The sequence below is a fragment of the Colossoma macropomum genome, unplaced genomic scaffold (genome assembly GCF_904425465.1).
Source record: "Colossoma macropomum unplaced genomic scaffold, Colossoma_macropomum, whole genome shotgun sequence".
Lineage (NCBI taxonomy): Eukaryota > Metazoa > Chordata > Actinopteri > Characiformes > Serrasalmidae > Colossoma > Colossoma macropomum.
In genome coordinates this window covers 9,688-72,495 of record NW_023495067.1, presented here as the reverse complement: position 1 = coordinate 72,495, position 62,808 = coordinate 9,688, and the positions used below count along the sequence as shown (strand labels likewise).

Genomic DNA, 62,808 nt, shown 5'->3' with positions numbered 1-62,808 from the left:
AAAATCAAATTTATTCATGTGAGAGATCTCTGACTGGTGAGATTCCCTCAGAGTTTAATTTCAACCCAAATCCAACACATCACACCAATCAGGGATCTCAAACATGAAGTCCTATACACATATACAGATTTCAATAATGTTTCATTAGCTGACAACATAAAACAAATATGATTTTTTAAATTAAAGGGTTCTGAATTTCTAATTCTATACAATATAATATACATTATACATTGATTTATTGGTGAACCAGACTAGCTGATTTTTAATTACGTTCAGTAAATAATATAAAGAATTTACCAGAAGTAAATAAAGGAAAAGAGAGGTAAAGGCCAGCCATCTTACTGTACTGTCAGCACATGGTCACCTGACTTACTATTTACTGATGACTGGAAATTAAACCAAATGTCAAAATTTCAACATACTTAGCCAATCAAAGCCAGACAGCTTCTATGGTTTAGTTATTTATTTCAGTTATTCTTAAAGAACACATTGTATGGTGGAGGCTTAGGATTCCAATCAGAGACTCACTGTTACTATCAACCCAGTAATTCAGTGTGAAACATATTTAAATGATTTTTTACAGCCTTTTGGGCAGATTTGTGAAAATATTATTATCTACCTGATTATGATCAACTTGATTGTCATATGCCATCACTGATGGTCCTCACCTGCAGCTCAGTGAAGAGTTTTTTGGCTTGCTACACAGCCCATCTGCAACACCACAGTGAAGAGTTTACCAATGCGTGGCCCAGTCAAACTTCACTACTATGGTCAAGAGCCTGCTAGCCTTCAGCTCAGTCAAACACTGCTACCGTGATGAAAAGCATCCTGGCTCGCAAACCCACTTGAACTCCACCACTGTGGTGAAGTATTCCGGCTCACGGCCCAGTCAAACTCCAGCACAGTGGTAAAGACCCTTATGACCCAGTCAAACTCTGCCACCCAGGTGAACAGTTTCCCGGCTCATGACAAAGTCAAACTCCGCCACAGTGGTAAAGTGGTAAAGTGTCTCCTGGCTCACTGCCCAGTTTATCTACCCTTATTATAAAATGTTACTGTTTATTCATGACTCTGGCCTGGATGTTTTTTTTTTTGTGGCTGGCTGAAAGATTTCCTGTAACTAACCTCCAGCTTATGTTGATTCATTTCCCACATTTTAGTTTCAACACACATCTATGCTGTTCACCCATGTAAAAATGTAATTGCCCCCTAAAAATGAAAACTTATTTAATGATCTTCAACATCATTAACTGCAGCCAACATTTCCTGTAATCTGATGTCCTCCTTTCACATTGTAGGGGTGTCTTTAAGCAGCTGGGCTGTAACAGACTGCAAGGATCAGGAATACATATTCAGAATACAGAGACTAAATAACTGTAATTAGTCTAAGTTACATTTTGTAAGGGCAGTTTTCAGAATACAGTTACTTTTTACATTTTTAAGAAAATACTTTTAGAATATTCGCACATTAATTAAAAGAGAATCATACAATATTCAAAAGAAACACCATCAATGCTTAGTTGGTTACATATTTTAAAATGAGTAGAAGGCATGTAGTCTGCTCATTAGGCAAATTCTAAAAAGGATCTTTATTAATGTTGTTGGCATCCGTCTGTCTCGGGAGACAATGGAGATTGCGCCATGGGTATCAGTCTGTGATTGAACTACAGCGCTGGCTGTGACTGTAGAGCCCGATCCTGGAGCGACAGATCCTGTTGCAGGTGTTGCAAGTGAAGTCGGTTACTGGTACTGCAGGTGCCGATTCTGCTTTCACACGTCTGCATGCCCTTTTCTCCTCCCACTGCTCTTCTCTCCCCTGCTCTGACATCTTAACAGCTGACTTGACGACAAGTTTCCAGGCGCTGCGGTCTGCTGCCACTGCTTCAATGCCTGATAATGCGATGCCACCCGCTTTGAGGTCCCGCTTGCACGTGTCTTTGTAGCGGAGTTTGGGCCTTCCTGTGGGTCTAGAGCCAGTGGCAAGCTCGCCAAACAAAATATCTTTGGGTATTCTGCCGTCTTGCATGCGGGTCACATGGCCGAGCCAACGCAAGCGTCGCTTTGTGAGCAGAGCAAACATGCTGGTGGTTCCTGCCCGCGCTAAGACCTCTTTGTTGGGAATGTGGTCCTGCCAGGAGATGCCTAGGATTCTTCTGAGGCAGCGGAGGTGAAATGTATTGAGTCTGCGCTCTTGGCGGGAGTACAGAGTCCAGCACTCGCTACCATACAGCAGAGTGGTCAGCACACAGGCTTGGTATACAGTAATCTTTGTCTTGATGGTTAGCATGGAGTTGTCCCACGCTCTCTTTGACAGGCGGGCCATTGCTGATGAGGCCTTGCCGATTCTGGAGTTCAGCTCAGTGTCCAGGTTGAGACTGCTGGAAATGGTGGAGCCAAGGTAGGTGAAATCCTCCACCACGTCGAGAGTGCAGTCACCAATGGAGATGCAGGGTGCCAAGCTGACATCTTGACCTAGGACTTTGGTCTTTTTGGTGCTGATCGCGAGACCGAACTCTTTGCAAGCGTCGGAGAAACAGCTGATGAGCTCTTGAAGGCCAGCCTCGGTGTGCGCCGTCAAGGCGGCATCGTCGGCAAACAACATCTCACGAATGAGAACTTTCCGCACTTTTGTCTTTGCACGGAGGCGCGCGAGATTAAACAGGCTGCCGTTGCTTCTGGTGTGAATGTAGACTCCCTCCTCAGATTGACTGAAGGCATAGCGCAGCAGCAAGGAGAACAGGATGCCGAAGAGTGTCGGGGCAAGAACACAGCCCTGTTTGACTCCGCTCTTGATGAGGAAGGGTTCCGAGGAAGAGCCATCGTACTGAACAGTGCCTTGCGTATCCTCGTGAAATGAGGTGATGATCCTCAGAAGCTTAGGGGGACATCCAATTCTCTGCAGGAGTGTAAACAGGCCTGACCTGCTGACCAGGTCGAACGCTTTGGTCAGGTCTATGAAAGCAATGTACAAGGGGCGTCTCTGCTCGCGGCATTTTTCTTGCAGCTGCCTTAGCGAGAAGATCATGTCAATAGTAGATCTCTCAGCCCTGAATCCACACTGCGCCTCTGGGTAGACGCGTTCTGCAAGCAACCGCAGTCTATTTAGTACGACGCGAGCGAAGGTCTTCCCGACAGTGCTTAGGAGGGATATTCCACGGTAATTGTTGCAGTCGCTGCGGTCGCCTTTGTTTTTGTACAGCGTGATAATATTGGCGTCTCGCATGTCCTGAGGCACGGTTCCTTCCTCCCAACACTGTAGCAGGAGTTTGTGGAGGTGATCGAGGAGGCTGGACTGCTTGCCTGCTTTAATGACCTCGGGAGGGATGCCATCGTTTCCCGGAGCTTTGCCACTGGCAAGAGAGTCGATGGCCTTGCTGAGCTCCTCAGTGGTGGGTGGGATGTCAAGCTCTTCCATGATGGGCAGGGGGCTTGTATTTTCCACCGCAGTGTCTGTAACAATGGACTCCTTCGAGTACAGCTCTTGGTAGTGTTCTACCCACCTCTCCATCTGCTTTCCACGGTTGGTGATAGTGATATCGCCGGAGGTAGATTTTAACGGGGCGATCTTGATGGCGCTAGGGCCGAAGGCCTTCTTCATACCCTCATACATGGCTCTGATATTGCCGCAGTCGGCGGACAGCTGGATGCTTTGACACAGGTTCTGCCAGTAGTTGTTAGCGCACTGTCTAGCGATCCGCTGGGCATCACCTCTGGCCCTTCTAAGGGCAGCAAGTGTCCTCTCACAGGGGTCATGTTTGTAGTCAAGTAGGGCAGTTCTTTTGGATGCGATCACTGGCTCGAGTTCTGCAATTCCGGCTTCAAACCAGTCAGGGTTTTTCTTTTCCCTCTTGCCAAACGAGTCGACAGCTGACTTGTAAGTGGCGTCACGGATATGGTTCCATCTCTCTTCGACACTGCTTGTTGGGCAGTTGCTAAGGGCCTCTTGGATGGCGTCTGCAAAACGTTCTCGCAGTTCAGGGACTGATGTCTTGGCCGTGTTGATTCGGGGTTGTCCTTTTTGCTTTGATCGATGGATCCGCTTGGGCTGAAGACACACCTTGCTGGCGACCATGGAGTGATCGGTGTCGCAGTCAGCGCTGTGGTAACTGCGTGTAGAGAGGACGCAGTTCAGCGACGTTCTTCTGGTGATGACGAGATCCAGCTGGTGCCAGTGATGCGATCTGGGGTGTCGCCAGGACCCTCTGTGATTGGACTTTGTGGGATAGAACGTGTTTGTGATGTAGAGGTCGTGAAGGGAGCATAGCTCAAGGAGTCTTTGCCCGTTCTCATTGAGTTTGCCGACACCAAAGTGGCTGATGCATCGGGGCCAGGAGATGTGATCGGAACCAATCCGTGAATTAAAGTCACCGAGCAGGAACAAATGTTCACTGACAGGGAACTTCTTGATGGCGGTCTCAAGCTCATCGTAAAACTCGTCCTTCGCTTCTGCTGAAGAGTATAGTGTAGGCGCATAGACACTCATGATGTTGACGGGACCTGAGGTGGTTGTGAGGTGATGAGAAAGGATGCGATCTGTGCCTTCTAAAGGCGGTACGATTGAAGGCAGTAGAGAGTTTCTAACTGCAAAACCTACGCCGTGCACACGGTGCTCCGCTGGGGTTTTTCCTTGCCAAAAGATGTATAGTCCTTTTCTTTAAGGCTGCCGTTTGATGGAAGTCTGGTTTCTTGCAGTGCTGCGATGTCAATAGCGAGTCTCTTGAGCTCGCGACTGATGACTGCCGTCTTCCTCGCATCGTCGATCTGTTGTAGGTCGTCAGAGAGGCCAGGACACATGGTCCTGACGTTCCAGGTTGCCAGTCTCAGTGCTGGCGGCTTTCTTGTCTGTCTTCCTTTTTTGCCTGGTGCACGGTTTACAATCTGCTCTTCGGTTTTTGTCCTGAGCTCCAAGCACCCAATGAAGCAGGCAGACCGTGACGGGTCAGCACCTTATTGGCCGGGGGCTGCCCAGCTTGAGGCGGGCAGTAGCTGACCAGTGGGACGCGAGGATCCCTCCCACCGTCGGAGACAACCCGTAGCGCCCGAGCTCACGCCAATATGCTCTAGGCTTATAACTCGTAACTGCTGTCTCCCATGTTGTTTCTGTCGCTGAAGCAGCGGCAATGGAGTGACCTCTCCAGGGCGCAAGCCTGGGCGAAGTATATGGAGGTCCTGGGTTGCCCAGTCGTCAAGACCCCCCTCTCGGCCTCACCAGTGTAATCCAAAGGAATGCGAAGCAATACATTTGGCACCAGGTTGGCTGCAGGAGCTGCCGGAGTCAGTTAGCACTGCACACTGGTCCGCCTTCGGGGCTCCACTCCTGATTTGAAGGGTTTACTCCCTTACACTTGGCCGTTGAAACCGTCTAGGGTCTCCTCCGCCCTCTAGCCGTTGTCCGCCTGAAGCAGATCCTCCGCCTAGACGTGGTGCAGTGTAAGCACCACCCCCTCAGTGGTTTTCTGTCAGGGTTTTCCTTCCCTTAGATGGACTGCCCTCCCAGGCTAACGAGTTCCATCTACCCGGAATCTTTATTAATATCTTGTTAATAAACACTGAAGTTTCTACTACCATGAACCAGGGGAGTTTTCACCACTGTGGCAGAGTTTGAGGGTTGAGCTGGGAAACACTTCATTGCAGTGGCAATGTTTGGCTAGGCCATGAGACTGGGAAACTCTTCACCTCAGTGGCGGAATTTGACTGGCTCGTGAGACTCTTCAGCACTCAGAGTTCAACTGAGCTGCAGAGCTGCAAGTCAGGAGACAATTACCATGGAAGTATCTAGAAGAGCTTTTGTGAGGTCAGACGCTGATGTTGGATGAGAGGGCCTGGCTCACAATCTCCATTCTAGTTCATCCTAAAGGTGTTCAATGGGGTTGAGGTCAGGGCTCTGTGAGGGCCAGTCAAGTTCTTCCACACCAAACTCACCCAACCATGCCTTTATTTAATTGTCCAAAATGTCTTGGTATGCTGAAGCATTAAGATTTCCCTGATCTGGAACTAAGGGGTCTACCCCTGAAGGCCAACCCCTGAAAAACAACCCCATAGCATTATCCCTCCTTCACCAAACTTTACAGTTGGCACAGTGCAGTCAGCCAGGTAACATTCTCCTGGCAAACGCCAAACCCAGACTTGTCCTTCAGACTGCCAGACAAGCATGATTCATTGATTCACAGAATATGTTTCTACTGCTCCAGTCCAGTGGAAGCTTTAGCCAGCTTTAGACCACTCCATATAATGTTGGGCATTGTGCTTGGTGATGTAAGGCTTGCATGCAGCTGCTTACACAAATCTGTGTAAAGGCAGACTGCATGGCTAGGTGCTTGATTTTACACACCTCTGGCAATGGAACTGAATGAAACACCTGAATTCAATGATTAAGAAGTGTGTAAGAACAGCACAAACAATCAGTAACACTTTATTCGGAGTGGTCTTTTGTAGATGATTAATAAACTCTTAACAGATTATCAGTAACACATCAACAGCATATCAGTGAAGTAGCAGTAGTGAAGCATCTGAATATATTGAAGTAAATATCTTGTAGATGGACTGTTGATACATTATTTACATTAAGTAGATGTTTTGTTAATATGTTACATCCATTACACAAAACCTAACCTTACCCAACCTTACCCCAAACCTAACCATCATCCTGGCCCTAATCCTAACTCTAACCTTAACCTCAACCCAAAACCTAATCCTAACCCTGATATGTTTTTGACTTGTTACTGAGAGTCTGTGTGTCAACAGAAAATCCCTTAAATGTGTTATTTTCTCTGGTTATATTCCTTAAACTTAATACAGCATGTAGAACATAATAGCTCACAAGACAGGCTACAACACCTTCTTGAGATAACAGGAATGGCACTTTCCAGGTTTAGGGCCTGACAGACCGACCATTAACAGTTTACATATGAAAATAAACAATTTTTCCACTCATACAAAAGTATGGTGCCCCTCAAGGCTCTATTCTGGGATTGTTGTTATTCTCATTATTACTTTTTAAGGCATTTATATGGAAACATTACACTAGTTTTTATTGCACTGGCATTTTGAACAGCCCTCTGAAATACGATTTAAACAATATTTATATCCATGGTTTTGATATTTCATTAATATACTTTGATATTTTTTGAAAATGCATTTCAATTCAATTTAGTTTAGTTCAATTCAATTCAACTTTGTCATTATTTCAATACAGGATTGTACAGTATAATGAAACACTGTCAGGCTACTTTTCCGATGCAGTGATAAATGAAAAAAGACATAATGCAAAGCCAATAAACAAAAACACAAAGACAAAAGGTGCATAGATAGTAAATACAGAAGAAGTCTAAGGTCAGAGGTAGAGGTACAATTAAGTGCAAACTGTAGTAGAAATATGTAGTTTTGAGTGATTATTGCTTAGGTGTTTTAGTGTGCTTTAATTGGAAGTGTACACTATGTTGAGGTAAACCAGATCAAGTGTGCATATATGGAAGTATTGTAAATATTTGTCACAGTTCTAACATTCACAAAGTGTACAGTGCAGGTACATGAGCATATGCAGCTTACAGTTCACATATACAGCTTACAGTATAAATATCCAAGTAGAGAAAGTACAAAGCTTAAATGTTAAATTATGCAAAGTTCCAGTTAATTGTGCAATGTGCATGCAGTCCCATGAGCTTGTGGAGCTCAGTGTATAGATATGCTAAGTAAACTGGGAGGAGCAGGGTTAATTCTGTAACAGTCCATATTCTGTGTATTGATGTTCTGGTTGGTGTTGCTGGTGTGACCTGTTTAACAATTTGCGGATACAAACTGTTCTTGAATCTGGTGGTTCTGGCTCAGATGTGTCAGTACCTCTTTCCGGATGGCAGAGGCTCAAACAGGAAGTGGCTGGGGTGTGTGGGGTCAGAGGAGATGTAGAGCATGGAATAGAGGATGCAGCCTTGAGGGCATCCTGAGCTTGAGGCAGGGAGAGGTGTGGTCCCCCATCATAACAGACTGTGTCTCTGGTGGCTGCGATTTTAAACATGTCCCAGTCAGTATGCTAAAGGCAGTCCTGTAACACTGACTCTGCCTTTTCAGGCCACACACGCACTGTACTGCTTTAACAGCATGTTTCAGCAGCTGTCGGTATGTAGACTTCATCAGTAAAGAGATGTGGTCACTCTTACTGAACTTTATTTCTCAAACAAACACAGACCTGTGCTGTTAGTCCCTGTAGCATGATAGCCAAATCTGGTTCAAATCAGGCTGCTATGATTTTAGGAAAAATAAGAACACAACAGCTGCTGGTTTGGCGATCTTTCATGAGCCCGAATCTCAGTTCATCTCATTCGAGTAATCGGACATTTGCAAGTAGTAAGCTTGGGAGTTGTTTCATAGTTAGCTTTGCTAGCCTAGCCCAGACAACCACTCACCTACCCTGGATGTCTTCCTGTCGAGGCTGTGGTCAACTTCGGGCCTCTAGGTTAACAATGGGCAGCATTAGGTCAAGAAATGGTTGATTGTTAAGTACTTACACTATTCCAATGTTTAGTAATGTTTGCTGGTCAAAGACAATATTTGACTTGCACATTCTTAACAAACACTGTGTGAAATATACAAAATACACAATTAATGCAGCACATGGGAGAGGCAGTCCAGCTGCTGCTGTCTCCAGTGTGACTGGAAGTTATATAATTCATGTACCATGTACCTGATTGGTGAGACATTTACCCACAAATGTGGGTCACAATCACAAATTTGATTTAAAAAATCTAAATAATTAATATACAAGGTGCATGAGTGGTGAGACATGTTGAATTTGAGTTTGAAACTCAATTTCATTATTGTGAAAGTGAATCATAATGAGCTGGAGGTTGGTTACAGGAAATCTATCCACCAGTCACACCTAGACACCATCTGAGTCTAGACCAAAGGTCAGAGGTCAATAGCTATTCCAGTTATTCTTAAGGGACACAGTGTCTGGTGAAAATTTAGGATGCAGTGGAGGTTTAGGATGGAGACTTAATGTTGTAATCCAATGTGTGAAGCATAATTAAAATCTATCAGTGTCCTGCAAGCAAAAGTGGAATTGCTTGAAAGAGAGAGAGATGAGTTGCTGAACCATGCTAATAAAAAGAAAAATGCAAAATAAGAAGATTCAGAGAGTAAAGTGAGTTTAGAAACTCAGTCCAAGTCAGTGGGTGGGGCCATCTTCCTCAATGTGGTGGGTAAACTCTTAAAGCTTACCCAAAAACCAACTCAGTTTTCTGTCATTCCCACAGAGGTAGGGCAATTAAAATAACGATAGCTGCTGTGGGAGCGTTTGTATAGCCAATCGCACATGAGCAGGACAATAGCTTGTAGGTTAAAACTACTGTGAATCATCATAAACCAGCTATTAATAACTTTAGCCATGATTGAGAGTTTAGTCTTACGTTGTTTAAGGCTGCTGCACTGGGTTCTGTGCAATGTGGAGGGTGCCTTTATTGGTTTTATGACTGCATGTCCAATGCAGGACGATGGTGTCAAGTTTCTATTTTGATTTCTTTTGCTTTCTTTCCTATCTTTGATTCTCAAGATGGGGTTCTTCAAATATAACTTGAGTCTGTTATAAAATACAGGCATTTTATTTTGTTTGAACATAGATTCAGGGTAGCATGATCAATCTGCTGACTGACGTTACAGTTTAGATTGAGCTCATTATAAAAGTTTATGTTAGTGAGTGAGGTTTTGATAAGTTTAACATAAGCTCACAATTTAGGTCTGACAGTAGTACTAGCCACTTCATAGCTAGACTGATTGAGATTGGTAAGGACCACTATTGGTCTCATATCAGAACACAAGGAAAAAAATGAAGTCTATTAATAACAGGGGGAAATTTGTTAATGTTGTTTGTAATGGAAGAAAAAATTCTGTGTGGATTAACAGAATCACATATAGCTTCGATTTCTAACTTGATTGAAATTTGGTTGAGTTTTGAAGGTGTTATGTAATTGTCACACTTCCCAGTTCTCAGGCAGACTCTCATTCCATTGCAGACTTCACTTCCCAGAATCCCTCAGTTTGTCATGGGAATCCACTAACCAATCATACTCCAACTAGCATATCTCAGTCACTTGAGTATTGATTATCAACACCTGTTTACTTGTGTATACAAGCCTGTCTGTTTGCATTCTTTCTTTGTGAAGTATTGCCTCTGTTCCATCAGTGCATACTGAACTGTTCTCTTGATTGCTAGCTATTCTATTTATGACCTTGTTCTGTTTTCGTTGTTGATTCTCAGATTTGTCCCTTTGGCTAAGTCTACCTGTGTATTTGCTCTTTGGTTTCAACCCTTGCTTGTTTATCTGATTTGGTTATCGCCTTCGCCCATATATTGTGTTGTGTTGATCTGATTTCTGACCTGGTCTGGTGTTAACCCTGTCATTTTGGTTAATTGTCCTTTTAATTAATCCTATGGTTTATCTTTTATCTTAGAGTGTCTAATTCATCCACCCAATGCTACAGAATGCTTTGCCGGCTTGCAGTCAGCAGATATCAAGGAGATCATGTTAGCAGTAAGTAACCAGGGTTGTATGTTAGGTCAACATCATCAGTTTAAGTCTATTACACAATCTGTGGGTATCCTCACACAACAGCAGAGATGAAAAACAGCAAAGACAGTTGACCTCGATAGCCAACAACCTGAAGGAGATCACTACTCGGTTACAAAATTTGAATACTGGTGAATCGCCTTGGCTATTCGTCTAGACCTTTAATCTACCAAGATCACACTCCATGTCAGACATCAGCTGCTCATTAGCGAGGAACTTCCACCACACAAGTCTTACCTGTCAGTGTCTCCAGCAGGGACTCAGCCCAGAGAGAGCCTATGCAATGCAACTCGACCCATGTTTCACAGGTGGAGCGACTTTGGAGGTTACATAGAGGACTATGCATGTACTGTGGCATTGCTGGTCATGTTTTATGTGACTGTCAGACACATCCGCATAGACCTCAGGCACTGACCCCCTTCAAGCATCTCTTTGTTTGTCAGCGTTAAAGGAGATCCAGTAGGAGAGGGGATTATCAAGCTCACTCGCTCAAGAGGAGGAGAGGACTATGGAGGAGTACATTTAGGAGGCCTTAGCTAAACGGTTCATCTGTCCTTATACTTCACCCACTGCTGGTTTATTTTTTGTGAAGAAGAAGGACGGAGGACTTAGATCATGTATTGTCTACAGAGGACTTTATTAAGTTACCCTTGTATTTTGCCACTAGTCCCAGTTACTTTGGTACAGCTTAAAGGGTACCACCATTTTCACAAAATTAAACATGCATAGTGCTTACAACCTTGTTAGAATCAAAGAGGGTGATGAATGGAAAACTGCCTTTATCACCACTATGGGGTACTATGAGTACTTAGCCTTTCAAATGCCTTTCAAATGCTCCTTCTGTCTTCCAGGCATTCATTAATGATGTTCTTAGAAACATGTTAAATTTGGTAAATTTGTCATAGCTTACTCTTTGGATCTCCCTACACATATCAATCAGGTCCTAGACAGATTGTTAAAGAACACTTTGTATGTTAAGCACGAGAAATGTGAACACCATTTACAGTCCACTTCTTTTCTAGGGTATACAATCAGCTCAGAGGGAGTAACCATGGATGACTCCAAGGTGGAAGCAGTTTTGAATTGGCCAATGTTTACAGCGTTTGTAGTTTTGCTAATTTTCTGTAGATACATTTGTGGTTATAGCAGTAGTGTCGCTCCATTAACAGTTCTTCTCAAGGGTAATGCTAAACCCTTGAAAAGCTGCTTTTCAAACAGCTGAAGCACTTTTCAGCATGTGTTTAATCTTTTTGGCATCCCAGAGGACATTGTATTGGACCCTGGTCCATGGTTCACCTCAAGTTTAGTCTGCCTTTTTTTGAGAGACTTGGAGTGTCAGTCAGTTTAACATCAGATTATCACTCACAATCCAATGGACAGTGTGAGAGAGTAAATCAAGAATTAGGAATATTTATAGCATACTGTACAGTCACAAGAACCAATAGGAACAGTCACATTACTTACCTTGGGCTGAAATTGCACAAAACTCTCTAATCAGTTCATCTGCAGGGCTCATGTTCTTTCAGTGTATTTATGGTTACCAGCCTTGTTTGTCACCCTGGACTGCTGCCCCTTCAGATGTTCCTGCAGCCAACGATCAGATAAGATGTAGTGTACAAGTCTGGGAGCAAACTCATCAGTGGAGTCCTTCGTCACCAGAAACGTCAGGCTGATCATCACTTTAAGGACACCCCTGTCTAGTCCTCAGGAGATTGGGTCTGGCTGTCGACCAGGGACTTCAGGTTCTTGGAGGGGAGTAAGAAACTTTTGCCTAATTACATTGGTCCATTCAAAATCATTAAACATGTCAGTGAGTTGTATATCAGCTTGAATTACCATGTCAGTATCGAGTTTGTGAGTCTTTCCAAGTCTCCTTTCTGAAGTCAGGTTTCGACCGCCCCCTCCATTTGAGGTCAAGGGCTCCCTGATCTGTGCTGTGTGCAGGTTGCTGGCTTCATAGAGGAGAGGAGGGGTTCCCCAGTACCTGGTCGACTGGGAGGGTTACAGACCTGAGTAGAGGAGCTGGGATCCTGCCAAAGATGTTTTGCGGAAACATCCTGGGCAAATCAACCTGATGTAGCGGCCAAGCCTCTGATTTTATGTTCATACCTAGTCATACCTACCTAGTATACCTGCCAAGTTCAACATAACGAGCCTTTCAATATGGAAAAACCTTCAGTCTGAAGGAAAGAACTGAAGTGTTACATGGAGTAAATACAGAGTTTAAAAGAAAGAGGAAAAACAATCTGAAATGTTTGGTAGATCTGTAGTTTGTATAGCAACTATGCTAGCTAACCAAAACCTTTAACTACATTTCAATTAGGGCTCCTTGATGTTTCGGATTATATCTGCAGTTTATTTGTGTGCACTTTAAATGTGTCCGCACATAATATTTGTGCTTGCCCTTTACATATTAAAAAGACTCATATCATATCACCCATAGACTAAAAGGCAGGACACTTTTGTACGGGTTTAGCAGCCATTGTTTTCTCAATTTAGAAAATGATTTAGATATGAGTGCTTGCTGTTTGTGGTGAGCTGGTTGTGGTGAGCAGAGTGTGTTTACTGGCATCTTTACCACAGAGGTCAGCATCACTGTGGTAGAAGTCAGAATAAAAAACAGCGGTCAGGGTAGACACACTGACTTCATCATACACACACACAGAGCTTCAGAGCTGCAGAACATCACACACAGGTAAGAGCAGAAACACACATTGGTAGACATGTTTCTAAAATTACCCTAATGTATGTAAAGTACTGGTAGCACTTTACACAACATGGACAATGATACTGTAATATTATAGTAGCAAGATTGGTGACACTTTATTTTAAATGTCCTTTTTTGATGAAATAAACGGTCAGCGGACTCTCAGTAACATCAACAACCAATCAAAGATGTAGCTGCGGTGAATACATTCAGCAGATTATCAAGAGACTTTTAATTAACTGCATAAATAAAATTTGTTTATAATCTGCTGAATTCAGCTGTTTTTCGCTTTGTTTGGAGTCCAAGTTCAGATCTGTAGATGTTTAAACTGAGAGGAACTGGAGATGTTTAACACAGACCGTCAACATCCTCAACAAGCTGTTATAGACACACTAACACCATTCTGTAACTGAAGCTTCACTGGATTAGGCATTTGTTAAGGTTAGTTTTAGGATTAGGGCCAGGGTGAGGGTTAGGATTAGGTTTTGGTTTGAGTTCAAGGTTACAGTTAGTATTAGGGCCAGGGTGAGGATTAATATGTTCACAGTATGTTTGTTACATGCACCGTACTCTCCTTATTCAATATTTCAAATGGAATTCTATGGCACCTTTTGAAGTATTTGTCCCTGCCTATCTTTCTCACCAAAACACTGATGCTAAAAAAAAAGTAAAATTTAAAGTAAACTCTCTAAAAAAATGAAGCAGGTAACAGATATAATTAAGAAGATGCTGCTGAGTTATGTTGCTTGCAGTGATAGCATGGAACTAAATGGTTCACTCTGCAGTGTAACTCAATAGTTCTGAGATGAATAGACAGTGATTGTGCTGGAACACAAGACTTCACCATTCTTTACTTCCAAAATGCACTCAAATAAAATGAAAAGTTTAAGTTAAACTCTTTGCTTTTTTAATGTAATCTGTAATCTGGCATGGTCCATTAATGTATCTTAAAATTAACTCAGGTTCTGGGTGGATGGCTTTTTACCAACCAACCAATCACTGAAATCATTAACTGTTAACAAAACATGAGACTTTCCACCAAACAAAAATAACTTTTTGTGGAAAAATGAGGTTAATATCTTAATAAAGATGTTAAAAATAAGTGAGTCCTCTGCCTCAGAAATATTATGAAGAAGGACTTGGCCTACATTCTCTTACATAAACACTCAATGTCTTTACTGTGACAACATCCACTGTGTCAAATACGAAAGCGTTACAATTTCAATTAACCTGAAGAAATGTACTGTAAATGTAATTAATTTAAATTGAATTCATATAATTTGGTTTATTCTATCTAACTTGGACTCTCTGCAGAATGAGGGTTTTGCTTGCTATCGCCACTCTTGTGGTTGTGGCTGGTGCAGCAAGTGTCTCTCTGGAGGATCTGGAGTTCCATGCCTGGAAACTTAAGTTTGGTGAGAAAACATATCAAATCTGTTTCTGTACAAGAAATTCTGAGCTGAAAGTGAGAACAATTTACAGCTGATGTGTTTTATTTGTTCTCAATATTTTAAATTCAGCAAATAAATAGATGTTATGCACTAAAATTGGCAGAAAAAATGTGATGTTTAAGTGTGTTCTCTGTAGATGTGTTAACTTATATTCACTTAGAATCAATAGAACGGAGTCATTTGACTGAGAGTGTTTGAACGTTTGCTTACAATATATATTGTGATTGAAACTGAACCAGAGAGGGCCGGACACACTAACCAGAGTTGAGACAGGACACTATAAAGCTTTCACTTGGAAAACAGCAGATACCCGAAGAGTTTAAAAACTGTAACTAAGAACGGCACCTCAAAATAGGTGGGAAAGCTAAGTATAGCTATAGAGGGGAAAGTCTTTCTCCAAAGTTTGTACCATTGTTTGTCATATATATATATATATATATATATATATACACACACACACACACACACGATCAGGCATAACGTTATGACCACCTCCTTGTTCCTACGCTCATTGTCCATTTAATCAGCTCCACTTACTTTACTTTGTAGTAAACTCCAGCAGCACTGCTGTGTCTGATCCACTCAGAACAGCGCAACACACGCTAACACACCACCACCACATCAGTGTTACAGCAGTGCTGACAATGATCCACCACCCAAATAGTACCTGCTCTGTGAGGGTCCATGGGGGTCCTGACCACTGAAGAACAGGGTAAAAGGGGGCTAACAAAGTATGCAGAGAAACAGATGGATTACAGTCTGTAATTGTAGAACTACAAAGTGCACCTATATAGTAAGTGGAGCTGATAAAATGGACAATCAGCGTAGAAACAAGGAGGTCATAATGTTATGCCTGATCAGTGTATATATATATATATATATATAGTTATGTATAGTATGTATAGTTATGTACCAGAACTTTTGCATAGGTAACATTTTATGTCCTTTTTTCAATTTCAGCAAATAAACAGAAATTGTGCAGAAGTGTGTTCTCTGTAAAGGATATGATGTTTTAGTTTCACCTAGAAAATCAACAAAATATAAATTCACCAGAGTGTTCAAAATTTGCATGTACTGGAATAAAGTAAGTGTATGTGTGTATGTTTCCTCTCAGGTAAGAGTTATGGTTCAGTGGAAGAAGAGTCTCAGCGTAAGATGAAATGGCTGGACAATCGTAAACTGGTCCTGGAGCACAACATGCTGGCTGACCAGGGCATCAAAAGCTACAGACTCGGCATGAACCACTTTGCAGACATGGTGAGACATGGGTCATTCCATACCAACACACTTACCCCTACAAGTTCATGTCATGGATTGTCTTGAAGAGGGCTGAGCACACAGCCTTGTGGCACATCTGAAAACCTCTATTAAATCCATGGGACCTTGCTCTACTCAGCTCTACTACAAGTAATTTTTTAGTCATGAATTTTTGAATTTTGGCCCTTTTCTTAATTTTTGCGATTCTTTGTATGTGCACTGTAAGTCTCACTTTTCACTGGATTGAGTTGAAATTTGTATTTATCATTCCAAGAAACCATAAGCATAATTTACAGCATGTATTCATGTAAACAGTTGTTGCTGAATGTATATCTAGAAGTTATTTGGTTCTGGTCCCACAGATCTTGCTAAATGTAGGTTCAGCACTGAAAACCCACTTTTTAAGATAATTTGACTGTACATTTTCCCAAGAAGGATTATTTGAATTTGAAACTTTTTATGGGAAGGTGTTAATATTTATATATATAATAATATATATAATAATATATATATATATATGTTATCCCTTGATTATTTAATGATTTGATAGCTATTTTGTGAATTTTTCACTGGCTGTAATATTGCATTCAGTGATTTTATTTCCTAGGTACATATTTGCAATATGTTGACTTCAAGGTTTTCTGTGTCTGTGTGATACCTATTGAGCCTGTGTTTTATTGGTTTCAGGAAATTTCAAATCAAATCAAATCAAAATCAAATCAAATCAAATCAAATCAGATTTATTGTCACATCACAAGAGTACAGGGACACAGGTGAGTGAAAAACTTGAGTGCGAGTTCCACAAATTATGCAGAGAACAGTATTTACACATAGATAAACAAAACTATAGATAGGATAGAAGAATAGATAAAACCAATTTAACTAAAATATATACATATAATCTTACACAATAACTTAAAAATAATAATATTGCACCGAGACATATAATATTGCACTGGGAATGTAGAGTGAGTGTAATCAACTATATACTATATATAGTAATGGATATTACAATGCTATGTAGATGTGCAAATAATCACACTAGGTGTGGAGGTAGAAGATGGTACAGTAGGTGGCAGAGTATTTAGTAAAGTGCAAGGTACAGGAAGTTAAGTGCAAGCGCAGGGGGAGAGTATTGTCTTTGGATAGGTATTCAAAGTCCAACTATGCAAGTAAAGTGCGGGAGTACAGTGGGTGCATGTACGTGTAATGGGAGGGGTTGGGCTGGGCAGAGCAGTGATTACTGGCTGTTCAATAGCCTGGTTGCATGGGGGAAGAAGCTGTCTTTGAGCCGACTGGTTCTGGCTTTTAAGCTTCTGAGCCTCCTACCACTCGGCAGCTGAGAGAACAGACAGTGGCTAGGATGGGAGGGGTCCTTCATAATCCTTCTGGATTTCCTCAGGCAGCGACTGGTGTATAAATCCAATAGGTTAGGGAGCTGAACCCCGGTGATGGACTGTGCTGTCCGCACCACCCTCTGCAGAGATTTCCTCTCACGAACAGTACAGTTCCCGTACCAGGTGGTGATGCTGCCCGTCAGGATGCTTTCCACAGTGCAGGTGTAGAAGGTCTTAAGGATGCTGGGGTTCAGGCCAAACCTCCTCAGCCTTCTGAGGAAGTAGAGGCGCTGGTGGGCCTTCTTCACCACCTGTGAGGTGTGCACTGCCCATGTCAGGTCCTCGCTGATGTGAACACCGAGAAACTTAAAGCTGCTGACCCTCTCTACCGCAGTCCCATTGATGGAAATCGATGGGTGTACTCTCTCCTGCTTCCTGAAGTCCACGATCAGCTCCTTGGTCTTACTGACGTTTAGAGAGAGGTTATTCTCCTGGCACCAGTTTTCCAGGATTTTAACCTCCTCTCTGTAGGCCGATTCATCGTTGTTGGAGATCAGGCCCACAACTGTTGTGTCGTCAGCAAACTTTATGATGACGTTGGAACTGTGTCTAGCAGTGCAGTCATGGGTGTACAGGGAGTACAGGAGCGGGCTGAGCACACAACCCTGGGGGACTCGGATGTTGAGGGTCAAAGAGGAAGATGTGATACTTCCCATCCTTACCACCTGCCGTCGGTCCGTCAGGAAGTTCAGGATCCAGCTGCACAGTGTGCTGTTCAGACCCAGATCCCGGAGCTTGCAGTCGAGCCTCGAAGGAACGATTGTGTTGAATGCTGAACTGTAGTCTACAAACAGCATTCTCACATACGTGTCCTTCTTTTCCAGGTGGGAGAGGGCAGTGTGCAGGGTCAGGGCGATTGCATCGTCGGTGGATCTATTCCGCCTATATGCAAATTGCAGTGGGTCCAGGGTGGCAGGCAGTGAGGAACAGATGATATCCCTGACCAGCCTCTCAAAGCATTTGCTTACGATGGAGGTCAGGGCAACAGGTCGCCAGTCGTTCAGACAGGTAATACTAGCTGTCTTTGGAACTGGCACAATGGTGGCTAGTTTGAAACTAGCTGGCACGACCGAGAGAGACAGTGAGGTGTTATAAATGTCTGCAAAAACTCCTGCTAGTTCCCTGTAGCAGGCTTTAAGCACTCTCCCGGGAATGCCATCTGGTCCTGCTGACTTGCGTGGGTTCACCCTCTTGAAGGCTCTGCACACATCAGCTACGGAGACGGAGGGGGGGTTGGGATCAGCGGTGGGCGGGGCGCTCTCCAGTGGTGCTGCGGGAATTCCGTCGAAGCGAGCGTAGAAGTTATTAAGCTCATCCGGCAGATCAGCGCTGGTACTGGGCAGAGTGCGAGAGTCAGTTTTATAGTCAGAGATTGTATTTAACCCCTGCCATAAGCTTCGTGTGTTGGCTGTGTTGAACTGTGCCTTCACTTTCGTTCTGTACGCACGTTTAGCTGCTCTGATGGATTTACGGAGAGCGTAGTTGGATTGCTTGTACTCCTCCGTATTTCCCGCTCTGAATGCAGCGCTGCGTGCGCTGAGGGCGGAGCGAACCTCACAGTTCAGCCAGGGCTTCTGATTGGGGTAAACGCGGACTTGTCTGCAGGGCACTACGTCATCCACACACTTGCGTATGAAGGCGGTGACTGTGTCTGCGTACTCGTCAACACTGCCCGACGAATCACGGAACATTTCCCAGTCCACATTCAAAACAATCCTGCAGCATAGCGTCTGATTGGTCAGACCAGCGGCGCACCTCCCTGGTAGTGACCGGCCCCCGTTTCAGCTTCTGCCTATAGGTGGGCAGGAGCAGGATGGAGGAGTGATCTGATTTGCCGAACGGGGGTCGGGGGAGGGATTTGTAACAGTTCCGGATGCTGGAGTAAACATGGTCTAAAATCCTGTCTTTCCGAGTGAAACATGTTACGTGCTGGAATAATGTCGGACAGTAGGTTCGCAGGTTATTCCGATTAAAGTCCCCCGCAACAATAAGTGCAGCCTCCGGGCGCGCGGTCATCTGCTTGCTGATAGCCTCGTGTAGCTTCCCGAGCGCGAGGTCCGAGTCCGCCTGCGGGGGGATGTACACCGCGGCCAGACAGAGTCCCATTATCTCACGGGGCAGCCACGCCGGCCGGCAAAACACGATGAGATATTCCAAATCCGGCGAGCAGAAAGACTCGATGAAATGTACATTCCTCCGATCACACCAAGCGTTGTTGATCAGAAAACATACACCTCCTCCTTTGCTTTTCCCGGAAAGCTGCTTGGTTCTATCGGCGCGGTGCAGAGAACCCGGCGGGTTCGATGGCATTATCAGGGACCTCATCGGATAACCACGTTTCTGTGAGGCAGATAACGCTGCAGTCCCGGATCTCTCGCTGGAAGGCGACCCGTGCATGAAGCTCACACAACTTGTTTTCCAAGGACTGCACGTTAGCCAGTAATATGGTGGGAAGAGGCGGCCGATGGGCACGGCGTCTGAGTCTGACGAGCACGCCGGCTCTCTTGCCTCTTTTCCGGCGTCTTCGACGGGTGCGTGGCCGGGCGGCCCAGATGAGTGGCGCCTCTCCAGTGTTAGCAAACAAAGGATCGGCGTTATGGAACTCAAAGTCCGGTTTCCGGTGAGTGATCGACGATCTGATTTCCAGAAGTGTTTGTCGGTCGTAGGTGATAAAACCAGTAACATTTAGTGCAAAAAGAGTTAAAAACAAACACAAGAACAACAAAAAACTGCAAAAGTAAGCGGGAGCTCGCAACACGGCAGCCATACTCGGCACCATCTTCATCTTGCATCCAAGTTACAGCCTGTAATGAATTTCTTGCATACTAGATAATGTCAGCTCTGTGTGTGAACAAATTTAGTTATACACAGGTAGAGATGTTAAATTCCTATTGGTAAGGGACTTCCCACAGTGGCCAAACCTCTCTCTCAGATGCAAGTACTCATACCTAACAATGTCTTCAGCTATTCTTATGGCTCATAGATTTAGGTGGCTTTTCTGTGATACAAGACAAGGCATGTTTTGCCTTTCTATTTTTAATTATTCTGTGTCTATTGTTGTTCCTATTATTAAATGCAGCCATAGATGAATGATACCATTAGACAGGAATAAAACATAGCACAGAAAGTTCAGTTGCAGGTTGGCTAGGCTGGTCTGCATCATGTAACTCCCACTCCAGCCCTAATTCTTCCCTTTTCCTCAGCCATGTCTGACAGTGTGGACAAAATGAAAGACCAACATGTAGCCTACTGCCTACCATGACCCAGAGTTAACCATGTTTGTGTGATTATAACAATCATTAGTGTTGTTGTTTGAACGTTCACTAACGTGAATATTCTGTAAAGCTTGTCTAACCTTAAAACAGTAGCTAGGAAGACTGCTGATGCTACGCCTTTCACTGCTGCTCTTCTCCAACAGAGCGACCAAGAATATGAGGCCATGTTCAAGGGCTGCCTGATATCCTTCAACACGACTAAGACTCGCAGTGCAACTCCATTCCTCCCACAGGCGAGTGGTGCTTCTCTGCCCGTCGCTCAGGACTGGAGGAGCAAGGGCTACGTGACTGGTGTTAAAAACCAAATGGAGTGTGGATCCTGCTGGGCCTTCAGTGCGGTGAGTTTCAGTAAATCAAACAAAAGGATGTGAGAGCAGCGCTAAAAAGAAGGTGAAAATTGAGTCCAAGTCCCCATAAAATTAGTTTAATGACCACAGAATCTGCTTTTGACATGGCTTCTGCTTGTTCTTAGGTTAAGTGCGAGTAATTGATGTGAAACTTCTTAAAACCTTTTAGTGATATTACAAATAACTAAAATAACTTTGCATGTTACATTGTTTTGGTCAAACACTGTATTGCTCCATTCTTCTACAAGACCTTTCTGAAATTCTTAATAGGTTAGTTCATCCAGTCACAGATAACCATGTAGCTGGTGAGGAGTTAGGCTAGATAATCAGTTTAGATGACTCCTATAAGACATGGTTGGCTGCAAATCCTTATGAGTAAAACACATTAAAATAACTCAACTCATAAGTGAGACTTATGTTTGCTTATCAAAGTTATTTCACTTATAATAGAATTTAAACTTGGAGCATTAAGGGGCAGATTTACGAAAGTCTGCGGTGGCTCAAATGCATTTTGCTTGGAAACAGCACCCCCAGCTGATTGTCATTGTGAGCACAGAAGCCTTTTTGGACATGTACATGAAATCTATCTATCTATCTGTCTATCCATCCATCCATCCATCCATCCATCCATCCACCCACCCATCACATAGTCTCAATAAAAGCAGGGATTCCCAAACTTTTTTTTATGCCAGAGGTATGTAGAAGTAGTGTTTGTCTCAAGACCCATGAAATATTTTGTGAAGTGAAATTAATTCATCTAAAAGGTTCTTATGTTTGCTGTCCAATTTTGCACAATGCAAAAGCATGATTAATGTTATTATAAAAGAAAATGCATAAATGCTATATTGTTACTTATAGTGAGAGTGTGGAACAGAAAAAATAAGAAAGTAATGTCGCACTTTTTTGTTCTGTATTTAGATGCAGTCGTTCAGCTGTGGCCTTTCTAATCACAAACATGCATACATTTGCATACATGCATACTTAACATTTGGACATTACATGTCTTATTTAAATTGGTTCTGTTCCATGATGTCAGCTAGTTTTGTACACTGCACATAATGGCTCGTCAGATCTGCTTAATAAAATTACTTCATGTGGTAACAAGAAATTTAACTAGTTTTATCCAACTTAAAATACTACATTTATGAAAGAATCATTCATTCAGGTTGAATAAAACTAGTTAATTCACTTGTTACCACATGAAGTATTTTTTTAGGTTGGTCTGATGAGCCATTTTTTACAGTGTATGTTAGACCCACTGAATTTTTTGTAGTGGCAAAGAAGAAACAGTGGTTAATAATGTTCATCTGTGCGTATATCATGGCTGTTTTATTCAAATAAAATTGTGTTAAATTCACCAAAAGTAAACTGAAAAACTGAGCTGATATATATTAATCATTCATGAGGGAATTATTTACACAGTAAATTTGCTTGGCATTAACATCAAATTTTTAATTTGCATTAACATTAATATTTTAGGTTGTAGAATTTAGGCTGCCTTGCTACAGGTTACTCATGAGTCTAACGATAAAACAGCCAGACAGCAGAGTAAAAGGTATCGTTATTAGCGAACAGTCTTTAGCTGGATGACAAACTGACCTATGTTTACTGGATTCACCTCAGAAGAATCTAGCCTGAACACACACATGCACACAGCTGTAAAAATTAATCAGTTCATATGACAAATGATTATAGTTGAATATAAATTAATTATTCAATTAATTAAAAAAAAAAAGATTAAATTAGATTAGATTCAACTTTGTCATTGTGCAGAGTACAGGTACAGAGCCAATGAAATGCAGTTAGCTTTTAACCAGAAGTGCAAAATACAGTATTATTTACATATAAAGTGCAGATATAGAGTGGTAGAAAAAATATAATATGCAACTATAAATATAATATACATATATACAGAGTGAGTGGAGAGCGTACAAATGTAGGTAGTATTTACTGTGAGAGCAGCATATGTAAAGATAAGTATACAGAGTAAACTTGTACAGTAATTGTTTGTGCAAATATGAATAGTGCAGTAGTATACTGTGCAAAATATGAATAGTGCAATAATACTAGGAAAGCATAAAGTACAGTAACAGTGCAGTGAGTGCAAAGAGGCAGTTAAAGTGACGGTGTGGAGTTCAGCAGGGTCACAGCCTCAGGAAAGAAGCTCTTACTGAGCCTGCTGATTCAGGAGCAGAGGCTCCTGTAACATCTGCCAGATGGAAGGAGGGTAAAAAGTCCATGGTTGGGATGAGAAACGTCCTTGATGATGTTCCTCGCCCTGCCCAGGCCAGTTTTTACCACCCGCTAGAGTGCTTTGCGGTCAGATGCGGAGCAGTTGCCGTACCACACAGAGATGCAGTTTGTGAGTATGCTCTCAATGGTACAGCAGTAAAAGTTCACCAATCCTGGGACACATGTGAGCTTTCTTGATGCTCCAGGAATTAAATACGCTGTTGCGCCTTTGTGACCATGATGGAGAAGTTTAGGGAGCAGGTGAGATCATCCGAGATGTAGATGCCAAGGAACTTGAAGCCAGGCATGCTCTACCTCCGCACCGTTGATGTAGATGGGGGAGTGTGCCTAGCTCCTACCCCTCCTAAAGTCCACTATGATCTCCTTGGTTTTCTGGGTGTTGACCACCAGTTGCTGCACCTCGTCTCTGTAGGCCATCTTATCATCACTTCTGATCAGACCCCTCACCGTGGTGTCATCTGCAAACTTGATTATGGAGTTCGAGCCATAAACAGGAACACAGTTATGAGTGAACAGGGAGTACAGAAGAGGGCTGAGCACACAGCCTTGTGGCACACAGGGGTTCAGGGTGATGGGGGAGCAGAAGAGTTTATCTAACTTAACAGACTGAGGTCTGTCAGTCAGGAAGTCCAGAATTAAATTACAGTGAGTTGTGTTGATACCAAGCTGGCTAAGCTTTAAACCTCAATTAGGGCCAACTGTCTTTCATGCATTCACCTTGCTCAGAGTGTGACAGACATCCATGGTAGAGATGTAAGTGGCTGCTCATCTGGTGGTAAATCTGTTTTGGAGAAGACCACCTTAGTGGTTGAGCTCATCGGGGAGTGAGGCACAATGGTAGGGGCACAGTGCATGGTGGTTTGAAGTCAGTAATTGACTGTATGCCTTGCCACATGTGCCGGGGGTCAGAGGAGTTGAATTACTCTTCAATCCACTGTTTGTAGCAGTGTTTAGCCTTTAAGATGCTTCTTCTGAGGTTGGCTGTAAGCTGTAAGCCTGTAATATGGTCACCAGACCTAAAGGCAGCATCTCTTGCTTTGAGCAGGAGGTGAACCTCTCTGTTCATCCAGGGCTTCTGTTAGGCAAGGTTTTTATTGTTTGTGAGTTGTCACTCTGTCCACACAGCTGTTGATATGTTCCAGGACAGAGTTGGTGTAAATGTCAATGTTGGTGTGAGAGTCTGTGGTGGACTGGGCTGCAAACACACTCCAGTCTGTGTGCTGGAACAGTTGCTGAAGAGAGGAGTCAGCCCCTTCCATCCAGATCTTCACAGATCTTGTTGTGGGTTTTTTTCTTCACGTTTGATGACTGGGGTGTACTTGGGGAGCAGGAATGAAGAAAGGTGGTCAGACTGTCCCAGATGGGGGAGGGATGTGGTTTTGTACACATTAGCCACACTGGTGTAAACATGATCCAAAGTTTTTTGTCCCCTTGTGGTGCAGGAGACATTCTAATGAAACTTCGGAAATAAAGATCTTAAATTGCTGTCATTAAAGTCCCCAGTGATGATAAAGGCTCCGTCTGGGTGCACAGTTTGCAGTTTGATAACAGCAGCACAAAGATTTTTCATAGCCACATTAGCATTAGTGTTACCAGCAGCAACATTGCAGGTAAACTCACATGGAAGATAGAGGGGTCTGCACTTAATAATCAGGAATTCCAGATCAGCAGAGCAGTGGGTGTCAACAACGACAGAGTCTGTGCATCATGCTTTGTTTACATAAATGCAAACAGCACCGTGGCTCTCACCCGAAGCTCCGAAGCTGTAGCTGACCAGTCAGCTCTGTACGCCCCATTAGTTCCACCACACTGTTAGAAACATCTCTGCTTAGCCATGTTTCTGAAAAAAAAACATGAAACTGCAGCCCATAAGCCTTTTACTGTGCGAGGGTCCAGATCTTTAATTCGTCCAGCTTGTTCGCCAGAGACTGCACATTGGTGAGGAAGATGCTAGGTAGTGCTGGCCGGTGTGAGTTAAGCCTTAGCTTAGCACTCAGACCTCTGCACTTACCCCGTCTTTGTTTATGGTCTCGACACCAGTGCCAGGCTCTTCCAGTTGGTATGAATGGTTAGTCTGGTCTCGGTGTTCTGGTTAGCTAAGGGCTAGCTGGTTGAAGTTGAATGGAAGGTCCAAAATGATGTTTGTGCAGCAATGATTAATATTAAGCAGTGTCTCTCTGTTGTATATGAAATTTGCATGAATGAGTTGAGTGAAAACACAGGAGATGGCTAGATAAATAAATACTATGTCACTAAAACTGGTGAGACGCTGAGCATCGCGATGTACATGTTCCACCATCTTGGTTTGTAAAAAATGTGATCATTCAATGTGGTCATGTGATGCACACAGAGCACTTGAACAAAATTACTATTGTGATGTAGATGTTATCTACGGAGCCCCGCTGGTGACATCCTGTATAAATAAAAATAATGCGTGGCCACGACTTAGTAAGGCGTGGGAATGAGATGATTAAGTTGTGGCCACGACTTAGTAAGGCGTGGGAACGAGATCCTAATGCGTGGCCACGACTTAGTAAGCAGTGATCTCGTTCCCACGCCTTACTAAGTCGTGGCCACGACTTAATCATCTCATTCCCACGCCTTACTAAGTCGTGGCCATGCGTTAGGATCTCGTTCCCACACGTTAATAAGGCGTGGCCACGCATTATTTTTATTTATACAGGATGTCACCAGCGGGGCTCCATAGTTATCTGTTTCCTAATGTATAAAACCAATGTTTGTTCATTTACTAAACAAAATGAATAAGACCAGCGTTGACCACCATCCTTTCACTCATCAAAGTAGTTTATCACAGTGAGCTGTACTGAATGCTGATTGCAGAGTGATCAGACTCTTACATATGTTCAGTAACTGCCCTGATGACAGATTTTCACTGTAAGCATAACTGTTCACACCGTAAGCATAACCGTTCACACAGTGAACTTTTCTCTGGTCACTGCTTTACTGAGGATAGCTGACTGTCTCACTTTGCATAACCGGGGTGGCCAAAAGGATTGGCCAAAGTGGTGGCCAAGCTTCACGCTATGGTGGCACTGGCCACATTGGCCACGCCCCTGTACAGCAGTTGGGTGCCAGGAAATGAAGGTTACTGCCTTTAATCCGAAAAGCCTTTAATTTAGCTCTACTTTTGCATATATGCAATGATTCATCCCCACCTACCAGTGCACTGCCACCCACAGTTTAAAAAGCACTGTTTTAAAGTAAGCGAGCATGATCGTTAGAGAGAGGCATTGTAGGCATTAAAATGAATTAAAAATGAAAATACCTTAGATTAAAATGTATTTTCATTTTTATTTCATTGATAATTAAAATGCATGCAGTTTCATTTTTTTAATTTTTAATAATAAGACTTTGTTTCTCCTCATGATCTTTCAAATGCAGAACTTTTTGTGTGATGCAAAACCTCTTAAACTAATAAACTAGCTAAACTGACTATGAAACACATTGCATTTGTCTCCTTATCGACATAACTTTATAGCACATCTGTCTCTCAGCATCTTTGGGACATCCTTTGTAAACAGGGATATAAACATATAAATGGTTCTACACATATATGTAAAACTAGTTTTCATAAATCAGAAATTGGAATACTTGGTCTAATAACTAACTGTTTGGAACAATATTAGGGAAAAAGAGAGAACTAGTGAGCTTTATAACCATAAAGGGGCTGGTAGGCCAAGCAAGACCTGTACAGCTGGATGAAATCACCACACACCTGTCCAACAGATCAAAAACACTGTTCAGAGGCAAGTGTGGATTTGTCAATGACTGCTGTTCACAGAAGACTTCATGAACAGAAATAAAGAGACTACACTGTAAGATGCAAATCACTAGTTAGCCACAAAAACAGGATTGCCAGGTTACACTTTGCTAAAAAGTACTTTAAAAAGCTTGCAGTATTCTGGGAAAAGGTCTGGTGGACACATGAGACCAAGATTAACTTGTATCAGACAAAGGCAAGAGCAAAATGTGGAGGTGAAATGGAATTGCCCAGATATAACGGCTTCCACTCTTCTGGGAAGCTTTCTGCAAGATTTTGCAGAGTGTCTGTGGGAATTTTTGCCGATTCATCCAGAAAAACATTTGTGAGGTCAGACGCTGATGCTGGATGAGAGGGTCTGGGTCACAATCTCCGTTCCAGTTCATCCCAAAGGTGTTTCATGGGGTTGAAGTCAGGGCTCTGTGAGGGCCAGTCAAGTTCTTCCACACCAAACCTACCCAGCCAGGCCTTTATGGAGCTTGCTTTGTGCTCTGGGGCTCAGTCATGGTGGATTAGAAAAGGTTCTTCCCCAAACTGATCCCACAAAGTTGGAAGCATGAAATGGTCCAAAATGTCTTGGTGAAGCATTAAGATTTCCCTTCACTGGAACTAAGGGTTCTATGCCAACCCCTGAAAAACTACACCATAGCGTTATCCCTCCTCCACCAAACTTTACGGCTGGCACAATGCAGTCAGGCAGTTAACGTTCTCCTGGCATTCACCAAACCCACCTTGTCCATCAGACTGACAGATAGAGAAGCGTGATTCGTCACTCCACAGAATATATTTCCACTGCTCCAGAGTCCAGTGGCGGTGCTTTACACCACTCCATCCGATGAATGGCATTGTGCTTGGTGATGTAAGGCTTGCATGCAGCTGCTCAGCCATGAAAACCCATGCCATGAAGCTCCTGGCACAGTTTTTGTGCCGGTATCAATGCCAGAGGAGGTTTGAACAGTTACTGAGTCAGCAGAACGATGGAGAGTTTTGTGACCTATGCTACTCAGCACTCGGCAACCTGCTCTGTAACTTTACGTGGTCTGACAATTCATGGCTGAGTTGCTGTGGTTCCTAAGCGCTTCCAATTTTCAATAATAACAGTCATAGTTGATCGTGGAATATCTAGGAGGGAAGGAATTTCGTCAACTGACGTGTTGCAACGGTGGTATCCTATTTCAGTATCACACTTGAGTTCAGTGAGCTCTTTAGAGTGACCCATTGTAACAATCCCCTTGTAAATCTCAACCAAGAAAACAGTTACTGAAGTCCAAGGACTATACACCCCAAGTATAAGAGTAGAGGAGATTGCAAATAAGCCCAAACAGGAGAGACAAAAACCCGTTGAAGTTATATTGGAAAAATCAGTGGAACAAACACATACACATATACAACCCCTATATACACACAATAAGTGCCCAGTGTCCATCAACTCTGAAAGTCCAAAACTCAAAGTCACAAAAAATCCAAAATCCCACAAGTCCTTAGCAAGCAATGCATTGCAGTGAACGAAAAAAGAAAAAATCCAGGATAGATCTCACCGGTGGAGCAGGCCTGACATCCAGTTACATCCAAGACAGTTAGAGGAAATCCACCTTCTAGTTCCTCCCTGCGCTTGTCTTGCCCTTTTAGATGGATCCTCGGCCGAGCTCATGAGTTCCCAGGTTGAGTGGTAGGCTTTGGGTTGTACTGCTCCTCTCACCCCAAACACATCACCACCCTCACTTCCACAGGGCCCAAAAACTTTTTTCGTCCTTCCTCTTTCCTGGTTTCCAGTCACCTGTCTCAGTCCCTCCACCCCCCCTTTTCCAGCAGAGCTCTTAAAGGGCCTATACGCAACTCTTAGTTCAGTTTCATTTTAGGGCCCCGTATAATACACTTGGCTAATACAGAATAAAAAAACGTCCATTCATTTAATACGTAACCCACACACCAGAAGGTTTTAACGCTGCCAGGATTTCATTTAACCATTTTAAGACTTCTCATGTGGCACTGTCACACCATTCTTTCACAAAAATTTGTAAACGTTTGTGCTTTTATACACCTGTGGCAATGGGACTGAATGAAACACTTAAATTCTATGATTAAGAAGTGTTTCCCATTTTTTTGTCCAATATTTTTGTCCATATAATATGTTTCAGTAAACAAAAAAACTGTTAATTGTTCATTCTTAGTTTTGTCAGCAGTGGTCCTGACCTGTTTCAATGTGGGCCACTACTGGCTTACAGGCAGATTCACAGTTCTGACAGTGGACCAGCAGAGTCATGTACTTGCAAGAGGATGGATAACACAAACTGTACATCAACAGATGGGCTACAGTCTCTAACATGCACACCAGCAAGGTGGAGCTACACGAAAGGGGTTTCTAAAAAAAGTGACAGGGACTGTATGTATCCTGCGGTAGTTCATTTATTCAGTGTTTGTATGTATTTGGGCCAGCCTACTTTTCGGTTTTAATGTCTCTGGCCTTTTCTCAGGGGGTTCTTTTAATAAATCAGTACAGGGATATTGTAGCATGGCATCTCTTCTGTCAATCACAACGTTTGAATGATATTAAGTGTTGAAAACAAATCATTACCATTTCTTTTTCTCTCTTTCCCTTCATTTTCCCTCTATTTTTTCCTCAGACAGGGGCACTAGAGGCTCAGATGTTCAAGAAGACAAAGACACTGGTGTCCCTCAGTGAGCAGCAGCTGGTCGACTGCTCTTTTGAAAATGGAAACAATGGCTGTGAAGGTGGAAGTGTAGATTTCGCCTTTATGTACATAAAGAAAGTTGGAGGCCTGCAGACAGAGGAGTCCTATTCTTATGAGAACGAGGTGAGTCTATTGTGCTTACCAATGAGTGAAGTTGAGAGAGCAAATTAAATAGTCACAGGAAATAAAATTAAAATATTGTGATTGTTTGAATTAAATATTCATGAAAAAGTGAATAAAATAACATTATAAAACAGCTTAAAAAGTAGCAGAATTGATAGATCTATCTGAAAAGTGTCATGGTGTGCCAAAATATTCTATTTAGCAAACTGGGGATTCTAATTGTGGAAGAGCCACAACCTTGAACCGTGTGGCATGCCCTGGTGGAATGTCTAACAATAGCAGGATTTCCATTAAAACGTTTTGTAAACTTTAAGCTAATTTCTGAACAGTAGAAAATAGGAATTACTCAGTGTTTCCTTAACTACTGTTTTGCACAATTTCTTGAAGATGACATGACACACTTGCACCATACATAGTAAGACAAGTGTCTCACTTACCCTGTAGGAGTTGAACCTTTATTAATGCTTGGTAGAGCAATTTTGACCCTCAGTCAGCTGTATATGATGTAGGTCCGTTCAGAGAAGCCGGGCAGCAGGGAGCAGAGCAGGCAGTGGCCCATTTAATAAGGGATGTAAGTCACTGACTCTCACCGAACCCCACTGCAGCAAATGTCATTGAGAGGACATAGTAACAAACACGTGACTTTTATTCCTGCTACATTAACAATTTTTCAAAACATTTCTCCTCTATTGATAAACCAGCTTTTTACCTCATCAGCTTATTTATTTCTATTTATTAGTTTTATGATCCACAAAGAGAGGGTTTGTTTCTTAGTATAAATAAAATTAAACAAAAAAAAATACAATTAGAAGCTAACAAGACACATTGGCACGTAGTTCTAATAGCATATTCTTCACAATTAATTATTTAAAATTAGTGGAGGGTCCCAATAAAACCAGACTACGGTTCAGTTTATTGGTATTATTGTATATTGGTTGTTGCACAAAAATGCATGCTATCACACAATGCAATAGTCTAGTACAGGGGTGTCAAACATAGGGCCTGCGGACTTGGACCGGCCACACTTTGGTTCTCATCTGGCCTGACAGTTGAATTTAGAATCCATGTTCTGAATTAAAATCATGTTATGGACTGTAATTGACCATTTGCAAATTATTGAATGACATGATGCTCATCCAGTCAGTGCTTAGCCACCATCTTTAAGCACTACTTCTTCCAACAAGTAAATTAAAAATTCTGGCAAAACCCCTTTAGAAAACCACTAGAGCGATGCTGGTGATAAATTATTCACAATAATTAGGCTAAGAGATGTGGAAAGGTGTTACAGAGAAAGTGTAATTCAGACGTTATCCTGATTATCTGAAAGGTAAAACTATTTCGATTTAATTCCTGAAGCTGAAAAAGTTTTTATTTAAACTTTCTGGAAAACCAAACTCACAGCTCAATGACAAAATTATAAACATGCAGCTCTATGGTTAGTCTCACGGAGCTAGACATGATCTTGTACTGAGAACACACATCTGACGACCATGGGGCTAAACGTGAAGGAATCTAGACTTATTAATGTGGAGACAAACATAGTGTGAAAAAGTCACTATTAGGTGGACCGTGGTCCGAGTCCGGACCCAGATGGACCCAAGTCCTATGTGGACCTGGACCTATAAGCGATAAACTATGGAGAATCATTTAATTTGACAGCCCAGGAAACTCACAGACCAAACGCATGCATTGTAAATATCACATGTGACACTACTCAACCAATCAGATATGTGCATTACAATGAGCACTGAGACGCACACACAGGGGAGGGACAAGGCGAGACACAGCAGTCAGAGAAGAAAGTGAGCCAGAGGGAAGTTATTTCACATGGCGTGCTCTAAAAAGAGAAAACTGATAAATGTTGTTGAAATATGACTGAATTGTACTTTATTTGATTTGACATTCAGTTTTTGACTGCAAAAGATGTTGATATACCTACTAGGCTACTTCATTATACATTATATGGCACTGAATCATGATGCAGGTTAGACATTATGATGTTCCGGACCTTTGCTTGAGGAAATTATCTCTAAATGCACCTTATTGAATTTTAATTATAGACGCCTGTTCTAAACCAATTCAATATCTCATGAAGGCAGAGCTCAAAATAGGGGGTGATAGGGCTCTCTTCAACATTGTCTAACGGACAAGTCTGTGGTTAGCCCCATGACTATAATGTAAATTAGCATTGTTAAAAAATCCCCAAAAACTCTAATTAAGCATGTAGATATGAGTTGCGAGTGTGGAGAACACATTACATGTAATAAAGTTAAACATGAGGTCTTGCAACAGGAAAAAAAACGTTCCATTAAAGTAGACTATGCATTAGCTGTAGAAGATATCACTTGGCAAGTAACAAAGATTGACACTGGGTTACTAGCAGCTGTATGTGGCCACTGTCATTCAAAATTGTTACAATACAACCAGAGTAAAAGTGATGCAGAAAGAATCGGCAGCAATGTTTGGGAAAAGACAAGCTCTTGGATTTGTATTCATGCTAAACTACATGCCAGCACATCCACTAAAAACACTACAATGCATGTGATATGAACACCCATTTTCCACAGCAAACAACAGTATTGTAACAAATATGTGCTCCGTGTATGTTCTCACCACTGAGCAATGGTATAAACTTTCTATAACTTCATAGCTATCCCAGAAAGCCACTGATAGAATAAATTTGTCTGAAATGACTTGCAGCTACTTCTTCGTCCATTTCTGTGCTGTGACCTGCATGTGCAGCTGGAATTCCCTCTGCATTTAAAAAATGATCTTGCTCCTATATTACAAATAGTAATGGACATATAACCAAGATTGTAATTTTTGTGTTTTAAATGTCAACAACACTGCTGCGTTGGATCCACTCATACCAGTGCAACACACAATAAGTCACCACCACATCAGTGTCACAGTGCTGAGTGCCACATAATACCTGCTCTGTAACGGTACTGTGGGGGTCCTGACCATTGAAGAACAGGGTAACAAAGTACGCAGAGAAACAGATGGACTACAGTCTGTAACTGTAGAACTATAAATTGCATAGACAATGAGTGTAAATACAGTGAGGTGGACTTAATGAAGTGGCCTGCTGGTGGCCAGTGCAGAACTAACAGAGCACAAAACTCTACACTATACGGAGCCCCTGTATAAATAAAAATATGGCCATTATTGAGTAAGGTCTCATTCCTATGCCTTACTATGTCATTCCCACGCCTTATTAAGTTGCATTAGGATCTTATTCCCACACGTTAATATGGCGTGGCCATGCTTTATTTTTATTTAGAAGAGATGTCACCAGCAGGGCTCTGTAGCACAGTTAAGAGCTATACTTGGTACAGAACTTTACACAGTGCAGAACTCTACACAGTTCACATCTTTACACAATACAAAACGCTATATAGTGCTGGACTGTACATGGTACAGAACTCTACACAAGGCAGAACCTTACACAGTACAGCACTCAATGCAGAACTATACATAGTGCAGAACTATACACACTACAGGACTATACACAGTGCAGAACTTTACACACAATACAGGATTATACATGGTGCAGAACTATACACACACTACAGGACTATACAAAATGCAGGACTATACACAGTGCAGAATGATACACACACTACAGGACTATACACAGTGCAGAACGATACACACACTACAGGACTATACACAATGCAGAACTATGCACAAACTACAGGATTATACACAGGGCAGAACTATACACACACTACAGGACTATACACAGTGCAGAACTATACACACAATACGGGACTATAGAAAATGCAAGACTACACATACTACAGGATTATACACAATGCAGAACTATGCACACACTACAGTACTATACATGGTGCAGAACTATACACACACTACAGGACTATACACAGTGCAGAACAGTACACACAGTACAGGACTACACAGTGCCGAACTATACACACAGTACAGAACTATACACACACTATAGGACTATACACAGTGCAGAACTATACAAAGTACAGAACTACACACAGTGAAGACCTCCACACGGTACAAAACTATACATAATGAAGAAATACAAAAATAGTACAAAAATATACACAGTGCAGAACTATACACACTACAGGACTATACACAGTGCAGAATGATACACACACTACAGGACTATACACAGTGCAAAACTATACACACACTACTGGACTATACACAGTACAGAACTATACACACACTACTGGACTATATACAGTACAGAACTATACACACACTACAGGACTATACACAGTACAGAACGCTACAATGAAGAACTATACCCAGTACAAAAATCTACATACACAGTACAGAACTATACAAAACACAGGACTATACACAGTATAGAATTCGCCACAGCTCAGCCAGTCATATCAAATCTTGTCAGTTTTAAGCCAATCATATCAGACCTCATCAGTTGTAAGCCAATCATATGGGTCTGTGGTTTTACTCGCTCTACAAAGTAACATAAGTCGGCAACTGCTGAAGCGTTTAAGACAGAGGGTGAAATGAGATGTGGAGCATGTTTATGCTGTTACTTGTTGATTCATTTTGAAATAGGTAGACCCAAACCCATATTTGATTTAAAACTAGTATTAGTATTTATTCTTACTAGTTCATAGCTGGAAAGAATCTTTTTGATCCTTGGCATACAAACAATCCAGGCTGTAGAAACTACACCTTCTGCTCTACTTGTAACAGATCATATTCTAGGATTTTTTTTTTCATATCGCCCTCAGCCCTTAAACACTCAATAATATATTACATATTGTTCAATATATATTACAATTCTCCCTATCTTTATTTCAGACAACTCGGCTATTATGATGTCCCTCACTTCCCCTTTACCCATAGTCTCTCATGATGTTCAATGTAGACTTAATGTGCCTGAACCTTTAAATGAATGCTAGCCATCCTGATTTTCCCATCTCTCCTCAGGAAGGGACTTGCAGATATAATCAACAAAACGCTGTTGCTACCTGCAGCGGCTTCGAAACAGTGCCCGAAGGGGATGAGAATGCTCTGCAGTCTGCAGTGGCCGCAATCGGACCTGTTTCTGTAGACATAGACACCAGACGTCGCACATTCAAACTTTATCAGTCAGGTAAACTTAAAAACCACCCCTGATTTGTCATTACTATATGTTTTCTGCACTGGTGCACATACCTAACTATTGAACCACCTCAGACACTGACGAACATTGACTCATTACAATATGCTGCTTTTACTTTGCAGGTGTGCAAATGCAAGGTTACCTGGGTGAATCTGACATTGTTACTCTTAGATGTCTGTGCCACTGCTTGTATTATCATAGTGTAACAGATAGGAGTTTCTTTCTCAGCGGGTTAGTCTTGATCTTGTGGGCCACAACATACACTCACTAAGCACTTTATTAGGAACTTCCACTGACCGTATAGTTGCACTTTTTTTGTGCTACAATTACAGACTGTAGTCCATCTCTTTCTCTGCATACTCTGTTACCGTGTTCTTCAATGGTCAGGACCCCCTCAGGACCCCCACAGAGCAGGTATTATTTGGGTGGTGGGTCATTCTCAGCACTGACCAACGCAAACTGTACAGCAGCAGATGAGCTACTGTCTCTGACTTTACATCTACAAGGTGGACCAACAAGGTAGGAGAGTCTCATAGAATGGACAGTGAGTGGACACAGTGTTTAAAAACTCCAGCAGCACTGCTGTGTCTGATCCACTTGCACCAGCGCAACACACACCAACAATCCACCACTACCACGTCACTGCAGTGCTGAGAATGACCCACCACTCAAATTATACCTGCTCTCTGGTGGTCCTGACCATTGAAGAACTGGGGAATAAAGTATGCAGAGAAACTGATGGACTACAGTCTGTAACTGTAGCAAGGCTGAGGTGTTTTGTCTCGCCCACACAGTTTTAACAAATTACTGTTCTCTGTGTTTGAATCCAGGAAACTTACCAAATGAAAGCTAACCATCAGCATTCCCTGTATGCAGATTCAACAGTAAAGCGAATAGGAATCTTCTTTAACCTTCTTCTCCATATAAAAGCTGGATAAGGGTTTAATGAGTGGACACAGCAGGGTCTACAACACTACCTGTATATGTAGAGGCTGTTTCACTCACTTCTCCTGCTTCACTCATGCCGTTGTGTTTAGTTCTGTTTCAGTGGTGTAGCAGGCTGGCAGTGATACACTGAAGACTGTCAATCATGAGTGCTCACATAAATATCAGGTCAGATTCAGGCAGTTCTTGGATAGATTTTAGCATCATACAAACATTTTTAATCATTTACACTGCGTTCACTGGGACTTGAAATCAGTCCAGTCAGTCCAGGGAATTAACACTTAGTATGGGATTAATGAAACAAGGAACATCAAGGAAATTAACACTTAGTATGGGATTAATAACACAGCTAAGATAACACAGAGAATTTCCAGAGAAACCCTAAATTGAGGCAGTTTCTGATGTGTCTGAAATTTCACTTGCTGTAAAGGTTTGTGTGGCTGGCTCTGTACACTGGATAATTTGTGGGACTGAATTAAATTGGATGTGTTGGTTTCTGTTGGTAGTTCATCTGTCTGCTGTTCTCTTAGCATACTTGAGTCATTGGTTCATCAAATTACCAACTAGTCAATTAATGTCCGAAAGTCTTGATTGACAGTTGCTACATTGACTGATTGCAGGTGTGTATGATGAACAATACTGCAGCGATACTATTCTGGATCACGCTGTCCTGGTTGTTGGTTATGACCGCAGCACCAGTGGACAGGACTACTGGCTGGTCAAGAACAGGTAAAGCAACAGGCAAACAAAACTAAGCGTTCATTTAAAAAAAATCCCAATTGGAATAAGCAAAGGAATGGGAATGTGTTTTAACCCTTTAGGGCTGGTTAACCAGGTCCAGATTAAGCCTAAACCTAGAAATAATTTCCAGTGGTAATGCTCTGTTGACACTGAAATTTAATCCAGGGTTAGACTTAATCCCTGTCCAGGAACATATAACTGGTTTACAGATAGGGATTAAGCCGACTCGATTAATCCCTGTCCAGGAAACCAACCTTTAGGGTCTGTATATGGTTCCACACGTTTCTAACAATTCCTCACCCTCATAACTACAGAACATTCTCAGTAGCTTCTGAATGATTCATGGTAAGTACAGAGTAAGTCATGAAGTGATGGTTCAAACAAACATTTATTCAATTTTCCCCTTAGACCAAATGTAGACAATCCGTCAAGAAGCTACAAGAGTAGAGTAATAATAATAATAATAATAATAATAATAATAATAATAATGGATTTTACTTAAAAAGATTTCCAGATGCTACACAGATAGAATCAATAAAATAATACATTCATAACATTTATATATAACAAAAATCTTAAATGTAATGGAAGCTTATACCCCACCAATTAGCATCATGCATACTACATGCCTAAACCCCCCCATGCTTGCTTTAAACTTCACTGAGTAATTAAATAATCTAAAATAAACTTTAAAAAATGTCACAGCAAAAACTGTAGTGGCAGCCATCTTGAAATCTGAATTTTATCTGGACTTTACTCCGTGTTTATAAGTAACAGTGTGTCATACAGTGTCAGAAACTTCATAATGAAGTCTATTAGAGATTACTCTTCATGGTTTGAGATGAGCAGTTAGCACCATGCTAATTGGTGGCAAATTAGCTTTCATTACTTGCCACATACATAATCTGACATAAGATGAAAACTGTGTAGATTTCATTTTCATGCCACACTAACAGCAATTTCTTTTGCAGCTGGGGTGTTAACTGGGGTGAAAACGGCTACATCAAGATGTCCAGGAACAAGAAAAATCAGTGTGGTATCGCCACAAATGCTGTCTACCCGTTGGTATAAAGGTATAACTTCATTACAGGTATTTCAGTACCCATCCTCAGAGTTGGGTTTAGTTTAAACTGCACTTCAGATGGTCACAAAGACCATCGGTACCAAATGAGTTCTTCAATAATCAAATCTTCACAATCAACTTTGAAGGTTTTTGCCATCAACAGCTGTTATTTAAGGGTTAATTAAAGGGTTACATGAAGATAATTTGGACAATACAGCAATGTCTTCCAAGCTTGTGAATATCTGGCTTGCCCAGCTTTTGTGGTCTTTTACCTTGTGTGCATTCACAATTGCATACATGTCCACAAAACAGGGCTGCTTGCTTCTGCTTGCCCCAAATTTGCTGATGATCTCTAAATGATTAATATGCTGTAAAACTCAAAATTGTTCCTGGAAAGCAGGCACATTTTAGTCTTGTCCGTGATTATATAAAAATGATTTTAAAAAGCAGCCTGATTACACTGCCTGAACTTTTGTGACTTCTTTGCCTAGCACTTTCTTATTTAAATTTTCCTTTCCAACTTAAATGTTGCAGCAGTGACATTCTGACACCTCTTCAGGTACCAGCTAACTGCTGCACCATTTAAAGTGGAAAGGAAAATTCAAATGAGAAGCTGGCGAAGAAGAAACTAACTTCAGCTTTGTTGTGAAGTCTGTAGTCGTTCCCCTTTGAGTGAATTCACTCCATTTAATCCTATGTCTTACATCAAGTCAAAGTCCAACACATGCCAGAAAATAAAACTGCCACAAAAAAAGAAATGAAAAAAAGAAAACAACTGCTGCCTTGTGTTGTTTACGTTGACATGGTTACAATTGATGTACAGCCTCAAACACACAGTCTTGTAGCATTTTAATAGCAATTAACTCCTTTTGAATGTTTTTTCAAATGTGATTTTGGTTACTGATCATCAAATCACACATCTGTGCGATTATTGAGGTTATTGAGGCTGCAAAAACTAGACAGAAAAGAGTGCATAGTGTTTGGTTTTTTGATAATAATACAACCACATTCCAAAAAAGTTGGAACACTGTGCAAAATGTAAATAAAAACAGAATTCAATGATAGGCAAATCATGTAAACACTATATTTAACTGAAAATATAACAAAGACAACACATGAAATGAAACTAGGAAAGTTTATTGTTTTCGAAAAATATATGACCATGTTGAATTTGATGCCAGCAACATGTTCAAAAAGGTTAGGACAGGTGTATGTTTACAATTGTCCTACATCACCTCTTCATTTAACAACACTCTGTAAGTGTTTGGGAACTGAGGAGACCGACTGCTGTAGATTTGAAAGTAAAAAGGATTTTAGCTGTTCAACAGTGCGGGGTCTGCTTTGTCATATTTTTGTGCTAAATGTTTTCAGTGGGTGACAGATCTGGAGTGCAGACAGGTCAGTTTAGCACCTGGACTCTTTTACTACAGAGCCATGCTGCTGTAGAACATGCAGAATGTCTTGCTGAATAAGCCAGGCCTTCCCTGAAAAAGACGTCGTCTGGATGGCAGCATATGTTGCCAAAAACCTGAGTATATATTTCAGCACTTATGGTGCCTTCACAGATGTGCTGTGTGAAACCCCCCATGCCATGTGCACTAATGCACCCACCATACCATCACAGATGCTGGCTTTTGAACTGTGTGCTGATAACAAGCTGGGTGGTGTCCATGTGCCCATGATTTCCAAAAGAATTTCAAATGTTGATTCGTCAGACCACAGGACACTTTCCACTTCACTTCAGTACATCTTAAATTAACTCAGGCCCAGCGTGTCTGGATCCTGTTTCTTCTTTTCACGGCAGAGTTTTAATTTGCTTTTGTGGATGCAGTGATGAACTTACATCCACTTACATCACCAACTGCAATGCAAAGCATCAAATGCAGTGGTGTAAAGCGCTGCCACTGGACTCTAGAGCAGTGGTGACGTGTTCTCTGGAGTGACGAATCACGCTTCTCCACCTGGCAATCCAATGAACGATTCTGGGTTTGGCGGTTGCCAGGAGAACGGTACTTGTCTGACTGCATTGTGCCAAGTGTAAAGTTTGGTGGAGGGGGGATTATGGTGTGTGGTTGTTTTTCAGGAGTTGGGCTCAGCCCCTTGGACAATTTCATGCTTCCAACTTTGTGGGAACAGTTTGGGGACGGCCCCTTCCTGTCCCAACATGACTGCACACCAGTGCACAAAGCAAGGTCCATAAAGACATGGATGAGCGAGTTTGGTGTGGAGGAACTTGACTGGCCTGCACAGAGTTCTGACCTCAACCCAATAGAACACCTTTAGGATGAATTTGAGTGGAGACTGCGAGCCAGGCCTTCTCGTCCAATATAAGTGTCTGACCTCACAAATGCACTTCTGGAAGAATGGTCAAAAATTCCCATAAACACTCCTAAACCTTGTGGAAAGGCTTCCCAGAAGAGTTGAAGCTGTTATAGCTGCAAAGCGTGGGCAGACATCATATTAAACCCTATGGATTAAGAATGAGATGTCACTCAAGTTCATATGCGTGTGAATATATAGTATACTATATAGTTATATATATATATATATATATATATATATATAGTATATGAGCGAATACTTTTGGCAATATAGTGTATATCACAATTAATGTAATCTAACTGATGAATGCACCATTACATTTGCAGGAAGTAAACTTTCCTCTGACCACGCAGGTAACATCACAACAGGTGCCTACTAAATTTAATTCAACATAAAATATGTGGCTAAAACAAATACCACCAACAACAACAAAAAATATGTAACCAAGCATTTTGGTTAAGCATATTTGTGAAATATATAACATAAAAAATCCCACATGGAGAACGAAAAACAATAGAGCAAGTTGTTTAGGACAAAACAATAGCCAGACGAAGACTAACCCAACCAAGAAAATGGTTGGGTTGGTCTCTGCCTGCTTGTGACAGGCACTATTTTTACCCCTACTGCCTAATGAAGATGACATAACCGAATTGAAATGGGACAGCTGAGATAAACATGAGGTCAAGGAAAAACTATACCAGCAAACTTACATACATACATACATCATCTAAACCGCTTATCCTTCTGGGTCGCGGTGGGGTGCTGGAGCCTATCCCAGCTGTCATTGGGCGGAAGGCAGGATACACCCTGGACAGGTCGCCAGTCTATCGCAGGGCAGACAGACAGACAGACATACATACACATTCACACCTAGGGGCAATTTAGCATGTCCCATCGGCCTGACTGCATGTCTTTGGACTGTGGGAGGAAACCAGACAGGGTTTACTCAATAGGAGGACAAACAGCCTTGTTACATTAATATATAGTACATCATCGTTAAGAATGTTTTTCCTTTTCCAGTAAGGTAGTTGTTTTTTGACATGAGGTGTTAAAACAGCAACAATATATGCTACCTGATAACAGTGTGATCTTTCCCACACATACAAGATAAATATGAATAAATGAATAACTGACTCTAAATGTAGGTATTGTGATATAAACTGAGTCTGTTCTACAGTTTCTCATTACATTGAATGAAGAACTGGCTCTAAATGTAGGTATTGTGATATAAACTGAGTCTGTTCTACAGTTTCTCATTAGGTTGAATGAATAACTGGCTCTAAATGTAGGTATTGTGATATAAACTGAGTCTGTTCTACAGTTTCTCATTAGGTTGAATGAATAACTGACTCTAAATGTAGGTATTGTGATATAAACTGAGTCTGTTCAAAAGTTTCTCATTAGGTTGAATGAATAACTGACTCTAAATGTAGGTATTGTGATATAAACTGAGTCTGTTCTACAGTTTCTCATTAGGTTGAATGAATAACTGGCTCTAAATGTAGGTATTGTGATATAAACTGAGTCTGTTCTACAGTTTCTCATTAGGTTGAGTGAAGAACTGGCTCTAAATGTAGGTATTGTGACATAAAATGTGTGAGTGAGTGTGTTTTACAAGCACACTAATAATACAATCTTTTTCTGATTTTGGCAGTTAGTTGGCTGTTTAACCTGGACTTAGCTCAATAAGTTTCCATTTTTTTTATATTTTGAAATCTCATGTGCAGAGCTCTCTGTTTAGTACTCAGGGACATGATCTGTTTTATACTCAGGGACAAAGAGAGGTTAGAAAATGTTCTTATACAAATGAATTATCAATGTTTTTGGTACATAAAAGCACACAAACCTCAGGAAAAAATAACCACTTCTGATAAATCTTGTGTTTCTACAGATGGGAGAATAACAGAGCCCTAATGAGTATCTTACATCTGAGCAGCGGCTATGTGACATCAACACATGATGAACTCATGCCAGACTTACAGTAGTTCTTTAAAAACTGTCTACAGTTGCTGAATTTCTTTTTCTTTTTTTCCATTTATTTCTTTTCCAACTTTCTTTTTCTTTTTTTTCATTTATTTCTTTTCCAACTTTCAACTTTTACATTGAAATCTTTTCTAACTCTCTTCTAAATCATTCATGATGTTGAGCAAATAAAAAAAAATAAAATAAACTTTCTGCATTCACAAAAATGTGTAATGACTTCCATGTTCACTTATTTTTATTTATCATTTTACTACTAATGTACATTATGTATTCCAAAAGGGTCATTCTACAGAAATGTCAACTTTTCTATCTATCCATAGGAGTCACTGGTGTTACCAATCCTCATTGGTGTTACACATAAGAAAGGTAAAACCATCCATCCATCCATTATCTAAACCACTTATCCTTCTGGGTTGCGGTGGGGTGCTGGAGCCTATCCCAGCTGTCACTGGGCGGAAGGCAAAGGTAAAACCAGAGACATTTCAATGAAAAATGCATTTTATAAAATGGCTTCTACAGAGCATCAAACTACACGCAGTCAATCATGCAGTATTCACTAAAATATGTAATTTATCTATTTTATCTATTTTTTCACAATTACCTAAGAATAAAGTAGGTCATACCGGTGACGTCAACTAAAAGCTTCATATGAAATCATGAGCTAAATGAAAAAAATTCTGATAACTGAAAGAGACACAGTGGACTTACCATGTGCTTTTTCATAGATCTTCAGAAAATAGGTAAAAAGAAAGTCGAGTGATGTCATCAGTGTGATTTTTATTTCAAAATAAGAGATTTTTTGTTATGCAGTAACACCAGTGACACAACTACTTGGGACATTATATGTTTTATAATATTTATTTGCCATTTGTTTTCTTTATGTCATTTAACTTATATATATTCCATAATCATTAGATTATTGTAGTAAAAATAGCAGAAAAATGTGTTTTTTTTTCTTCAAAATATGGCCTCAACCTTTACACACGACTGTGGGAATGAGCATTTCTGTGGTGCTTGGAATATTGCTAAATTGATGGCTGAAGATGGTGTAATTGTTAGAATAACTTAGTTTTATTTGAAAATGTAAATTAATTGTAACCCTAACATGTTTTTTAAGTGTAATATATCTGTAAATGCTAGGGCCAAAAAATCGACGTTTCTGTAGAATGACCCAAAAGTGTTTGGACAGTATATAATATTCTAAGAAATCAGAAAGCGGTTACTGGAAATTCTGTTTGTACTAAATTGAAAAAAGTACAAATATGTGATATTTTTGATTTTGTTTTATTTATCTGCTCATACCAAATGTAATGCCTGTAATACATAAAAAGAATTTGGACAGGAGCATGTTCACTGCTGTTTACCAACATTTTTACCATTAACATAATTATTTAGGGACTGAGGAGACCAAATTATCAAGTTTTTAAGTAGCACCAGTTGAAGTCAAACAGTCTTCAAAAAGCTCTTTTAGGTGCTGATCTGGATGCAGGTCCCATTGCCATGATGATGAGTAACAATATAAAACAGCAAACTGACCTCAGATGTGCTTAGATTTATTGTTTACTGTGAAGCAATTTGTGGTAATAAATGTATTACATCAAAAGCTGACAACCTGCCCTCCAGCGTGCGCTGCCCAGTTTTTACATGGCTGAAACCATAGCGCTATCCTGGGAGAAAAAAAAAGAAAATAAACCAAAAACTCTCTGTTTTGTGCCCTGTACATATTTAAGGTAAAAGATAGAAGAGTAGTAAGATAGAAGTATATCGCCATTAAAAAAACAAACAAACAAACAAACAAATAAATAAATACACATGTACTGACTTTTAAAAAACTCTACCGTGGCTATGAATAGATAATAAAATAAAAATGTTTACAGCTATGACTTGCTTCTCATAAACAACATTAGATTTTGTAAAGCCTAATAAAAATATTTACTAGAATTTTACTGTAGGTCATGTGTTCTTAAGGTTACAAGTTTTTGACAGCTTACAAAGACCTACATAAACATTTAACACTTTCCAGTAGGTGTTGTTTATCATAAAGGCTGCATTTGAAGTTGACATAGCATCTATGTCAGGTGACATTAATTTATTTTTTCTGATAGGTTGTCATGACAATTTTTGGATACGCAGTGATATACTTTTTTTTGGATACACAGTGATATAATGCTGACAATATAACTTAGCTTGCCATGTCAGGCTGAGTGAACGAAAATGATTGTTTCCCTGGCCTTTGGATAAAGTGAGTGCAACGGAGGATGCATGCAAGTTGGTTGCAAGTACAAAGTGGCTTTATTTGGGGCAGTATATTAATCATAGGCAGGGGTCAAATCACAAGCAGACAACATAAGAGGCATATTCATATTCAAAATCCAGTTACACAAGCAGGGGTCAAAAACACAGGAAAAGCCATCACAAAGTAAAAAGCCTCAGAACTCAGGTTATCAAACACAATCGCAACCATGACACATGCAGTGAAACACCCACATACATGCACACTGGTGAACGCACACACACACACTAGGGGGCAGGGAACACACTTGCCTGGAGTGGTGGGCAGCCCTATCCATGGCGCACAGGGAGCAGTTGGGGGTTGGGTGCTTTGCTTAAGCGCACTTCAGTGATGTCCTGTCAGCTCAGGGGATCGAACCGGTGTCCTTCCAGTCACAAGGCTGGCTCCCTAACCTCCAGCCCACGACTGCCCCCAGTTAATGTCCAGGATCGTTAACTGGAGTGGGTCCAGGATCATTCGCAGGTGTGCAAGTGAGTGAAGCGCACTTCCCAAGCACAATATATAGGGCAGGCCCGGACTGTGAGTAGGCACAGCCATTGCCAGCAGAAATTCCAGAGGAGAGGGTAGTCTGTTAACCAGGACAACACAGGGGACAGGGGCAGGACCAGCAAGAGGGACACTGGGAAGCTGGCTGTGGAGCCAACTATTGGCCTGCCACAGAAGAAGCAGCTCTGAGAGTCAGTGTATGAGGAGCAGTCCAAGAAGAACAGGACAGCAGAGAGCAGCTTAGGAAGCTGGCACCAGAACTTCATGGGGAACCGGCACAGGAGCTGCACAAAGGGCCACAATAGGAGGAACAGCAGCTTGAGAAGCCAGGACTAGATCAGCACAGAAAGCCAGCACAGGAGCTGTAAAGAAAACCATCTCAGAAAGAAAAGCAACTTGAGAAACCAGCACCAGAGCAGGATGGAGATCTGCACAGGGAACCAGCATTGGGGGAGCAGCAGCACGGGAAGCTGGCACTGGATCAAGTTGAGGATCCAGCACAGGAGCCACACTGGGAACCAGTACAGGAGGAGCAGCAGCTCGGAAAGCTGGCGTTAGCTGCTTGGAGAACTTGTGTGGAGCCGGCCCTGGAACCCTTTGTGGAGCTGGAACAGAGTCCAGCAGTAGAGCAGGGACAAGAGGGGCCCAGACAGCAGGGCTCTCTGTAGCATTGGGCAGAGCCTTGTGACCCTGCACTGTCTCACTGGCATTCTCCATAGATAGTGGGGCTGTGGAACCCTGCACTGGCTTGCAGGTGCTCTCCAAACCCCTAGGTGGTGCTGTGGGACACTCCTGTGTGGTGTCTCCATCGCCCCACTTGGTTACACAGGGCTGGAGCGATATTGGTATAGCTTAGTGTAACCCAGGTTTTAAATGACCAGAAATTAAATCCAGACACACAGTGGAATAATAATAAATTTAGTGATTTATTTAAGAAACAATATAACACAGAAATAACAGTTTAGAAAAGTCAAAATAGATGAGTAAAGAAAATAAATTGAGCATAAATCAAAGCCAATAGTTCTTTGACAAGTCATGGTCTGAACGATAGATGGCCAATCAGCGCTAAGTGGGTGTTACCTGCGCCTATCCCCAAGAGACATCCTGTGAAGAAAACGCAGTTGGAAGAAAAGAGAACACTGAAATAAAATAACAAAGAAAAACTTGGAAGATATACTTGACAAATAAGTATTTTGAAGAATTTCTGATACCTAGAACCACTAGACATTTGAGACTGGAAGCTACTAGAAAGTTAATCAAATAGCACAATTAAGGTGCTACTACTTACTCTGAGCTGTTGACTGGAATACTCTTCGTCATTCAAATGACTGCCAAGGGTGAACTTTGAGCTGAAATACGTCTGAAACGACGATTTCGATTTATACTGGATTGGATTTGGTCAGTTTTTTTTGTTGGTTTGTTTCAACTCTCCCCTGCATTCAGTTGCATGTGGCGTATGCACCCGTTTGGACACTAGATGGCGAGCCAAGCCCACGTCTAGAGGACAACTCGCCAGACTTTCGAGTTCGAGCACTATAGACGGACTTTTCTCTTGGTGACCACACTCAACAGGGTGGTAGGACTGAAAATTGCAATTTCCCCAGTGAACTGAGCTTGAAAAATAAGACAACAAAAGGGGAGACACATTTTATTTCATTTTTGAACCACTTATAGTTCTAACATTTTTATGGACAGTTGAGAAAGAGGTTGAATTTGTATCTTGGCTATTGTCTGGTTGATTGACATTTGTTTGTTTTGTTGTTTAATTCATGTTTTAATAATTTTGTTTTAATAGAACAAGGGTTCATTATTTAAGGTTTGAGCATTGAGGGAACCAAAATAAGTGGAACTAAAACCATAAGTAGCACGTCATAAACTAGAACTTAAAGCTAAAACTAACATCTAAACCATAAACAGAGATTAATACTTACCTTAGCCAACTTAAATCCTGAATCTTAACTGTAAGTACAGATATAAAAAGCTAATTAATTACTGAAACTTTAATAGAGTGCACCAATTAGACTGACAAACTGAAAAAATAGGTAAACTACTGATTGTCCAAGGACTGCGTCAATGAAATTAAATATATTGATCAGCGCAAGGTGAATATCTAAAAAAAAAGAAAGAAGATGCTTGTTGATTGTTTGAATTAGAGGGTAATTGAAGCTTTTGTGAACACTTGAAAGGTCCTCATTGTATTGTTTTTATTTTACTATTTGTTTTCATTGCTGTACTTATTTTGGTGAAGTTTATTACTTCTTTCGAAACTAAGAAATCACAAATTCATCTCTTAATACAAACTCATGATTTTATCTGCACTGGTCTCGTCTCTTTTTTTTAATATTTTATGTAAAGTGCTGCTCCCTGAGTGAACCTATACTGGTCCATTCGAAACCCATAACACCTAGTTTAGTACTAGAGCTGACGTAGCGGGGTTACATTAGCCCCCCAAAAATTCCTTGGGATGCCTCGTCCTCTTTCAGCTGCCGAAGGCAGACTAGAAGAGGCTCCAGAACTTCTCCATTGAGTGTGCCACCTCACACCTATGTGTGGCCCACATGTGAACCACCCAGTCTGAACAAGGCCATTTCAGCAACAGCACTACGAAGGTCACTTTAGCCTCCTCAGACTGGAACAGACATCATCTTTTTTTCTGGCCGTTAGATAACATGAGTGTAATGGAGGAGGCATGCAAGTTGTGGTTGCAAGTGCAAAGTGGCTTTATTTGGGGCAGTCCAATAATCTTTGTCACAATATGCAGGGGTCAAAACCAAAGCAGGCAACATAAGAGGCATATTCATAGTCAAAATCCAGTTAGACAAGCAGGGCTCAAAAACACAGGAAAGACCAACACAAAGTAAAAAAGCTCAGAACTCTGGTTATCAAACACAGAGACTTTGCAACCACTTATCAAAACAAAAGGGTATGTAAAAGGCAGTGAATGGGTCCAAGATGACTTGCAGGTGTACAATTGGGCAGAGCCAGGGAGAGTCCAAGTAGAGTCTCCCCAGAGAAAGGTGACATGACACTGAGTTTAATTTTACTGTTTGTAAAATTTAAGCTCTGTCACATCATCAGCATCATTTTACCATGATATAAACGAAGCTACCAATTCAGTAGTTATGGTGTGATATCCCCCAAAAACATAACAACCCAAAGAAAAATCAAAAGTTTGAAAAATCAAAGCTACCTGAAATAGATGTTGTATAAACTTGACATCTAATAGAGGGACAAGCAATTCACCTGCCAGATGTCAAGGATCTGATATCATACTATTTAATAGTGCTTGTGACAGCATTTTAGGAGAGTATATTTAGCTTCTGGATGGAAGATCAGCTCCAATCCACAACCCACATTACAGAAAGTTCTGCATGTTGCAGTTACACATTTCCACAAGAGAGGCTTCCAAATCACCAAAACAAAGTGCAGCTTTAACATTTTAATTAGTCACTGTGATGTGTGTCAAAGAGTTTAAAAAAGGAATTACATAGAATAACTCAATGGTTAAGATGTAAACAAAGCCGCTCAGAGTCGTTTGATGTGAAATGCTGCATTGTAGAAAAAAATCTAAAGAGTCTGAATTGTTCACAGCGGAACTAGGTGTTTTAGATGGTGCTGTCACACTTGCTTATTATAATACTGTAGGAAAAAATCCCACTTTATCTGCATAGCTCCCAATAGCTTATATATATATATATATATATATATATATATATATATATATATATATATATATATATACACACTCATATTATTAATGAACTATCTGGTGTATTTTCTTCTTGTTCAAAGGTAAAGTATGGTGTCCAGCAAGGCTCTTTCTAGGACCACTCTCATTCTCAAGTATACACTTGGCCAAAAGAATGTGGACACCCCTCCAAATTATTGAATTCAGATTTCAGCCCCACTCATTGCTAACAGGTGGATAAAATCTAGCACATAATCTTGCAATCTCCATAAACAAACACTGGCAGTAGAATGCGTCACACTGAATAGCTCAGTATGTAAGTAAGTAGGTAAGTAAGTAAGTAAGTAAGTATTTATTTATAAAGCACATTTTAACCCATAGTGCTGTCCAAAAAGGACATGTTTAAAACACATATAAAATACAACATTAGGTATATAACAAAATAAGATCCAGGACAATCAGTTCACAGAATCAAGGGCTAACCAGTAAAAATAGGTGTTTAATCTAGACTTCAAATCTTTAGTAGAGGGTGCATGTCCAGAGGTAAACTGTTCCACAGTCTTGGCGCCACAACAGCAAAGGCCCAGTCACCTTTGAGTTTCGACGGAGACCGTGGCACAGCTAGTAACAGCTGACCTGATTACCTCAATGACCTGGAAAAAGGATAGGGTTAGCGCAGATCTCCTGAATAAGATGGTACAGATCCATTTAGTGACTTGAAAGCAAATAAAGCCTAGCTAAAGCGGAAAAAACATTTTCCTAATAGACTATGGCTAACTGTACTGAGCAGAGCCAGGGTCACTGATGAGAGTTTTGAGGCTAAAGTGTTGCTGAAGGTTAATAAAGGACTCTGAATGTCATGTCTGTATATCTTGCTGAAATGTTTAAATTGGAGCAGTTTTATTTCAACAGTTGACAATGCTTTGAACAAAATTGTTTGGTTTGTTTCTGGTTGCTTTTGTTTATTTTTGTTAGGACAAACCTGAAATGATTGACTTTGCCTTTACTTGGTCTAAATTTTTGTTGGATATCAGGCCTTTGTTGTGTGAGTTTCATTGTTGGGTACACTTAAACTTGATCTTTTTGTATATTTGCAGCTTTTCAGTGACACATGATCAGTTGGGCTTGTTTGTTGTGTCAGGCGGAGATATAAGACCCGGAAGCATAAGCCTGCAAATAATATTTGTAATTTGGTGACCACAAGTGACAGTGCCTGGCTTTACTCGAGACAAAGGCAGCCACATTACAAAATCTTAGTTCAAACAAGCTCAAAAGAGACTACAGAGCTCAATATACCTTTGAAAAAGGCAAACTAGGCATAAAAATCGAAGAATGTAGTATTGGCCCTATTGTCGGGAGATCAAAAGTTGAATCCCAGGCTGTGCATCTGTGTTCAGGAGCCCAGGAGAGCAAATCTGGCTCCATTGTGTGATAGGAGAGTTTGCAGATGGGACTTGGCAGTAACTTAATTGTGGTGAAAAATTATATTACATGAATCAAAATTAAAATGCATGGAGACCAAAAGCAGACCAACAAACTTGAACTAGACAAACAAACTAGAATGAGGACAGAGAAAATGATCAAACAGAGTTTTGGGCTGAAATGGTCAAAGTGGAAGAGGAAATCTTAAGGGCAATGAGACCTAAAATCACCAAAGCTATGGCATTAGCAATGAAATACTAGGAAATACAAGAAATACAGTTCTTTGGCTGTGAGTCATGTGACATGTTTCCTGACAAGGGTGCTTTGACAGATAAGGACTTGTTTATGCCCCACTCCAGTCTATCCTACCAGACATACTTAAAGCTTGCATTGGTTGACAATACTTTCTCAAGTCCTGCTCACTCTTGAATTAGTTAGGTTCACTCGAATCAAATATTCTTCTTTGTGTAATGTTTTGACATCAATTAAAACACATTACATTAAATGAACAATTTTGTACTGTAACAAATAAATGGCTTAGATACTAGATATCACCCATTTCTGAGGACTCTAATAGCTTAATGCATATTTGCCATTCTGTTAACCTTAGTTAAGTATTTGCGTGTGAGCTTATGTGTGTTTGTGTGAATGTGATAACCTGTTGAAATTATTTTTATCCATTTTTTTCATTCTATTAATTTTGTTTTATTTTTCATGGTCCTATAGTCCTCACCCTTCTTATTAAATCTAATAATCTTTTAATATTTACTTTCAATATTCAATATGTTGTGTTCCTTTTGTTGTTTTGGGGTAAATCGCATTCCAGAAATTATAAATGGGTGTTTTTCATTCATTGCATTTTTTTTCTTTCTCCATAATGCTAGTTTAATCTCAATAATATTGATAGATAACAATTTTTGGAAGTTAAAGTCCTTGGCACGGGCCCCAGCGTCGGTTCAGGTCTTCAAATGTGTAGACCCTCACAGGTCCTGCCATATAGGGACGAAAGGGGGCAGCGGGGAGGAAGAAGGAGAGCGACGAAATGTCAGCATCCGAAAGCAGCAAAGCAGAAGTGTAGGCCGAGTCATTTTACAGACAGGTGGAAGCTTGTGTTTGGTCAGAGTAATGAGTGATGTAACATCTCCCTGGAATCTCCCTGGCGCTAAAGCTTTCATTAATCAATACAACTATTAATAATATTAATAAGACAAATAAACAATCCAAAAATTGTTCTACATTTCCTGACTGCACTTTTTGCACAACCTGAAATCTTTCTCTCTCCAACTGCAGCCTCTCCCTCTCTGTCTCAAGCAGTCATGCATGACTTTATTTTTTTGCTCGTACAGTAAAACCAGCAACAGATATATTTTGTAATCAATGTAGCTTATGTATCCCTCTGTCATTGACAAGGAACTAGATCTGTTATAAATAACACATGCATGCATATAAGAAAACACAGTTTAAAGAAAATGAGGATTAAATTACAAGAGTGTGGTTATTTTTTTCCAACTTTTAAGTTCCACATTAATTTCTTTCCTAATTTTATTACAAACACATTTGTGATATTGTGCTAAGAACAACACAAATAAAAAAGCTTTCTGAATTCACAAAATTGTGTACTGGCTTTCCGGGTCTCATGCCAGTGTTCACTCACTTTTATTTACCATTTAATTATTAATGCACAAAAACTTAAATTCCAAAAACACATTGGGTCAGTGTGTGAAATACTTATAAAACCAAAAGGCTGTGATTATTGAATTATGTTTGACCTGTATTAAACTAAAGAACAAACACACCATATTTGATGTTGTATCTTATAAACTTTATTTATTTATTTATTTATTTATTTATTTATGTATTTCTGTAAATTTACACTCACTCATTATATGCAGCGTTGACGCCATTTCAGACTAAACAGGTCAAACATTTGTGTTTGCTCATTGATGTTGTTTTCTTATTTTTTTAAATCTCATTTGTAATCTTTCAATTAGCCTTTTACTGAATATTTAATCATTGCCTTATTTTACTAATAACTGCACTTCTAATAACAGTTTTCAGTCCCTGACCCTAACTTTTCTTTTGTGATGCTGAGAAAAAGGCGATCATAGTGGTAACACAAGCTCTGGATGCTCAGCAGAGAGCTGGATTTAAGTCTTGCTTTTTTAAGTAAAGTTACTTTCAAACAATTAAATGTGTATCTGATATCAAACGAGTTCAATGAGAAGTTTCAATCAGGTTTTTGTTCTAACAACAGTACTGAGACAGCATTGGATCTCAGGCTCAGCGCTTGTGCACAAAATCCTTCTATTTTGGTCTTATTGGATCTTAGTGCAGCTTTTGATACCGTTGACCACATTCTAATCCACCGCCTTGAATTCTTGGTAGGCCTTAGAATGGTTTAAATCATATTTAATGCATAGGAAATTATTGATTTCACTGAAAACTCATTCATCAAACAGATTCGCCATTTCTTGTGGGGTTCCACCAGGTTCAGTTTAGGGCCCTTGCTCTTAGGGTATATGCTACCTCTAGTTGATGTCATTAGGAAACATAATATGAATTTTCGTAGCTATGATGACATGCAGTTATACATTAAAATGCCTTCTGATGATCAAGACTCTGTAGACAAGCTGACCAGCTGTGTGTGTCAGATATTTCTCAGTGGATGTCACAAAATGTCTTACAACTTAATAGTATAAAACCGATACTTGGTACTAAAACTCATAGAAAATGCTTTTGAGAAGCTCAGTTTTTTAGCTTCATATATCAAACCTGGTATATGGTCAGTAATGGTGCCTTCACAGATGTGCAGGTTATCCATTAATTCCTGCCCCTGCCATGACAGATGCTGAAATATGAACTTTACACTGGTAAAAAATCTGGATAGTCCTTTCTTGGCCCAGAGAACACAACGTCCATTATTTCTATAAGCAATCTGAAAGTTTGACTCATCAGACCACAACACAAGTTTCCACTGAACATCAGTCCATTTCAGATGAGCTCAAATCCATTTAAATGTGGTGATATCCATCACAGAAATATGCCGGTTTTTAATGCAGTGCCATCTGAGGAGTCAAAGGTCATGGGCATTCAGTTGTGGTTTTCAGCGTTGCTCTCTGGTTGATTCACTGAATCAATGAAACATTAAATATCTTTTTTTTATACTGCTTTAGTTTGCTTTAGGTCAAAGTGGATGTACAAATCACTGTTTTCTGAGTTGATATGCATTACAAATGTCCCAACATTTTGGAATTGAGGTTTTGGAGCAGAACTCTGACACGCTCAGCATCTTTGTCGTCACCAGTACGTCAACTAAGACCCCAACACATTATGGCAGCCCCCCTACAATTAGCCTACATTATCCTCGAAATATGATAATAATGACTTTACGACTTTATTCTCGAAATATTACGACTTCATTCCCGAAATATTACAAGTTTATTCTCAAAATATTACAACTTTATTCTCGAAGTCTATTATTATTATTTTTTTTACAGTGGCCCTAAAATGCCATTGTATGGCTTTGTATAGTGTGGCTTTATTATTTATTTTATCTACTTACTAGTAATTTCTTTTTAGCAGCAAGCAGGAAGTGACAGTTACAGGCTAATTCCGTCTATTTTTGGATAAGTACAAGTCACCTATAATAACTTGCCATGTGATTTTTAGACATGGAAGGCTATTACAGGTGACTTGTTCCTAATTTTTTTTTTTAATTGATGAATTAATTTAATTAGTGAAATGAATTTAATTGAATTAGCCTTTAACTGTCGCTTACTGCTTGTACTTTAGGAAAGAATTTTGGCTGTGAGTCCAGTATTGGCAGTGAGTACATGTTTTTAGGACTTCTTCAAAATGAATTAGAAACTCAACCAACACTGCCCTGTGTCCCAGAGGTTTTTTGGGCTGGCCACATGAGTGACACAGCGTTGCAGCTATGGGGCTGCCTTTGCCAATCGTTTTTGACGTTACAACACAGCTACATGGCTGCCTTGCCAGCCACTTGTTTGATGCTATGTAATAGCAAGGAGGCTGCCTGGACTGCCTTCTTGGGTAATGCTGCACTACAGCTGTGGGGCTGCCAGGGTGGTGTTCAGCTGCATGAGCGACACTGCAACACAGTTATGAGGCTGCTGGGGCCGTCCCCCTAAGCAGTGCTATTTTTAAGCGATGTTGTTAGTATTACTATTATTAAGAGTGAATTAAAAAACTGCATAAATGGGATGTGACAAATCACAGGTGGGTCATTCTCCATTTGCAGTGGGAATTCAGGTGGATACATTTTTAAAAAATCAATTTCTTATATCCCAAAACTAAATAATCCTTATATGTCCATTACCATCTCCTATTATCATATACGCAGAAAGGACAGCTTAATTCCAAACATATTTTACAGTCACTGGTGTTCTATGAATATGGTGTGACACCAGTGACTGTGACTCCAGTGACATTCTGGTTAAAACTGAGTATTTTGTAAATTGGCTGATTGGTGGTCAGGTGACCTTGTGTATTTAAAATCAGTAATAAAAATAATATATGCCATTATTTTGACACAATTTTAATTAGCCAGCCATTAAAGCACATAACACCTGTGACACATACACTATATTGCCAAAAGTATTCGCTCGTCTGCCTTCACACGCATATGAACTTGAGTGACATCCCATTCTTAATCCATAGGGTATAATATGATGTCGGCCCACCCTTTGCACCTATAACAGCTTCAACTCTTCTGGGAAGGCTTTCCACAAGGTTTAGGAGTGTGTTTAGGGGAAGTTTTGACCATTCTTCCAGAAGCACATCTGTGAGGTCAGACACTGATGTTGGATGAGAAGGCCTGGCTCGCAGTCTCCGCTCTAATTCATCCCAAAGGTGTTCTATCGGGTTGAGGTCAGGACTCTGTGCAGGCCAGTCAAGTTCTTCCACACCAAACTTGCTCATCCATGTCTTTATGGACCTTGCTTTGTGCACTGGTGCACAGTCATGTTGGAACAGGAAGGGGCCGTCCCCAAACTGTTCCCACAAAGTTGGGAGCATGAAATTGTCCAAAATCTCTTGGTCTGCTGAAGCATTAAGAATTGGTGATGTAAGGCTTGGATGCAGCTGCTCGGCCATGGAAACCCATTCCATGAAGCTCTCTACGCTGTTCTTGATCTAATCTGAAGGCCACATGAAGTTTGGAGGTCTGTAGTGATTGACTCTGCAGAAAATTGGCGACCTCTGCACACTATGCGCCTCAGCATCCGCTGACCCCGCTCTGTCATTTTACGTAGCCTACCACTTTGTGGCTGAGTTGCTGTCGTTCCCAGTCGCTTCCACTTTGTCATAATACCACTGACAGTTGACTGTGGAATATTTAGTAGCGAGGAAATTTCACGACTAGACTTGTTGCACAGGTAGTATCCTATCACGGTACCACGCTGGAATTCACTGAGCTCCTGAGGGTGACCCATTCTTTCACAAATGCTCGACCCAAAGAGGCATTTTAATAGAGCTGAAAATACTATGTTATAATATAAGAGTCTTGATAACACCAGAGACCAAAATCTCTGTGACAAATGATTTAAAAAAAAAATACATACTTTCAAATGTAGTATAATATAATCATATAATGATATAAATGTAAACATAAATCTATTTTGTAGAAATTCCTAAGGTAAACCTCTTAAAAACATTGTTTTATATAAAAATTGGTTTCTTAAATGTTGAAAATTGTTTTTGTGATTAGCTGTTTTACAGATGCAGAGTGAATATGAAACAGGATAAAAAAAGAAAAATCAGAAATCATAAGGGAAAAGTCTTATTTAATCTTACCTCAACTGTGTAAATGTGCATACTGATTTTTGGAGCTTTGCCTAACATTTTAAGCATCTTTTTAAGCCCTGCAACCTTTGTGACATGGGTTCCTGCTCCAAATGGAGAATGACCAGGTGGGTCTAAAGGGTGATGTCCAGCAGGTGTTTGAATGTGGTGGGGGCGCCATGAAGCTGAAATGGAATAGTGGCCTTCAGGGTGGAGATTTAGTTCTAGTGTTGACCTAGTTTTTATTTTAATCCTGGGCACCCAGTGTTCCCAAAATTCATCAAAAATGTTTTTTTTTTTTACCCAGTATGCCTGCCATGGTTATCTGTGTACCAAGGATTTTGTATTATAGTTAGAAGGGTAAAAAAATAGTAATAATAAGAAAAATAATGTACAGCCATAAACCTATCGCAACCAAGAGCTCTCTCTTTTTGCCCAGGTTCTGGACATTTATAAGTAACTCTAATATTATCTATACTATTGCCCTAATAACTATCTGTAATCTAATATCTTCAAAGAGAATTAAAACAATCAAAGAATATCAACAAAAAATGAATGCAAAAAGACTTCAGCTGCTGAGTTCTTGTGGAAGGAAGGAAAAGGCCTTCGCTTTATTGAGCATCAAATGGCAAGATGGTTCCCAGTCAACCACAATGCAAATAACATCTCAAAACATCCCTTTTTAATTCCCCTCTGTGGTGATGAGGTAATCTCCCCACCTCAGTTACATAATTCCATACCATTTTAGTCCCCAGCATGTCCTTACACCTTTTTTGGTAGCCTTTAAAACCAAACGCATATGATGTATTTTTTTAAATCCCTCTCTGGTCTGACTCTTATCAGATTGTTCTCTCCTTACAGGGCCCTCTTGCGCAGCTCTCCATAGGGCCATCTCATGCAACGCTTCATATACATGAACCTCAGCTATAACTTAAACTGTCATCTGGCACAAATCCCTTCTGTGGACCCAGAACCTCTTCCCCCATTAGAGAGTCTACTACACACAGTCCATAATCTGCTTCCATATATTACCTTATTAGGAGGGGTCTCTAGTCAGCCAATGTTCAGTTTATTGATTACTAACCAAGAATATTTTATTCAATCTTTCCCATCACACTGCTAACATGCTGTCATTAAAAGGCTGTAGTACTGTTAGCATTATTCAGTGTTATGGCCTTAAATTAGCTAAAGAATGCAGACTGACTTGTTTAGGACTCAAAGATTAGGACTATTGGCTTGGGACTCGACTGGAGACCTTGCCTTCACTGGCTTGGGACTTCGAGACTCGACTATCTTGACTCAGGACTTGAGTGTGAAGACTTGAGACTTACTTGTTGCTTGCAACATAGTGACTTGTTCTCACCTCTGGTCATTGACACCTGCCTTTGGTCCAGGCCAGTGTAGAGATGAAGTGAACCATACCCAGATAGTCCACTGGTTCATCTATGCTAGACAAAGGATACAAATGAAAGGCAGAGACTTATTTGAGTGTAGTGAAGTCGTTGGAGAATCGTCAACTTCCATCTGGCTTTGGCACCAGAACAATAGGGCTGGTCCAGGTGCTGCCAGGTGCTGACTGACAGCTCCTCCATAGAATGATGGCATGCTTCTGAAATTGACACTGTCTGATAGAAAGGCAATGGAGGCACAATGCCTGTGATAATGATCAGCCTGGAACTGTTTTAGTTGAATTTAACTTTTCCTTTTTCCTTTTTATTTAGTTGTATCATTATTATTATTATTATTATTATTAGTAGTAGTAGTAGTAGTAATAGTAGTAGTGGTAGTAGTAGTGGTAACATTCATAACAATAATTTGTTTTATTATTATTTTATTACAACTGTTTTGTTTGATGTTAATTATTTTACTGTTCTGTTCTAGTAAATAATTTGATTTTTCCAAAATTGTAGTTTTCTTATGGCTCACTAGCTAAGTTAGTTCTTTTACTTCATTTTAATGTGTTTTTATTATATATTTTATTGACATTTTATATCTGTTTTCTATTTGAGCTGTTTTTACTTTCACTTACTATATAGGTGCACTTTGCAATTCTACAATTATTAATAATAATTAATAATTCTACAGACTGTAGTCCACCTGTTTCTCTGCATACTTTGTTAGCCCCCTTTTACCCTGTTCTTCAGTGATCAGGACCCCCATGGACCCTCACAGAGCAGGTACTATTTGGGTGGTGGGTCATTCTCAGCACTGCAGTAACACTGACGTGGTGGTGGTGTGTTAGTGTGTGTGGTGCTGTTACGAGTGGATGAGACACAGCAGTGCTGCTGGAGTTTTTAAACACCTCAGTGTCACTGCTGGACTGAGAATAGTCCACCAACCAAAAATATCCAGCCAACAGCGTCATGTGGGCAGCGTCCTGTGACCACTGATGAAGGACTAGAGGATGACCAACACAAACATGATAGTATAGGGGTGCATTAGTGCACCCAGCATGGGTGATGTGCACATCTGTGAAGGCATCATTAATGCTGAACAATAGATGCATGTTTTGGCAACATATGCTGCCATCCAGACAGCATCTTTTTCAGGAAAGGCCTTGATTATTTCAGCAAGACAATGACAAACCACATTCTGCATGCATTACAGCAGCATTGCTCCGTATTAAAAGAGTCCAGGTGCTAAACTGGCCTCCCTGCAGTACAGACGTGTCACCCACTGACAACATTGGCGCATTATGAAATAGAAAATACAGTGGAGACCCAGAACTGTTGAGCAGCTGAAATCCTGTATCAAACAAGAACAGGAAAACATTTCACTTTCAAAACTAGAGCAACTGGACACCTCAGTTCCCAGATGCTTACAAAGTGTTGTTAAAAGAAGTGGTGATGAAGCATAGGTAATAGGTAAATATGTCCCATCCCAACTTTTTTGGAACATATTGTTCAAAATGGGCATATATTTTTCAAAAAACAATACAATTTCTCAGTTTCAACATTTGAAATGTTTTTTATGTAGTATTTCCTTTAAAAATATGGTTTACTTGATTTGCACATCATTGCATCCTATTGTTGTTTACATTCTGCACACCATCCCAGCTTTGTTGGAAATGGGGTAGTAATTCATAATTTGTCCAGGGGCCCAAAATTTTGCATGCAACAGTACAAGTGGTCTTGTAGACAATGTAATATATCCTGCTATGATTAATTTATTCAGCATTTGTGTGTATTTTGACCAGCCTGTTGTTTATGTGTCTGGACTTTTTTTTTTCTTATCACTTGAGAAGTTACTACAGGTATAGTGTACCATGACACTCTTGAGAGAGAACAATATTAGTGGTAGAAAACAAACCAAACTATTCTCTCTTGCTCTCCATTTTACCTCTGTTTCTCCATAATTATTCTCTCTAAGATGGGAGTGCTAGAGGGTCAGATGTTCAAGAAGATAAGGAAATTGGTGTCCCTCAGTGAGCAGCAGCTGGTCGATTGCTCTTTTGATTTTGGAAACAATGGCTGTGGCGGCGGAACTGTGCATCAGGCCTTCGAGTATGTGAAGCAGAGCGGAGGCCTGCAGACAGAGAAGTCCTATCCTTATAAGAACAAGGTGAGTCCACCAGGCTTATTGGTGATGGGAGGAGATGAAAGATAAAGTTGAATAATCTCAGGTAGCAGTGGGTAAAAATGTTTTATTTTTGTAGCTTCGGTGCAGAAGAAAGCATTGCGCATATGGGCAGATGCTCTTTATGAAACAGCCACTTGAACGAACAGTCTTGACCAAGAAATGTCCAGGACATATATATATATATATATATATATATATATATATATATATATATATATACAGTGCAGGAATATACACAATGCAGAGCTATACACTCTACAGAAATATACACAGTACAGAACTATACACAGTACAATGTCATGCAAAGTGTAGAATTATACACAGTATAGGACTATATACAGTACAGAACTGTAGTGCTGGACTATCTGAACTACACAACTGTCCACAGTGCAGGACAAAACACGGTACAGAACTATCCGCAGTGCAAAACTATCCAGAACAGAACTTAATACAGTGCGGGACTGTCCACAGTGAAGGATTATGCACAGTAAACAACTATACACATGAAGAACTATAAACAGTTCAGGACTGTCCACAGTGCAGAACTATACACAGTGCAGGACTAAACACATTGCAGTACTAAACACACTGCAGAATAATACAAAGTGCAGGACTATCAGCAGCGCAGGACTAAACAAAATGCAGAACTGTCCACAGTGCAGGACTAAATACAGTACAGAACTATCCACAGCACATAATTATTTTAGTACTATATATAGTACAGGATTATACATAGTAAGTCATTATCCACAGTACAGAACTATCCACAGTGCAGGATTATTCAAAGTACAGAACTATACACAGTGCAGGACTATACTCAGTGCAGAACTATGCACAGTGTAGCACTATACACAGTGCAGAACTATGCACAGTGTAGCACTATCCACAGTGCAGGACTATACACAGTGCAGAACTATGCACAGTGTAGCACTATACACAGTGCAGGACTATACACAGTGCAGAACTATGCACAGTGTAGCACTATCCACAGTGCAGGACTATCCTCAATACACAGCTATTTACAGTGTAGCGCTAAACACAATGCAGGACTGTCCACAGTGCAGAACTATAAACAAAGCAGAACTCTACACAGTGTAAAACTATCCACAGTACAAAACTATACACAATGCAGGACTACACACTTTGCACGACTAAATACCCTGCAGAATAATACAAAGTGCAGGACTATCCAAAGTGCAGAACTAAACACATTGCAAAATTATACATACTGCCCATAGTACGGGATTATCCACAGTACAGAACTATCCACAGTGCAGGACTATACACAAAGCCCCAGAGCCAGTGCGGTTACAGAAATATGAAAATATCTCCAAGGACTAGAAATCAGCACAAGATTTAACTCAAAGCTGAAGAGAAAACAGCCATTAGTAATAAGCACTGAAATTAAAATTTTTAAAACACACAACAAAAATCAAAATTTTTTGAAATAAAGATATAATAGAATGTTCAGTCTTTATGTATGGTAATGTTTAAACCCAGAGAGGAAAAGTGAACTTTAACCATTAGCCTGGCACTAATGTAGCAGTGAAAAACTATAACAGGCTAGCAGAAATTAGCAGTATTGCATCTTTTGTAATTTCTGCTATCTGCCCAGCTGGACAGCCCAGATTTGCTTTAAATACAGAGTGACACCTCCAGCTTTGGATATACCATACCGCACTAAGTGGGTGAGCTGCAGTAATTTTACTGTGGATGAGATCCTATGAAAGTCCTTAAACTAGAATGCTAGCCATCCTGCAAAATATCCTTATTTTTCCCATCTTTCCTTAGGAACAGAAGTGCAAGTTTGATCCACAGAAAGCTAGTGCTACCTGCAGAGGCTACGAGAGCCTGTCCAGTGGAGACGAGGACCATCTGCAGCAGGTCGTGGGCTCAATTGGACCTGTTTCTGTGGCCACAGACACCAGGCGTTGCACCTTCCAGCTCTATGAGTCAGGTAGCCCCCTATAACCAGTCCTGCTTTGCTCATTACCATTTGCTTTCTGCACTGGTGCACACGCCCAACCATTGGCAACATCTCAGAAGCTGCCAAAGAGAAACCAGTCCTGCTTCTGTCTTTTCTGTATCTATTGAGAACTGCAACTGCCAGCTTAGATGGGTGAATCTGACAGTTTCTTCGAGCTGTTTGTGATATAAAACCACCAGTGAACCTACTAATGTCTTCTGAGTTTTTATATGTAATGTTGATGATGGTAAAGTAGTGGAAAAAATACCTTTCCTTGCACTTCTCTGAAATTTTAGGCAGAAAGATGTATTTACAAAATCGTTTTGTTGGGTCAAATTCAGGAATCAAGGACATCAGAATTTAGTAAACAGAATTGAATGATTTTCACATTGGTAGCTAATCTAACTGAAGACTCAAGATTTATTTATTTTTACAGCACTTTTCACAATAAAAAGTGTAAAAGTGTGTAAAAATTAACATGTTTGATTCATTAATTCACCAAATTACTAACTAGTCCATTAATATCTGGATATCTTGACTGATGGTTGATACTGATTGTAGGTGTATATGATGACCAGTACTACAGCAGAACTAAGCTGACTCACGCTGTCCTGGTGGTTGGTTATAACACTGAAGACAAAGGACAGGACTACTGGCTGGTCAAGAATAGGTAAAAGGGGTGGACTAGTGAAAAGAAAGAAGGTAAAGCATTAAAAAGGCAATTCCTATTTGGAATGAACATGGGAAGGCTACTGTGGTTTAACCCCTTAAACTGTCAATGTGTGGATCCGCACTTCAATTCCTCACAACATTAACTTATATATTAGTTTTATACTCCAAAATGAATAACTCATAACAGTTGCTGAATATATCATAGTAGAAACTGAAAAATTTATAGTAGATATAAACTAATATAACAAGTAATGAAAGTTTGTACCTCACCAATTATGGGTGCTAACTGCATGCCCACTGCACCCACACACAATTGACTGAGTCATTTTGTAATCTCTAATAGATTTGATTGTGTGGTTTCTATGTAAAAAAGAAATATACAGTATGTTGCATAATGAAAAAAGGTGGCATCTTGAATTGTCAGTCCATGTTTATAGATAACAGTGAGTCATTCAGTGTCAGAAACCACATAATCAAGACTATTAGAGATTACTAAATAACTCTACATGGTGTTAGACATGCAGTTAGCACCATGCTAATAAAAACTAAAATAAGATTCTAGTGCTTGATACATCTTGGATGATTAACAATATCTGGGATAAGGCAAAAAGTATGGAAATTTAATTAAAAGTCGACCATCTCTTTAAGGTTTTTAATGCAAAAATGAGTCGCATCCAAACAAAATAATTGCTCCAGGTATCTCACACTGAAAAAAACATTTGTTTTGCAGCTATGGTGTTAAGTGGGGCAATAAAGGCTACATCAAGATGTCCAGGAACAAGGACAACCAGTGTGGTATTGCCACAAGAGCCGTCTACCCTGTGGTTTAAAGGTATAACTTCATTACAGGAATTCCAGTCCAGTCCAGCTGTGATGAATAT

At 40.6% G+C, this 62,808-nt stretch overlaps 1 protein-coding gene across 2 annotated transcripts; it reads left to right on the top strand.

Annotated features, from left to right (window-relative positions):
- The first annotated feature begins 13,218 nt into the window (after positions 1 to 13,218).
- Positions 13,219 to 42,076, top strand: LOC118800990 (cathepsin L1-like). Of its 2 annotated transcripts, XM_036561162.1 has the most exons (9): positions 13,219 to 13,257; positions 14,584 to 14,684; positions 15,835 to 15,977; positions 20,793 to 20,987; positions 29,655 to 29,846; positions 34,791 to 34,956; positions 36,531 to 36,639; positions 37,623 to 37,724; positions 41,928 to 42,076. In XM_036561162.1, exons 2-8 carry the CDS (start codon positions 14,585 to 14,587, stop codon positions 37,720 to 37,722), a joined length of 1,005 nt encoding a protein of 334 aa, XP_036417055.1. In that variant the 5' UTR covers positions 13,219 to 13,257; position 14,584; the 3' UTR covers positions 37,723 to 37,724; positions 41,928 to 42,076. The 2 variants fall into 2 exon arrangements, with proteins under 2 accessions (XP_036417055.1, XP_036417056.1); XM_036561163.1 differs by lacking the exon at positions 41,928 to 42,076 and having other exon boundaries at positions 37,623 to 37,823.
- The last annotated feature ends 20,732 nt before the right edge of the window (positions 42,077 to 62,808 follow it).

Coding starts and splice junctions, on each gene's coding strand:
- LOC118800990 (XM_036561162.1), top strand. CDS start 14,585: ATGAGGGTTTTGCTTGCTATCGCCACTCTTGTGGTTGTGGCTGGTGCA. Junction 20,988..29,654: donor CCTGCTGGGCCTTCAGTGCG/GTGAGTTTCAGT, acceptor TTTTTTCCTCAG/ACAGGGGCACTAGAGGCTCA. Junction 36,640..37,622: donor TACTGGCTGGTCAAGAACAG/GTAAAGCAACAG, acceptor TTTCTTTTGCAG/CTGGGGTGTTAACTGGGGTG.